This window comes from Dipodomys merriami, unplaced genomic scaffold (assembly GCF_024711535.1).
Source record: "Dipodomys merriami isolate MVZ:Mamm:240054 unplaced genomic scaffold, mDipMer1.0.p SCAF_12, whole genome shotgun sequence".
NCBI lineage: Eukaryota > Metazoa > Chordata > Mammalia > Rodentia > Heteromyidae > Dipodomys > Dipodomys merriami.
In genome coordinates, this window is record NW_027202493.1 from 26,442,245 (window position 1) to 26,514,333 (window position 72,089).

Sequence of the window (72,089 nt, forward strand, 5' to 3'; positions counted from 1 at the left end):
TGCAAAATATGAGAGTTGAATTCTCTTTTGCTTCTCACTCATTAACTTACATCCATAAGTTGTTCACTGAAAACTTTCTCCTCAAATGAATTTTGCTCTGGCTTCCTATCACTTTCATTTCATTTCATTTAATGAATACTTTTCAGGCCTCATACTTGAAGTCTCAAAATCACTCCAATAGACTGACTACCTCATCTATATTGAAGCACTAGCTATCTATATGCTACTCATTTTCCTCTACTTCATCCTCTCTCTCCTTTGCATACTTATAATCTTCTAGTGGATCATTAAAATTTAAAGTATTGGTTTTTACTTGATCAATGAAATTTTTAGAAGAAACCTTATACTGATTCATAGTTAAAATTTCTTATTATAAGACAAATTAAGCATATATATAAGCTTACGATTTGTGCAAGATTTTATTTCATTCATATGTATATCAAACAAACAGTGCAAAAAATATACAAAAATGTATTCAAGTGTCCTATATTCATGTCTACCTTCAGGGTTTCTAATTAAGAACTTGCCCTACCATGGGTAAATTTTTTCATTAGGACACATATATTCTACATCATATAGCTCTTTCACATTGTTTAAAAGTATCTGTTTAAAATACATGATACTCCTTAGCTTATCTAATTTTTTTCAACTTGTAAATATAAGTATTCTAAACTCTTGTTATCTACCCTAACACTGCTCCGAACTTTTAATTTGGTGTCCATATTAGAAAAGTATGACATTTTCAAAATAAGTACATGATTATAAAGTTAGTCAATTGCCTGCCATTGGTCACATAATAAATTAAAAGCTACATTAAACATTTTGGATATTTATTGTTTCTGACTTAACAATTTCTTTATGGATATCTGTTCTCTCCCTTTTGTTCCTCAAGAGTGCATTTATTCCTACAATTTTGACTACCAGAGAATGTTTGGGCCTCAAACAAAAACATCATCTTTTCAAAATCACAAATCAAAACACTGTCTAAAATCTTGGAATAGTCTCTGGTTTTAGTAGCTCATAATATTTTTCAATATGAATGAACCTGATAATATGTAAATCTGACAGGGTATTTTTATGTCTGCCACTTCTGGCTACAATTCTTTCTCTCCTGTGTTCCATTTAGTAACTATCCATTTTGAAAATCTCACCTCAATTAAATATGATTTAAGAAGACACATGAATCTACCTTTTCAATTCATCATTATAAGAAAATACATTTCCTTTGTATGTTCTTCCCCTGTTGTCACTGTACTTGATTTTGGTACGCTGCAGCTTGTATATATGTTTGCCTAATTTGGGGAGGGGAAATGGAAAAACAACACACTGAAACAAAGACACAGGATAACCCACTGCAGCAATGATACCCACAAGACAGTATACTGGAAATGAACTTTACAGCTTGAAGATGGAGGGAGGAGTGAGAAATGTGGGGGAGGAAAGGGATAGTGGGAAAATAATAAAGGAGGGGATAACAATACTTGATGAGAAATGTACTCATTAAGTTAAGATGTAACTGTAATCCCTCTGTACAACATCTGTACAATAAAATAAAATTTTAAAAAGTATTTCTTATAATCCCATTTCTTTCCCATAAAAATATTAAATTGAGGTCAATGTCCTTATAAAGTATATTGTTATTTTGCAATGTGTTTCTTCCTCTCTACAAACTTACATGAGTTATTATGGTAATTTTGATAATAGCTATTGAAATTTGTTATTTTGTCTAAGGATCCAAAGCAAATTACAGATACTAACAAATATCAATTTAGTGAATCAATGAACAAATCAATAATCTGCTTCTTTACTAAATATTAGTGGCCAGGACTGACCATTTCTTTCAATTTGAGCCTAACAGAAAAAGGTTACGTAAAAAATAGAATACAGATCAGTTTGTGGGTTGATAGGAAGCCTGATTGTAAGATTTTGAGATTGCCCAATAGCATAGCTTTTGTCTCTTGTCTCATCTCTCAAATTATGTCCAGAAAACCTGACAAATAGTTCTATCTTATCAAGGAAGATGAAATTTTTTTCTTCTTTTCCTTTAAAAAATACACAGTGAAGAGGAAAACAACAAAATCTGTGAGAAAGCAAAAAAAAAAAAGCACAATGCACAAGAGAAATAAAAAATGACATGGCTGGTTGGCACAAAGCTTCATTTTTTAATGATCTTAATAATTTAAATTTTTCAGTCTCTCATGTTGCATGTGAATAAAGTTCATGAGTTATGGGTAAATTGTGTTCAGTTCTGTCTAACACCTTGTCAGGGTGCAAATGTACCATTAAATTTGTTCATTCTGTCCTTGATAATGATACTAATATTCTGTTTGGTCCTAGCCATACCACGATACCTGCAATGATGGGACATAGATATTTCTGTCCTTGTCTAGCAAGTTCACTAGCTAGAATTTCACCTAATTTGGAGACATCTACATGGATCTGGGACACATTTTGTCACATGACAACTGTCAGTTCAAGAATGTTTTCACACTTCCAGCAACCATTCTGTGACAGAAGGGTTACATTGATTTGGCCACTGGTTCAATAATCTCTAGAATTGAGACTCCATTGTTGAGAGCCGAGTACATAAAATTGTCATCTTACAGATACAGAATTTCATTTATCTAGAAATAACTAACATTGTAGTTTTGCAGGATAGGTGCTCAAAGTATTTCTTACCAAAAAAAAAGAAAACCTTCTAATTCTTTTTTTAACATCCAAGTTGGAGTTAGAACCACTGAAGTTTATAATTATAGTTAATTTGCCCTCTAAAATCCAGCATACTCTTACTTGTGCTCAGTATAGAAACTGTTACAAGAGATAATCTATAGTAGATTTTGTTTTCATATACATCTACTCTAGGATCACATATCAAAAAAATATTCAAACCCTAATTTATAGACAGGTATATGAGACTGAGGGACCTGGGTGATAACTGGCATAACTTGGTAAGTCTAATGATGAATAATATGTGAAATAACTATTTTGCAGGTGAAATTATGAATTAAAGTGGAGAAACTTCATTAAGTAGTTGTGTTAAAATATAAACATCTGCATATACTTATTCAGTCAACATTATACAGCAGCTTTGGTCTCTGTGACCTTTTTAAGTTAAAGAAAATGTTATTGAGAAAATCAATAAAGAAAGGAAATTGACAAGAACACTAATGTTGATTGCATCAAACCCAACAGGGACTTTTAAGAAATCATTAGCTATGGCGTCAGCATGTCTGTGTTTTTTTTTTTAACTAAGATTTACCTATCTGATAATTTAACATTCTAATTACTAGACAGTTAACTGTTATGATTGATAAATTGAATATATGAATCCTTTCTTTCCAAGGACAGAGGAATAGGTGAAAGTAGTAAATTAAAATTTTCCAATGTTACTTTTCTGAGTTAATTATGTGCCAGTCAAGATTCAAACCATTTCAAGACTGTAATCTATAATTATGTGGTTCTCAACGATGCATTTCTGTGCAAATGATAATAGCTGTTTGTTCAGTTGCTCTGTGGCTGTAACCTTCTCATCTGATACTAGATCTGGAAGCTTAGACAATTGGTAAGGATAGGGGGATTAGAGGTGTGCATGAGAAGTGGGGAAGATCAAGCTAGAAACAAACGTACAGACGTCAGTTACATGGGATGCACTCAATTCCACATTAGTGTCTGTTGACTGCACACTGGTGGTATCTATAGTCTCAAGAAGCTCTTGATATTTATCATGGAAGTAAAAATGCATAGATGTTCCGTGAAAAGTTTCCAGAAAGGGTGAAATAGACTGAGGCCTATCCCTGCCAAGAGATAGTTTAGCATAACAGCAACCTGTGAGCAAATCAAGAAACATTTAAATGGCCACTTCCTTATTTCTACCCTCTAGATCTCCATAACTGTCTGTCAGGTGTTGTTCCCAACCAAAAAAATCCAAGCAAGTATATTATGATAAGTATAGGTAAGTCTAGTCAAACTATCATATCATGAAATCATAACAGTCTACCTTTTATCAACCTGGCAATGACCTAGGTCTTCTTAAACTGTATTGAATCTTTAAAGGCAACAACAATCTCACATTTCTGCCTTCCGGAGAACACATATGTGCACAACTGAAAACAGATTCTTCCTTTTTCAGAAAATGATAACAATCCTTTTTTTCCTACCTTTGGATAATGTCCATTCTTCTAGATGAGTCAAACCCTTCTTCAATAAACTGTTGCTTTCAATTATGTCATTCCACTAGTTTCTATTAACACATGTTGTAAAAACAAAGAGGTGACAAAGTGAAAGAAAGATAAGATCAAAATATTAAAATACATTGCAAATATAATGATAGCAAAGTAAGGAATAAATATTTCTAGCTGTTTTTGCCAATGGTCATGTCATAGTATTTGCAACTCTCTACTTCCATTACTCCTTTCCTATTGTCTTTGTCCTCTATAAGTACTTAGCTATATACTTACCTGGTAATCTTACTCAAATAAGAATTTCTGAAGATCTGGCATATTAGCATCATGGTCTGAGCTCTCCTTCATAGTTTTGCATATCATTAATCACAAGGACAAGGGAATGCTAAGAAGAAACCTAATGGATATTTTGAAATCTGGATATACCCATTCTTACTTCGTATTTTGTGATAAAATAGTAATACCACTTATTCAGGGTTAATCAGCCAAGATAGTTCAATAATTCTTTTATTATATTTTCATGTTGACCCACTAACTAGCGTGATGGATCTAAAAGGATCATTGTAAATTGCAGTTCAATGAAATATTAAATTACTCATTGAAAGCATCATTCTGGAGTTCCACAAGATGCACAAATCCAAAAAGAATTAAATTAAAAGCAAAACAAAACTTAAAGTTGTGAGCAAGGAAATCATAATCTTTGTTAATGGATACATAGTAATAGTAATGATTTAGACCATGTATTTTCGTTATAACAAAGATTTGGATCTTGAAATACATAGCACATCCTATAGGACTTTTTTTTTTTTTTTTTGGTTGGTTGGTCATGGGGCTTGAACTATGGGCCGGGGCGCTGACCTTGAACAATTCAGCTCAAGGAGAGCACTCAACCAATTGAACCACAGCACCACTTCTTCTTTTCTGGTGGTTCATGGAGTTTCCTACCCAGGCTGGCTTTGAACCATTATCTTCAGATCTCAACCTCCTGAGTAGCTAGGATTACAGGTGTGAGCCACTGGTGCCCAGCATGAAGGACATTTTAAGCTATATGAGGTTGGTATTTGCACAGTGACATGGTAGTAGGTGATGGATTATGTGATGCAATGATGGTAGGTAGGGAAATGGAGGAGATAGCATATTCAAATACTCTAATTTTGTGAGAAGGGCACAGTTCACACCATGCAAATGTTACTGATCCAATGCGATCCATTTGCCAGTATTTGATGGTTCCTCGATATGATGGTGTCATTTTGGAAACTCAAGGTTTGTCGTTACTGTTTATTGAAGAAACAGTGATCAATGGCTCTTATTTACCATGCCTTAGTGAATGGAGCCCATGCTGCTAAGCCCATTCTAATGCCATATTATTCAAGATTATTTTGTGCCATTGTTCAAGATTATTTTGTGCCAGATGGATTATTTTACCAATCTACTTAGTTATTAAAATATTCTTCTGAGATCAGCTCACAGTAAATGTTTTATATGAGGGACAAATATAATTCAGAGATAAATCCACAGTTCTTCTCCAGTCACATTTCTTCTTGTCTACGCTTGAATGATATCTGTTATCATGTAGTACCATCTGTGAGCCAAGATTAAGGGTGAATCCAGAAAAAGATAATGTAGCAGTAAAATTGTCCATAGGACTTTCTTCAATAGCCTACATGTGAATCAACTTTCACTGAACTGATGCATACTATTTCGGGTTGATAATGAAATACTGGTCTACATGCTTCCCATAAAACATTTTGTTATTTAAAAAAAAAACAAACAACAATATTTTCACTCATAGTCCAGCCTGCAAGATCTTCTAAGATCAGTAAAAACCCAAGCTCTGTTTCTCACCAGCAACACATTGCTCCCTTGCTTTAAATGCCTAAACAGTGACTAACCAAAAGCTTCTGATGGGATCCCTATTTCTCATTATCATTTTTAAAGGCCACTAAATCCAATTAATCATGTGCCTTAAGCAGTAGTGAAACCTATACAGTATACCAGCTATCTTGAGGAATATCTTTAATTATAAGTTTCACTTAAACGACAATTATTTGTGTGAGTAAATAAGAAGGTCACAGTACAACAGTCACAAGGTTTAGTGAGCTATTTCGGATTTAGGAAACAGGTGCCATATTTGTAGATGTGCTAGTACAAAGGGCCTCAGTGGGAAACTTATTCTCATTTTAGAAAGAACAACTCGATACACTTCAGACAAACAATAGACTCATAAAATTTCCAACGTGGTGTGTAGCCCCAGAACATTTGGCAAACAAGTAGTCTTACAGTGGTGTCTAGATTTGTGCATCAGGTACAATCAACTACTGCCACCAATGCAATGGGCTGGTCTGCCTAATTTTAGATGAGAAAGTCAACACATATTTCTACAGACTAAAATATGACTTTGATCTAGATAGCTGACAGGTCCCTGAGGCAGGGAAGTGAATGTGTTTTGCCAGCATCAAATTAGTTCTGATAGTCATTACTAAAATGTATGAGTTTAAAGCATTCATCAGATCACTAGCTGCATGCCAGGTGCCCAAAGATGTATTGATTTCCTCAAGCAATAGAACCCAATATTGCACAGCAGCTGCAATCGGAGTCATTACCCAGTAAACTTCATAAAAATCTCCTGTCCTTCACTAAGATTCATCTGTCTTCTTAGGCCATATAAGCAAGATGAAGTAGGATGTGGAGGAAACACCTTTCCTGTATTCTTTATGTCTGTATTAGTGACATTAATGATTGCAAACATATCAGATATGATATATTCCTTCTGCTCTACGATTTTCAAAGACAGAGGTAGCAGCTACTCTTTGCTCTTTCCTACCATAATAATCCTAATTTTACACATCAGAGAACCAGTGTGGGGATTCTCTTCAGTTCCTGGATATGAGTAAAATATATCAGACTAGGAATTTGAGAATAAAGAATATAGTTATAAGGCAGTGTCATAACCACTGGGACCACTACCCTATGGATGTGAAACACAAGTTTTAAAAGTACAGAAGGACAATTGACTAAACATGTGAGACTATAAAGAATTCTTCTTTGAGGTTTCTCACAGCTACTGTAACATTTAAGGGATTGTGGGGCAATGGTCTAATTTACATCAGAAATGCATTGTATGTATTTTACTCCTTGTTATAGTACTTCATATAAGAGGTCTTTTCATTGAACCTAAAGTCTTTTTCTATTATACATGAAGTAATGCCTTAGTTGTTGCTCACTATTAAATTTATAGGAACATTATGATCAACTAGACAATTCCAGTGATATCTGTTAGATATCTAGTATTCGTTACAATAACCACGCTTCCCTTCTCTTTGGTTACTCTGTGTTAACACTGGATGTATGCCACACACACACCCTTTATTAACAATGCATTAAGGAACCTCAATTTAATAATAGCATTTTCCCAATGTTATATTCTACCTACAGGCAGATCCACCCCAGAATATTTCAGTGACTTTGGTGCTCCACTTAACAAACTTGATTTTTAGGATCATTTTGAAAGGAGTAGCTGCTGGAAACCATGTGGAATAAGCAGGTATTGTGACAAAATTCACTACAGGATTTCATTCTCTCTGTGATAGGAGATTCTTCAAATGTGACCTCAACAACTTTCAACTTCATTCTACTTGAAGGTGGACAGAATCCATGAACAAAAATTCTATCATGATTTTATCAACTTATATGTAAAGAGAAGTGTTTTTTTGATGGATTCTAGTTTCTAAATTAATAAGTAATCAAAAAGTAAAATTCTTAAAAGAAGAGAAGGTTTCCTTAGTAGACTGGAAAGTTTAAAAGAAAACAAAAAATCAGAAACAGCCGCAGAAAAACAAAACACTTAAATAAAATAAAACTGCCCCAAGGGAAAAGCAACCTTAAAAAGTTAAAAGCAATCCTCTAGCTAACTACTAATTAGAAACTTCATGAATACCAGATGAGAAAGAGGCACAGTCCTGAGCAGCACTCCAGAACCTTCCTTCACTCCAAGTCCCAGCCAGACTGGACACCTACACCATGTAACTAACTAAATATGTAGTAAAATTGCAACAGATTAGTGGCTAAGTATATGGGAATTCAATATAGTAGCAACATATGAGCAGTGTAATCCTAAATGTTTGAAAAACTTATCAGGACTATATAGAACCAAATGAATAAATTAAGTCAGAATTGAAGTTTAGGGATTACATTTGGATTTGACTATCAGGTGATATGATAGTAATGAGGTATCTCACAATTTCTCTATGATAATGGGTAGGGATTAATCAATTATTTTCCACAAGGTATTTTAAAAAGTAAGCTTTGCTGACTCTTACATCTTACATAGATGTCTATATCATTCATAATTGAAGTACTTAGTTTAATTCAGTTGGAAATGCTTTAAATTATTGTGTGTGGTGTTTATTCATGTGTAAAATATAATCCTGTCAGCCATCTTTTCAGTCCTGGAAATCATTTGAAACTGTAGTGGCTTAGCTAGTCAATGTGAAATATAATTTATACTAGGAGACAAATACATATGCAATTCAACTCATGAAGGACTCATTCTCAACATCCCTCATAAGTTTAAAACATTCTATAGGAAAAATGCATTTAGTACATCAAAACTATTGAACAACATAATTTGTAATATCATATATTAGATACAAATGTAACATCAATACACCAAGAATATTTTAAATTAGCTAATAGTTGGAGAAAGTCATTTTAACAAAGACTATTTTATATTAATGTTAGACACCTCATGTAATATATTAAAAACCAAATGAAAATTAAAAAAAACAGAATAATTCTCTGGATATACATCTGCATTATTGTAGAAAAGAGGAGAAAGCATAATTTCATATTTAAACACAAAGAATATAATTTATTGGCTGAAAAACTTTTTGTACACAGGAAGTCTTTTGTTTGGTTCTAGAAGTTTTAACTTGGCCTCCATCTAAGCTAAAAGAGTTGTATGTATATTTTCTGTGTCAATTAAAAGAATACTTTTAGTAGCTATTTGTTCCACTGAAAATTAGGTTTGCTTTTTCCAGGATTAAAAAAAATTGAATGTGAAATGATTTTGTTTTACTAATGTCATTGCTCCAGAATTTAATTTTGTTTTACATGTTCAAAATATTGAATGTTGAAATAATGAAGACTTACCTGTCCCTCCTTGATTCCTTAAAAAGAGAAACCTATATGACCTAGTCAGAAAAAAAATTTAAATGTATAATTTTTTAAATCAAATTGAAATTTTTTCAAATCAAGTTTCTCCAAAAGATAATCTTCAAATAGTATTATTTGAAGCTGGGTTCAAAGCCAGCCAGGGCAGGAAAGTCCCTGAGACTCTTATCGCCAATAAACCACTAGGAAACCGGAAGTGGTGCTGTGGCTCAAGCAGCAGAGCTCTCGCCTTGAGCTGAAGAGCTAAAGGACAGTGTCCAGGGCCACAGTTCAAGCCCCACGACCGATTAAAAAAAAGAAATTGAGGGCTGGGAAGGTGGCTCAGTGGTAGAGTGCTTGCCTTGCATGCATGAGGCCCTGGTTCGATTTCTCAGCACCACATAAGCAAAAAGAAAAAAGCCGGAAGTGGCGCTGTGGCTCAAGAGGTAGAGTGCTATCCTTGAGCTGAAGAGCTGAGGGACAGCGCCCAGGCCCAGAGTTCAGGCCCCACGACTGAACCCAAAAAAAAAAAAAATTTTTTTTTTTTAATTGAAAGGACAAGCATAGTGATGTGATTTTTTAAAAAAATCTTTGCTGTTGTTTTTAATGCACTGTTTTTCTTTCTTTCTTTCTTTCTTTCTTTCTTTCTTTCTTTCTTTCTTTCTTTCTTTCTTTCTTTTTCTTTCTTTGTCTCTTTCTCTTTCTCTCTCTCTCTCTTTCTCTTTCCCTCCCTCCCTTCCTTCCTTCCTTCCTTCCTTCCTTCCTTCCTTCCTTCCTTCCTTCCTTCCTTCCTTCCTTCCTTCTTTCTTCCTTCCTTTCTTTCTTTCTATACCATACAGAGGAGTTACACTTACATGGGCAAGGTAACGAGTGCATTTCTTATCAAGCATTGTTGCCTCTTCCTTTGTTTGGCCTTCCCATCCCTTCCCATCTCCTCCCCACAACCCGCGCCAAACATAGGGTCCCATGGTTTCCCTTATTTGCAATAAAATAGTGTAAATCTGAGACAAGCAGAAAAGATCAGATAAGTTGATGTTAAGCAAAATGAACCCCAAGATAAGGACTCAAATGTTTTTTTTTTCTTTCTTGCTGTTGTGTCTAACATATTTATAAGATATTTCTTTTTTGTTTTGTATGTCCCTCCCCCACGGTATAATCCGTTTTCACTGTATTTGATGTTGGTATAATTTGTGGAGGGGAAGGGAAAAACAAATTGTTTAAATAGGGATACAGGTAAACCCATTGCACCAATGACATGTATAATATTTTATTTAATATAGCATTTTGTTTGTAAGTATCTTTTTAGGGAAATACTTGAGTTTTTCCAAAATGTGTTTGTTTCAAGCTATGTATTTTAAGGGTATTGATAAAGAGGAGCTAGTAAAAAATCCATATGTCCAGTAATGATTTATATACTTTAAGTAAGGACTTGAATATTTCACGTATTCTGTTTTGTTTTTGGCTCTGATAATAGTTCTCTTTCTTTCTTTTTTGGTTTCTTCTGCTTTTCTGCCATACTTCTGTTTGAAAAACTTCTTAGGCTTCCGATCAATCTTCCAGTAGTTATGTGATATTAAAAATTTATTAAAAATATTTGATAAAACTATATACATTTATAAAGAGTACTCTAATGTATTCTGATGCCATTTTTAAGAAACATTTCTCATAGGTTTATCCGCTTATGAGGCATGTATGCCTTTTCTATTCTATCACTTTTAGGCCTCAACTTATCTCACCAATCTCACGGTCTCCCATTTCACTCACATCTGACTATGTCTCTCCCTTGGTGAAGTGTTTTCTCACATTCTGTTGTAATATATAGTGTTCCAACTCAGATTTAATTAATCCATTGATCTGATTGTGAGTCATTTCTAAAACTATAAAAATAACCTAGGTTAAAATATATGACACTTGATTACTTGAGGCAATAAGATTCATGTCTGTAAAAAGTATTTATTTTAGAATAAGTGCGAAATTTACTAAAAGGTCATCTTTTATGTGTTTTCTCTCTTCCATTTTAGAAGTCAATACTTGTTGATTGGTTGATTGATTTATATAATAAACTATCTGACCTTATAACTTAGAACATAGTCTCTTTATTTTCTTTTATCTACATCTACTCAAACATAAATGAGCACAGAATTGTTATCTAGACACAGAAGTGACAGAAGCATTATTCAAAGAAATTTACAAACTCATCACTTAATTTAAAATTTTATTTTTGTATCTTTACCTTTAAAATTTTATGACTATTAAAATCATAGTTTTTAAATATAAAGTGCATAGAATTATGTATAAAGTGTATAAAATTCTTTATTCAATTATATAAGTTGCACAATAATGTTTATAGTGGACTTTATTGTCAGGAGAGGTGTGTAGTGTTGAGTAAAATGTCTGAAATTAAACCTAATTTAAAGTTTTGGGGTTTAATTAAATGTAATGCACAAATTTTTATTTAGCACAGTATCTGTAAAAGTTTAACTTATCACTGATATCAGTTTTCATCTATTTAGTAGAATATGCTAGTGTCTCATTTATTTTAGATATGTTTTTCAAATGGTCATGTGGTTCCTTGTATATATACAAATAATTATGCTAATTCTATACCATTGTCTATGGTAGAAAACTATGGAGATGGGGTTAGAGTGATAAAAGGACAAGATAATATAAAGGGAATATTGATAGTGGTACCAAGGATCAATTGCAAATTATTGGTCACTACAGAAGAGTATGCATTCCAACTATCACCATATGGAAATATTTCTTGAGGAAGAAGTTGCATACGGACATATTCAAATAAGAAATTCAAATAAACCCACTGTACTTATAGGGTGATGGGGTACAAGTCTGTTGAAGAGAATCTTCAACATAGGCACCACAGAGTACATACATATTTCTATCATCGCAGAAGATGATGAGCTGAAAAGATAAATAAGAATTGATTATTGAATAAATAAATAAACCTGAAGATTTGTAGAAAATATTATTATTAACATGTCTGAATCCAGAGTAGATGGTAGCACATAAAATGTCTAGAATATTGTCTTCAAATATTTCTTAATTATCATGCCTATTTTCATTTTCTTTGTAAAATTTCCAAAGAGAATAAGATACAGAGGGTAAATATTGAAATTCAATCATTGGAATAATCTTTTGTTATAACTTTTGAAATGGACATTTTATTATTTCAGTTTTTTAGATTTTTCTCTCCCAAAAGTTTTGTTACTTTTAGGTCCAGAATAACTAGAGCTAACTGTAAGAAATTTGAATTTTTCTGTCTTAATGTATTCATTTGTTTAACATTGGTATAAAATGCTTAAATTATGTGTGGACTTGATCTCTCTTGTCTATAGGTGAGAGTGGATAGAAGGTCCCAGAAAGACAGAATGTCTCTTCTCCTTACTACATGTGTAGGAGATGCAAAACCACTGGATTTTAAGGAAAAAAGCTGACTTCTCTGTATTAAAAATACCCTTTGACTCTTATTGGGAAATTCATAGACCATCTGGAATGCACATCTGGAGGGAGAAAGCTTAACAGATATTTTTGAAAGGGAAGTGAATATTAATAAGTTGTCTTCAGTGAATTTCCAAGTTCTTTTCTTAAAATATAAAATATATAGAACAAAACAAAAACATACCACAGAAATTATGTCTGTATTGCTACTGTCTATTGTGATTGCTCTAAATTTGTAGTAAGTTGGAATTAGATAATGTAAGCCTTTGAATTTCTACATTTATAGAAAATATTTACTTTCATAAGTCTTTTGCTTTTTAATAGAAAATTGTTAACAGTCTTCCTTAATGAAAATACTTCCTTAGACTTTGGAAAGATGGACCACTTTCAAAATACTTTCATAATAGTTACATAATCCAAGAACATGGTTTAATTTAAGTAATTTAAGTACTGCTTAGTTTCCCCCAGTGGAATTGGCTACATATTCATGAATAGACTTTATGTACATTATATTAAATCAATTCCAAAGTTATTCACTTACGTTCCTATAAATGGAGGTTTTAAGAATTTCTTTACCAAGTTGAGTGGTTAATGTATAATAATTCCTTGTATCAATGACCTTGATAAATGCATTTGGCTGTACTTACTTAAGAAATTCTTCTACATCTAGGAGAACTCCAGTTGTTTATCCACATCCCATTAAAAAACAAAGCAAACAAAGCAAAACAGAAACATACATCCTTAACTAACAGAATCATATATAACAAATTTAGATAATGAAACTGTCGAGCAGTATTGTTTTCAGATGGTAGAGGTCATTGTGCAATTGTCAACTGCCACCCCAACTGCTTACTACCATTTACAAATATTGTGCTTTTTTTTAATTTTGGGGGGGAGGGTCTGGTCGTGGGGGCCTGAACTCTGGGCCTGGGTGCTGTCCCTCAGCTCTTCAGTTCAAGGTTAGCACTCTACCACTTGAGCCACAGCACCACTTCCAGCTTTTTTCTTTTTTCTTATGTGGTGCTGATGAATCGAACCCAGGGCCTCATGCATGCAAGGCAAGCACTCTACCACTGAGCCACCTTCCCAGCCTTGTGCTTTTTTTTTTTTTAAAGGCTTATTTACCAAGCCTCAAAAAACTACCTGTGACAAAAGGCCTATGCAATAAGGATTATCATTAAACAAGAAAAAATATTCTGTAACTTATCAGTTGTTATTTCATAGTAAATATTTGCCCAACACTGATATCTAGGAAATCTAAATCCTCCCTTCATTTGATAAATTGATTAATTTTAAAAAATGCTGTGTTCACATTACTAAGTTTATATAAAAAGAAGCAACCCTATATCTAAGGTATATCTTTTTACCTCCATAAATCTTAGTTTAAATAATACTTTTTCTCATAGTTTTATGTATTCCTAAGAGTAGATTCCCAAGCAGATAATTCTTAATTCCCTAATGGATATTTTAATTTATTCTGCATTGTGTCTCATTATACTTGTAACAGGGTAGAGGCATGGCTTGGATGGTAGAATGTCTGCATTACAAGCTTGAAGCTCGGACTACAAACCCTAGGACTGAAAATAATAATTAGTCAAAACTAGAAAATAGCAGAGGTGATCCTTACAGAACTTGGAAGCATATATGAGGTCACTATTTTTCCTCTTTAGTAATGTCTCTCTAGTATCCTGTGTCTTCATATTCCTTCATAACTTATATAGATTCTCCTTTTTAGGCAGTACATCTTCATTATTTATGTCAAGACTAATTTTTTTCATCAATAAGACTAAGTCCAATTTATGAAAGTATATTTTTATTTTAAACTTTTTACTTAATATATATTATATTTAACATATGTTAATTTTATACATAATATATATTAATCATTTAAATCCATATAACTGCATATATTTATTGTACTTTTTGTGTTAAACATGGATATTAGCTGGATTTATCTTTAAAATAACATGTGATTCCTGTTTTGTACACATTTTTGCTATTTTTAAACTGTCATTTATTTATTTCTATATTAATAGTATATTGGAAGCGCATATGATGTGCAATCAAGTATAAATTTAACCAAATTTTTGGTTCAAAATTATATCAAGGTTTAAAATTTTCCTTTTTGTATTTGATGTAAGTGATTATGAACAGGTAAATCATGATATAAATTACAAGAGAATAATAATTCTCTATCAAAATAATAATGCTCTATCAAAAGTTATATTTACAATATCTCAAAACCATAGCTAAACAAAACAGTAAATTTATTTCTATTTATTCCACTTGTTCATTTCTAACTTAAAACATAACTGTGAGCTTCCTGTGAAGCAACAAGTAATCACCCTAACTCTTGTCCATAACAGATGGACAAGGAAAATATAAACAAATAAAGAATCACAAGAATGTCCCCTCCCATGGGGATCAGCATGGGTCAAGATATCCTCCCTCCCACGTGAAAAGGGGCACCATACTTAAAGAGAGCAGAGAAGCCAGAGCTTTCCCACATATCCCTTCTGCAGAACCAATATTAGTTGTTCACTAGGACCCTGCATCCTCTGCAACCCTAGATGACCTTGGGGGAACGGGGATGGAATCGGCTAAAAGCCTTAAGATCTTCCAGAACAGCCCTGTGGAAGTCGTATCTGCCAAGGTACAAGCTTGTTCCAATCCAAGATTTGGTAGGGACCATGTGCACGCAGTCTGAAAGTAAAGTGGGGATGGATTCCCCACCATGTCCTACAGGAACTTAAATCCTCCAAGATTCTCTCTGGTGCCAGAAACTTGAATGTAGCCCCTCACCCCATGAGAAGTTTTAGCCAGTTCAGGACTTTATTGGGTGCCAGTCTGGGAATATAGTGGGTACTATGTTCCTGCCCTGCCATGTGGGAATTTCCGAGGCCCATGCCTGTTCCAATTCGGGACTCAGCTGGAGATAACATCCCATTAATCCATAGTGGGAATCCAAAAGAAGTCCAGATCACTGCTCTCCGTCACTCTGGAAATAAACACCAGTCTAGGACTCAGGCTGGGACAACCTCCCCACTAGCAGTGGGAATCTGCCTATCCAGACAGAAAACTGGGCCAGGACATTAGACACCTGTGTGCAACGTAACAGGGAACTTCACATTGGGCCTAAAACTAGGCCAGTTCATCAGATCACCTCCCAAACAACAGAGCCCTAAGAACTGACCTGAACATGTGACACTGTTTTCACCACCTAGAGCTGAAAGTTGTCAAACGCTAATTCTGACATTCATCCAATTAATCACAGTCCACAAGTCCCTTCGACCACAATCTGAATGACTGATATTTTCTGAACCAAATGTATAAAAAACAATAAGGATTACCATATTTGTGAACATCCAAGATGACAAATCAAATCCAAAGCCAACAATCCAAAGAAGGACTCTAGTGAGAGTGAAGAAGAGATAGAAGACAAAACAAGTAATGATGAGAGAATTGGCTGAAGATATAAATGGGGATATCAAAAACAAATAGAAGAATGCAAGGATAAAGTGGCAAGGAATATACAAGTCACCCCCAAAACTATATGGAGTGGAAGATAAAAGCAGTTCTTAGCTCAGTAAGAGATTAAATTAATAACATGAGATCTGACTTCAACAAAGAAATTGGAAGTATGAAAGGTCCAATTTCCTGATTGTAAACTACAGTGGAAAGCATAAATAATAGAAAAAATGAAATAGAAAATATGTTATCAGGAGTTGAGAATAAAACAAAAGAATTAGAACAAAAAGTCAAAAGCAGGGAAAGAGCATTCACACATAGGAAAGAGAACCCCAAGAGCTGGCAGATTCATTTCAAACATAAAATTTACACAAAATTGGGATAACTGAGTGAGAAGAATTCAAAAGGAAAGGCTCGGGAAATCTAATCAACAAAATAATAACAAAAATTCTTCAATCTCAAGAATCAAAAATCTCATCCACCTGACAAAGAGACTCCTACTAGGCTAGATCCAAGAACTACTTCTAGACACATCATAGTGAAAACTCTAGACTTAAAGCAAGGGATTAATTTTAAATACATCAAAATCAAAGAGTGAGCTATATTGCAATGGAAAGAAGAACAGAATCACTGCAGATCACTCCACATAAATTCTCAATGCAAGGAGAGTCAGCAATAATATAATTCAAGTACTGAAGATAAACAACTACCAACCCAAACATTTTTCACAATTTATGGTGAAACAAAAACTTTCCATGAATAACAAAAATTTTAAAAATTCATGAACACTAAACCACAATTACATTGAATACTAAAGGGAAACAAACAATCTGAAGAACACAATCAAAGTTAAGAACACACCTTAGACAAAAATGACAAGAAGACTAGTAAGCACAGGAAGAAGAAAAAAGCAAAATAAAGGAAATCAAGAAAATGGCAGGAAAAATGACACACCCCTTCATAATAACCTTAAATATTAATGGACCAATCAAAAGATGTAGAGCAGAAGATTGGATAAATAAAATAAGATACATCTATCTGTTGTCTCCAAGAGACTCAAATGCATCCTGTAAAAAGGCAGGAGTAGTCTTATTAATATGTGATAAAATAGTTTTCATTAAAATCAGTACAAAGAGCCAAGCAAGGTCATTATGTATTGATAAATAGAATGATCCATGAAGAGGAAAGCACACTGGTCAACATTAATGCACCTAAATACATTATAAACAAAACAAAACAACAAAAAAAAACACTGCTGGACTCAAGGAACATGATAGACCCCAACACAATAATAAGTGGAGATTTTAATACTCGACTCTCACCAAAGGGCAAGTCAATCAAATGAAAGAACAGCAAAGAAGTATAATTAAATGACATTATAACCCAAATGACTTAATAGATATCTACAGGATATTCCACCCAACAGTGACTCAGTTCACTCACAATTCTTCTCAGTAGCCCAAGGAAAATTCTCTAAAATTGATCATATCATAGGCACACAAAGAACCTCAGCAAATTCAATGGGTTGAGAGTATTCCTTGAATCCTAACTGACCACAGTGGGATCAAACTAGTTCTCAACTACAAAACACATTGCAGAAAACAAATATATGGAAATTAAATAATACTTATCTGAATAACATATAGGTCAGAGAAAACATTAAGGAAGCACTTAGAAAGTTCTTACAACTCAATGAAAATGAAAACACATAACATCAGAACCTGTGAGATACAGAAAAAGCAATGTTAAGAGGAACGTTTATAACTCCAAATGCACACATAAATAAAACAGAAACTGCTCATGAAAAATAACATCATGATGCAACTAAAATGTCTAGAAAGGCAAGAAGAAACCAAATTCAAAACTGCTAGATGGAGAGAGATAGCAAAGATTAGGGCAGAATTTAATGAAATACAGATTAAAAAACTATACATCCAATCAAGGAGACAAAAAGTTGGTTCTTTCAAAATATAAAATAAAATTGAAAGACAACTAGCAAGACTGATGAAGAAAAGAAGAGACAAGATTCAAATCAGTAAAATCAAAGATGCCTCACAACAACCATCTAAGAAATCCAAGTGATTATAAAGAACTATTTTCAAAATCTATAGACAAAAAAGGAGGGCAACCTAGCAGAAATGGACAAATTTCTAGAGACATACAAACTGTGTAAGTTGTATCAAATAATATAAATGAATATAACAGGCTAACAACATTTGGTGAGAATGAGAAAGTAATCAGAAATTTTCCAACAAGGAAAAGCCCTGGCCCAGATGGATTCACTGCTGAATTCTGTTAAGATGTTTAAAGATGAACTAACACCAATACTCCTCAAGCTTTTCTGGGAAAAAGAAAGAGAGGGAGCAATTCCAGACTCATTCTATGAAGCCACTCGTCACAAAACCAGGAAGAGATCCAATAAAAAAAAGAGAACTACAGACTAATTTCTCTGAAGAACACAGATGCAAAGTATGCTACATTGCACAGATGCATTTCTGATTTAACATACACAAATCAATAAATGTAATACACCATGTCAACAAAGACGAGAACCACGTAATCATCCTAATAGAGGAAAATCTTTTACAAAATGCAGCATGCATTTATGTTAAAAACTTTGGAAAAGCTAGGATTAGAAGGAACATTCCTTAAAATAATAAGGACTATATATGGCTGACCAACATCTAATATCACTCTCAACAGGGAAAAACTAAAATCATTTCCCCTAAAATCATGATGAAGTCAAGGGTGTATACTCTCTCAGCTCCTTTTCAATATAGTTCTGGAATTCCTAGCCAGAACAATAGGCACGAAAAGGACATAATAGGGATTCACATAGGAAAAAAAATCAAACTATTCCTATTTGCAGACAATAAGATGTTATGCCTAAAGTACCTATAAAACTCCATCTCCAAGCTCCTACAGTGATCAAGCACTTGGCAAAGTAGCAGGATAGGAAATCAATTCACAAAATCAGTGTCCTTTCTGTATTTCAAAAATGTACAAGCAGAAATGAAAATTATGAAAACAACTCCATTGCAATAGTGTCAGAAATACTTAGGAATTAACCTAACCAAAGACACAAAAGGTCTTTTTAGTGGAAACTGTAAAAATCTGAAGAAAGAAATCAGAAAGGATGTCAGGAAAGGTAAGCCAAATTCAGAGACAATGGCACATGGGCTCTCTGATATGCAGAAAATAGACCTAAAATACACTGGGATATGATAACTTATACAGAATTCTAGATACTCACGCAACGTGACCAAAAGAGGATTCTCTTAAGAGAGAAACATGTAAGTGAAATGCCTACATGCCCTTTCACTTATACATAAAATAATACATATTAAAACAATCTCCAAGGTATGGAAACAATAGACCTTTCTCCATTTTTTAGTCTTAATTTATTTCATTTAGTTTTTGATGATTCAGACTTCTTTCTTATGTAGGTGTATTCAAGCATATATCTTCAGAGGGGTAAGAGTAGAATACAGAACTAAAGGGATAAAGTGTGAAAAAGTGCAGCAGTGGAACTCATTGGACACTGATGTGTAGGGCACATGGGCAGCAAAGATAGTGCTGAGAGAGAGTTGAGTGAGCAGAGCCTGATTTGCTTTAGTTCAGTGTGTAACCAGCCTGTGGAAGCTTAGGTTCATAATAGGATGTGACCTGTACAGTGATTGGTTCCTCTTCCTCCCCTCCCATGCCACCAGGTCTTTTTGCTTTAAAAAGTGCTTGCTGTGTGTTAATAAACGAGTTTTCCTGCTTGACTTGACTCCCCGCTGAGTCTGATTGTCTCCAGGGAAACAGGCTAGTGGCTGCATTTACCTTTCCTGGGACCCTGTCTGTCTTTCGTGGGACAGACACGAAGACCCCACACTGATGTAATTGAATTATACAACTCTTGGGTGGAGATGGGAGGAAGGGACTGGGAGGGAGTGAGGGAACAGAAGACACTGTACAAAAAGGAAATGTACTCATTACCTGACTCATATAATGATAATCCTTCTGTACATCACCTCTATAATAACAATAAAGTCAATTAACTAAAAAATATATACACAAAGGCCAGACAATGGAAAGAACTCTTAGACCTATCTGCTTGGCAAATTATCTTTCTTTCTTTCTTTCTTTCTTTCTTTCTTTCTTTCTTTCTTTCTTTCTTTCTTTCTTTCTTTCTTTCTTTCTTTTCTTTTCTTTTTTAGTATCAATACCCTATTTTTGATACATATAAGTTTGTACCTTATTACTGTAAATGGAATCATTTTAGGTTAAACAATTGAATTAAGAACAAAACTTGTTCTACTGGAATTTCTCTTATGAGTTGTTGTTTTGTTCTTTTTTAAATAAGTTTTTTATTGTGGAAAAAAACTGTGCAGAGGGGTTACAATTACATGAGTGACACGAGCAAGGTAATGAGTAGATTTCTTATCAAGCATTATTGCTTCCTCCTTTGTTTTTCTCTTACCATCCCTTCCCTCCCATCTCCACAACTAGATTCCTCTTCCCCCCTCTCTCCCCCCCGCCCCCTCTAAATTGTAAAGTTCGTTTTTCAATATAGTGTCTTGTACATCTCATTGTTGCAATGGGTCAACCTATATCCCTATTTAAACAATTTGTTTTTTCCCTTTCCCTCCCCAAATTATATCAATATCAAATACAGTGAAAACATGGATTACACCATGGGGGAGGGAAATACAAAGCAACAAAAAAAATCATATGATACCTTATAAATACATTAGAAGCAATAGCAAGAAAGAAGAAAACCACTTGTGTCCTTATTTTGGGGTTCATTTCCCTTAATATCATCTTATCCGAACAACAACAGATGCTGGAGGGGATGTGGACAGAAGGGAACCCTACTGAATTGTTGGTGGGAGCATAAACTTGTTCAACCACTTTGGAAAGTAGTATGGAGGTTCCTCAAAAGACTCCACATAGAGCTCCCCTATGACCTTGCAATCTCACTTTTGGGCATTTACCTGAATAAGTGATCACAAACAAGACCATACTAAAGCTACCAGCACAACTATGTTTATTGCAGCATTATTTACCAGAGCTAAGATATTGAACCAACACAGATGCCCCTCTGTAGATGAATGGATCAAGAAAATGTGGTATATATATATATGCCTCCATCAGAAAGAATGGCCCTATTTGTTAGGAAATGGAAAAACTCGGAAAAAATTATATTAAGTGAAGTAAGTCAGGCCCAAAGAAATATAGGCCCCATGTTTTCCTTTATTTGTTTTGTTCTTAGTAAATGTCATTTTTAGACTTATGGTTCACATACATAGCAGTAGGTGATTTTTCTGTGTTGTGGGTCAAGCCCATGTTCAACTCAAATTGATGAGCATCTTTTTAAGCTATGTATTTAATTTAGACTTGAGGGTCTGACCCTAATCTAAAATATCTTACATGGTCAGTCGCCTGGATATGCTTTTGATTTGGTTTCCTTCTGGGTCTCTAATGGCTCTTGCTCACTTACAAATCAACTTTCCACTTGATCAAACAGTAACTGGCATTTTGTGGACAATTTTTTTTGGTGATTGCTTCATTTGAGTTATATTTTACATCCTAAAATGTTATATAGGTATATAATTATATATGAATATAGTAAAAATATTCAGAGATTTATACTAACTTCTTCTGTTTGTATCTGTTTATTTGCCATGCCTGTGATTTTTCTATATTCCTGTGACAAATGTGTAGATACACCCATGATAGCCATAATTGCTAAATGATTCTAAAATTAATGGGAGAGAGTTTATTAAAAGTCCTCATTTACTTAACATTAAGTTTGAATTATAGAAGAGCTGGCTTAAATGTAATTATGATCTCTTAATGACTTCCAATTGATTTTTGTTTTGGCTCCTACAATTAGATAGGACGTAATTAATTTATTTTAGTAAATAAGTAAAACTGAGCATGACCAGTGTCTAAGTACTACAGTATCCTGAGCAAAACTGACTTGAGAGCTATTTAAAGAAGCCAATGTAACCAGTATATTTCACAAATGAAAGATACTTTTGAGCTCTTTGGACAAAAGCCTTTCATTTCATGAATAGGAGATTTAGTGAGAGTGTTGATATGACAGGTTTCTATATATGACAATGAAATAATTAAAAATATAATAATCCAGTACTTATAAATCCTTTCCATTGTAACCCCTTCTTCCTTACCATATGTACTAGGAAATGGGGATTTCTTCTAGATTCTGGAAAAAATGCCAGTGTTATTCAATGACTTATTTTCTTTTTTGATCAAAAATACATGTATCCATGGGGAAATGTGTAAGTGAGGATGCCAGGTATTTTTAAACTCATTACTAATGAATTCAATAGAGACTGGAGTCATGTTAAATGTTTTGGAGCTTAAGACATTCTGATGAGCCTTGATGCAAGTGTTTACAGACAAAATGTTTAAATAAAATATATTTCATACTAAATACTTGATTTTAGATATTATATTTTCCAAGCAACTCAATTATGATCTATACATTCAATCATTCAGAAAAACTAGTATTTACTAAAGTATTCTACTTCAGAGCAAATTGGGTTATTTTTATGTTAGTCTTTCAAAACAAATGACATAATTAGCTTATAAAGTTTTGCCTTAGTCCACCTTGGAGAAGTAGTCTAGGGTCAGTTGCTTATTGCTTTGGACTATTTGAAAGCATGTTACATCATGATATGGATGAATGATGAAGCAAAACCACACATCTCATGAATAACAATGTGAAGAAAAAGAAGGATAGGCTTGAGTTTCTCCAAACACCTTCTGGGTATTAATCATTTAAGGTCAAATTTTTCCCCCAATCCACTTTAATGGCATAAAAATCTCTTACAGACCTAACCCCCAAAGTTTCTACAACACCTTAAAAGTCAGTCCACAAAGTATCAAATTTGTATTGCATTGGCCTTTGAGGGATGATTAGTTAATTCCAAAGTCACTGTCATTATAAATCCCAAAGTCTAATGTCATTTTTAAAATTCGTATCTAAATTATATATTTTGAAGAATAATATTCAAAAGAACCTTATGACTTCAAATATTTGTTGTCTGCTGTTAACCACTTAATTGGTCTAAGAGTTTCTTGAGATAGCTGGTAATACTTAATCTCTCCATTGTCCGAATATTTCTGGAAGGAAATTGACTTAGTTCCCTTAGTAAAACATTCACTATCACTAATATAAAAGGGCATTATCCAGCTGTCCCACACTTAGAATCCTAACTTCACAGGACTAGAATCTGAGGATTGTTTCTAGAAGCTAGCTCAGACAGGAAAGTTTGTGAGACTTTTATCTCCAATTAACCACCAAAACGTCAGAAGTGGAGCTATGGCCCAAGTGGTAGAGCACTCGACTTGAGCAATTAAAAAAACAATTAAATAAGCTCAGGGACAGCACCCAGGCCCAGAGTTCAGGCCTTAGGACTGACAACAAAAATAACAACAAATCATTATCCATTCTAATAGGTGATGAAAATGTAAATATGCATATGAATAGCAGTCAACACCACTCCTGCTGTTTCACATACTTCTGGTTTTGGACATTCAAGTTTCTATTAGAAGTTTACACCAACAGTTTTACTAGTCAAGTTCTAGAATGAAGAACATATTACTTCTTAGTCTCCATAATCATTTGGATCAATTTCTTAAAGTGACTCTCTTTTGATCTATCATTATTCTATTCTCTTGTCTATATTTTATTCTATTTTAGTCCATCCTTGTCTATACTCTCAATTCTACTTTCTTAGAAGATAATGAACAATGATATATCACCATACATATTATTTCCCAGGGTCAGTTTTCTCATGATTTTCAAAGTGTGCTTCTGTAATTAATCAACATCAGTATCTGCTGGGAACTTCACTGAAATACTAATTTTCCAGCTCAAATACATACTGATAACAAGTACACTAGATGACAATAATGCACTGTAAAGTTTGATAACCACTGTCTTAAGAAAATTTAGAAATATAGTGAATTATTTTAGTAGAAAATGTTATAGTTAATGCAAAATTTCACACTGTAGATTAATGGATCAACAAAATGTGGTATACATATGCAATGGAATTCTATGCCTCCATCAGAAAGAATGATATTGCCTCATTTGTAAGGAAATGGAAAGACTTGGAAAAAAATTATATTAAGTGAAGTAAGCCAGGCCCAAAGAAACATAGGTCTCATGCTTTCCCTTATTTGCAATAACTACTTTATGTCTGAGACAAGCAGAAATGGTCAGATAAGTTGATGTTAGGAAACAGAGTAAAGGTGTTCTTGAATATGTGTTTGCCATCTGAGTTTCTATGTGTTCTAAACTGAATGATAGCATCTAACATCAAAAAATTACTAGAAAATGGTAAAGAGTTTTTAATTTGGTGATTTTTTTCTTTTCTTTTTGTCATATTTTTCATATATCTGTCTTTGGCAGGGTGAGTGTGAGGCACAGAAATGGAGGGACAAAGGATGAACAAATATATCAGTAACTCACTGGACACTACGTTGAAAATGAACTATACAACTCATAGGTGGAGACAGGAAGTAAAAACTGGTAGAGAGGGAGAGAAAGGGTGACATTGCCCAAAAACTCTGTACTCTTTACCTTACTTATGTAACTATAATTCCTCTGCACATGGCCTTTAAAATAGCAGGAATAATAGTTAAATTATTGAAAATATGTTTAAGTTATTTGATATTAAGATGAAATGAATGCCCCTAAATTTATAAATATAAAACTATTTAAGGATCTTTGGTCTAGAAAAATTTGACATACTTCTTCAACTAAGTCCATCTAAAACACTAAGTTATCTGTAAAGGTGTTCCAAATAACTCCTTACTGACTAAAAGATATAGTTAGGTTACTGGGTTCTTATTATGTTGTACAGTATTTTTTTAATTGTGAAACTACCATACAGAGTGGTTACAATTACATGGGCAAGATGAGTACATTTATTATCAAGTATTGTTGCCTCCTTCTTTGTTTCCTCTTCACATCCCTTCCCATCTCCCCCTTCCTACCTCCCACTCCATGCCAAAGTTGTAAAGTTCATTTTTCAGTATAACAACTTGTACATCTCATCATACTTTATTTTATAGAAGCAAATTTCCCATATAATTGTATCAGTACAAAAAAGCTCATCTAATGTGTAAATATGGATGAATCAAAAATACTAGGACCTATAAAGAATCAAAATGTATGTTAACATGTTAATGTCTCTAAGATTGTTAAAATGGGTGATTGGATTAATTTTGTTTAGCAAACATTAGTTCATTATAGATTGCTTTCATAAGGGAATATATTTCGACATTTCATGAAACTAGAATAATGGAAATTCTGTGGTAGTTCATGTCTGCAATCTTATCAACTCAGGAGTCTTCGATGTGAGCGTTGAGGTTCAAATCCGGCCTGAAAGAGAGTTCTTGAGACCCTTACTCTGATTAACCACCAAAAAAAACAACTGGAAATGGAGCTGTGATTCAAGTGGTAGTGCTAGCCTTGAGCACAAAGCTAAAGGACTGCAGTCAGCTCCTGAGTTCAAGACAGGGGACTAGTTTTTAAAAAAAGTAAAGTACTTGAAATAAAGCTAATGTAACCATAAGTCTCAGAATATTTCTTTTTTCTTTCTTTTTAAAAATTATTGTACAAGTAGAGGGATTACAATTACACAAGTTAGGTAATGAGTATATTTCTTTCTTGACAGTGTCACCCCTCTCTCTTTTCTCCCAATTTTTCCTTCCTTCCCCAAGTTGTACAGTTCATTTACAATATAGTGTCTAGTGAGCATCACTGCTGAATTAATTCACCTTTTGCCTCACAAAATGTTTCTTTTGTAGCATCAACTGACCTAAGAAAAACACTTCCAACCACAAACAGAAAGAGTTCCCCACTGATAACAGAATTCGTACAGCAGCATTTTATCATGAGAGGTAATATTGCATGATGCAGAAATTACTTGCAGCTCATTCTCTAGCTGTGACTTTATATAAACTTCTTAATTTCTTCGCATGGCCATTCAAATAAAATTTATAGTGATAGTTAAATCATCAGAGTAACATAACGCCTGACAGAATCAACATTTGTATTTAAGCTATTATTATTTTCTTGACTAAATACTTTTGTAAATCTGAAGTCTTCAATACTGTAAGAATATTTCTTTGGTTAAATTCAATAATTTTATACACTAAACTATTAACCTGGAAACTATGGTAAAGTGTTGAAATTAACTGAAATTAATAGGTTAAATAGCCAGCACTTTTTCTTTCTTCTTTCTTTTCTTTTTTCAATTGTGAAAATACTGTATAGAGGGGTTACAATTACATGGGCAAGGTAATGAGTACATTTCTTATCAAGCATTGTTGCTTCCTCCTTTGCTTCCCCTTCCCATCCCCCCCCAGCCACCCTCCTTCTCCTCCCCCGCCCCACCAACATTGTAAAGTTCGTTTTTCAACACAACGACTTGTACATCTCATTGTTGCAATGGGTTCACCTGTATCCCTATTTAAACGGTTTGTTTTTGCCCTTCCCCTCCACAAATTATACCAACATCAAATACACTGAAAGCAGGGGTTATACCATGGGGGAGGGACATATAAAGCAACAAAGAAATACTCTTATAAATATGTTAGAAACAATCACAAGAAAGAAAAAAAAACATTTGAGTACTTATTTTGGGGTTCATTTCACCTAACATCAACTTATCTGACCTTTTCTGTTTGTCTCAGACAGCACTTTTTCTACTTGCTCATGTGGAAAACAAACATAATAGCATGAAAAAAATAGAATTAAAAAATTCTGAGTAATAAGTCATTTAAGAACTTAATAACCTGACTCTAGGCCCATAGAATACATTGAAATTTATACAGTATAATATGAAAAACTGAAAGGAATAATTGCTATATTCTGTCACCACTTAATGAGAAACATTTTCTCCCCTTTGATACTATGGAGGGTATATAATTTCAAAAGTGAAATTCTAAATTTTTGTATTATTTAATAAATATAAATACTGTTTTGGAATCTAGGTACTTTCTATTACCTAAGTTATTTTATACAAGTTTCCACTATGGACAAAAAGATGAAGTTTCTGCTACATAAATAGGCAGTGAACTCTGTTGATTTCACAAATACATTCTGAGATTTTGTTCTTTTTTATTGTAATAAAACAGCTTTTATTTTTATTGAGTCTTCTTTTATATTTTGATTTATTTACTGACATTTTACTTTTTTTTATTTTAATACATTTTTATTGTAAAAATACTGTACAGAGGGGTTAGAGTTACATGAGGAATTGTGGATGTGGTGGGGAAGGGAAGGTAGAGGAAAAACAAAGGAGGAGCCAACAATGATTGTTAGGAGATCTAGTTCTTTTATTCCTTCCAACCAAACATTTTTCTCTGTGTTGTATTTATTGCTTTGCTCTATTAGAAACACATATTTTAGTGTTCAGTAAACTTTTTTCTTTAATACTGTAAAGAATTACTTTATCTTAAAGACATACCTAATTTTCAAACAGATATACTAGTCAGAGTGTGAAACCATATAACTATTTTACTACTTTTAAAACAACCTAAATTGCTGCCATAATGTACATTACCTTTTTAAAAATTATTTATCAGTTTCTTGAGTACAAAGTTACATTTTTCTGAACTTAAGCAAAACAAAATAGAAAGGTTTAAATATAATTTGCATTCAATAAATATATGGAAATTTACTTAGAAATAATTGCTATTATTGGTATTATCACCTCTTAATCACAAATAGTACATTTGTGGTTACCAGAAACTAACAAAGAAGTTTTGTAGAATGTTTATTTTTATCAGAACTTGAAAATTTCCCTATGTTCAGAGAGTTATGGTGTTGACCAAATGTAATAATGGATGGAGTATGTAATAAACAGGAAATGAGGTTATTCAAGGAAGCTGTACTTTCTTTTGGGAAGTTGCCCTGCAGAGCAGACACAATAGTGGAAGATAACTACCATGTATGGCCTTCCCTTAGGAATAATGATGTTAAACTCTCCTAGTAAGCGTTTGTTATCTGAAGGGACAATACAATACAATACAGCAGTTTTACAATTTTAATCAGATAACAAAGAAAGCTAGAAAATCTGAAGTTAGAGAGGATTCTTACCTTTGCAAGACACTTGAATTACTCTAACCTTAGCAACTTTATTCAAATGCCTGACAGTCTTCCTGATGTTTGCCCTTTACAACTTTGAACATGGATGCTTTTCCTTTCGTGGTTTTAAAATGGATATGTATTCTGCCTATAGTTATGGGTTATCTTTAAACTACAGAAATTTTTCCATTTTGGTATCTTTACCAACAATAATATCAAAAAGCATTACTTCTTTTCTCTTTTCTAAGACATTAGGAATTATTGCATGGCTTAGATCATCTTTTTTATTTGTATGTCTGAAATGCATGGTCATGAATGAAAATTGTTTTTCTGTGAATGATATGTAACCTTCCCGCATTTTTGTTTGGAATAATCTAATATGAAAGTAGAAAGTTCTATTCACTGAAAAGATAGTTTTTAAATAGGACTTCACTTTAAAAAAAGGAAAGAGAAAAAGTAAAAAAAAAATAGATAAGACTATAGACAAAAAAATGTATTTTATTGTAGTTTTCCTTTTGTGCATTCTCTCAAATTAACATATACCGAGTAGAATACTTTTTCAAACATGTTATCTAAATGAGTAACACAAATATTTAATTATAGGCATTATAACTGATTTCTAATTACACTAATCTTTGATAATAATTAATCAGAGATTTATCAACAGTAAAATATTTGTTTATGTATTGAGTAATAACATTTCTGTAATATAGGGTAAAACATTATTTTACGACATGATTTGTTTTCACTTTTATCAACAAAATAGAATTCTGATTTTTTTGTTACCTAGAAAAAAACTACTCTTTTACATAATTTGCAAAGGTCCAAAAGTGGAAAACCCACTCTAATTTATCAGTAGTACTTGCTAGACATTAAATTGGAAATGAACTATACAGTTTGTGGGGAAAGGGGTTAGGAAAGAAAAATCTGGGAGAAAATGAGGGATGGGGTGACACTGTTATTGCACCCAATACCTAATTTATGTAATTGCAATCCCTCTGTACATCACCTTTACAATAAAAATTTATATAGGCATATTAATAAAAAACTCATAAATATGTACCTTAGTTTAAACAGATGAATTTGGATATGTGTTTGAATTACATGATGATTCTGAAAAATTAAAGTTGCAAATTGAAGAGTTAAATTTGTTTTGCCATCCCTGACATCTTTTAAATTACTTGCAAGCAAATAAAAGAAAACTCAAAGAAAAAGGTTCAATAAAGAATACCTAAGCTATTCATTCAAATCCTATTATTTCTATTGATTTAGTAACTAGTAAACCTCATTTTCCACTCTGTGAAGTGATAATGCTCTTGGCTATGAGCTTTTTTAAAAAATTCAGAACTCTAATTTGAAATATTTCAATCACCTTTGAAAGTTGCAAAATAATCCTCATGCTTATCTCCCAGAAGGAATATTGGAATGCAGATGCACTATCCTTTGCAAATACAAACAGAATGTTAAAAGATCAGGTTACTTTTTATTCTTGGAAAACTACACTCTACCTAAGACTTGAAATACAGCTTCTATTTTGCTTTAGGCTCTCTGAGGTGCAGCTGCTGGATGGTAACACCATTAAGTAGGTTCATGTTGGGATTATAAGGTTAACAATAGTCTCTGTAATAGAAATGTAGACAAAAGATAATCCAACTTTCTAGCTTTCAAGGGATTCATCGGCTATCGCTGACTGTGAGTTCTCAGTATTAAATCTAATAAAGTCCTCAGGCAGAACAATCGAGGGGTTGCTACCTTTGAGAACTGGCAAGGAAGTTTCTGCATATGTAGACAGAAAATAAGCACCCTGGAACATTTTCTATCTTAAGGAAACCTGAAATGAAATCAAGATCCATGATAATATCATGGCTCTGTTTTTCATAAGTAAGTGAACATTTCTGGTATGAAAAACTGGAATGAAAATACTAGGCTGGCACTGTCTCCTCCCACTTATTTTCCAAGTCATGAAGTGATACAGACAACAAAATAGAAATTTGCAACTGTATTTCATCAAACCAGACTTCTTTTTCCTAATTTAATTTTCTCTCAAGCTAACAGTGTCATCACAGGAAGAGTCTCTAATTTAGCTATTACTAATCACTTTTGATTTAATTTGAAGATGAAGCAGAAAGTTAGATTGAGAAGATTATTGCAATGTGCAAAGTTCCAAAAGTGCCAAAGATTTGAAAAATTCTAAATTTGGTTCACTTCATCAAGTTGTCCCTGATATTTTTTTTCTAACCATTTGTATTTACCCTGAAGTAACAAAGTGTTCACTGAAAAATTTCTTCATTGTTTTATCTTGGAAAAGGTAAATAAAAATGATGTATGTCTTGACAAATCTTAACATTCTTGCTACACATTCCCTGAAATGGAAATTTATTTTTCAAGAAGAATTTGCTTCACATGAACTTTTCTTCTTATCTCATTATTTTTTAGAGTGAACAGCTGAGACCACTGAAAAATATAATAGTGTATCAGTTTAAGCAAAGTTTGAAAGCATACAATGGACATGTATACCAATGTGTGTGTATATATATATATATATGCATGTACAAACATACAAATATGATTATGTGTACAGGTGTGCAAATATACATGCATATGTAGATTTGGATATATCTATGTGTGTAGATATACATATATGTATGCATATCTATATGTATATCACATGTAACAAAACCACAACTTACATAGTATACTATTAAGTCTACATAACATACATAATGTATACAATATACTATTAAATCACTAAAAAATTATATATATATATATATATATATATATATATACTTACTGCACCTTCAACAATGGCTACATTTATATTTTATATATTTTTTAAAATATACATTTTGTCTTTCATTCGAGTTTGGAATGATATTGGAGCCATTCATCTTTGTGGTTTTCTCTTTTTTTTTGGCTTTTTATTTTGTTTGTATTTTTGTTTTTTTCTTTTTCTTTTTTTTCTTTCTTTTTTTTGGGGGGTCAGTCATTGGGTTTGAACTCAGGTCTTGCATGTTGTCATTAGGTTCTTTTGTTCCATCCTAGTGCTCTGCCACTTTGAGCCACAGCACCACTTCTGGTTTTCAAGTGGCTGTATGGAGGTGAGTGTCTCAGCCCAAAGCTAGCTTTGAACCATGATCCTCAGATCTTAGTCTCCTGAGTAGCTAGGATGACAGGTGTAAGCCACCAGTGCCCAGCTTCTGCTTACTTCATATCTTTTACACAATATCCATACATACATGTACTCTGAAATGCATACTTTGCATTTGAACAGACAGGTGCACACACACAGACTACTCAGCCTGCCCATTTTCTCCTTTTCAAAAAATCTATTCAATTAAATACGAGTACTCCCTAATAACTTCAAACATCTTTAGGTATGAATTGGTTTCTTTGGAGTAGGCAAGCGATATGGATGTCTTAATGAGTGAAATTCATTCCAGTATAAATTATTACATGCAGTGAACAATTCTAAAGAGCAGCTGTGCCTTAACAGTTGCATGTTATGTATAATTCCTCAGAAAATCTACAGATCACATAAAAGATGGAATAGCCAAGGACAGGTAGTATAAGATGATGTAAAATAATACAGTGCTTTATCTTTTCATCATCTACTGAGTGAATTAAGTCTTCATTGGTCTTTCATCCAGGTAGTGATATCAAACCATAAATACTATAATACTGAGACAGTATTGCTGGTTCATGGCTCTGGTTTCACATCTGGCCAGTAATTTGCACAAACATTTCCTAGAGATAGCATATGTTCTTGATATTAATTGAATTCCTATGACATCCAGATAAGCAGAAATGTCATAATAGTACTAAGTGGCTTTATTATAGTGACTACATATGAATTTAGTACAAAAAGATAAACACCAAGTGCATTTCTAATACTCAGTCCGTGACACAGTACACATGAGCCCTGAAACTGTGCCTTGCTTCCACTGATCTTTCTAATGCATTATAATATGACAAAGTTTTCTTTTGGGGGCCATGTTTAAATCAAGGTTAAGTTATCTTCTAATGGAACCTCAGAAAAGTATGATCCTGTGCAATTACGCAATTTAGGTTTAACAGCACATTTTCTATCAGTATAAGTTTACAGTTTATATTATCAATCATTTAATAAATTAGAAAATATTCCTCAAACAGTGGAAGAGCACTCAATCATTGAAGTTTGAAGTTCAAAGGTTTATTAGAATAAAATTTTAAGTTGAAAATGATAGTTGGTCCCTTTGGATTTTTAAAAAAATTCTCTGTTCATGCAAGTTTAAACAATAGTACATAAACCAATGCTTCTAAACTTATTTTAGCCTGTGAAGTACAGAATCAATATCATCATCTATAGATACAAATACTTAAGAAATTTTAGATGGTTTGGTAAATTACAATATTTATTCTTAAAATTGCAGAACCCCATTGGTTCTGGTGACTCATGACTGTAATCATAGTGACTCTATAGGCAGTTGGAAAACAGACTCTGAAAAGGCTCCTGAACCACTCCTGTGGTTTAAACCCAACCCAGGAAATAAATGAGACATATCTTAACTAATATAAAAAAGAAAGATAAAGAATGAGTGGAAGAAATATATGTGACAATATGTGACAAATATATTTTTGATTTACATTTACAAATGTCAAAATAAAGAAATAATACATGAACAAAAACATGAACATAAAATGAGGAATTTTAGCAAATAATTTTGGTATTATATATTAGTATATAGAATTTCTGAAAATAATTCATAAAATCATAAATCATTAACCATAACTAGCTATTTTATCTAAAACCTTCACTTTCAAATAATTAAAATAAAGCATTACAATATCAATTGAAAAAAAAAAAAAAGAACTAAGGATGTGGATCAAATACGGGAGCACTTTTCTATTGAGCCCAGGCCCTGAGTACAAACTCATGTACTGACCCTCTCTGTCTCTGTCTCTGTCTCTGTCTCTGTCTCTGTCTCTGTCTCTCTGTCTCTGTCTCTGTCTCTGTCTCTGTCTCTGTCTCTCTCTCTCTCTCTCTCTCTCTCTCTATATATATATATATATATATATATATATAGTTTAAATACATGGTTGTCTTGGTTTGTTGATAATTCACAAAATATTCTAGAAAAGTATCATTGTTTGCTTTGTGCTGTGGCTTCAACACTGGATACTAAAGAAAAATATATTGTGAACTGTATCAAACATTTTTTTCTTAAAAATGAAAATTGGAAAACTAAACAGTTCAGTACATTGTTTCTAGTAGCAAAACACACATTTTCAGTAGTTTTATTCAATTTCAGAATAGGTATATTTTTTTCCAATTTTACAATTTAAGATGTTGTATGGACTTGTAACAAATTTAGAAAACAATTTGATACACTTCTCTTAAAATTTAAGCATTTTTGACTCAATATATCTCAACATCCTACTTAAGTTCTGAAAACCTAAATCATTTCATTGTTAGATAATTATGTATTAAAACAATAATCCTACATAAAGCCATTTGAATAAATATCCAAAGCATTAAAATGCAGGGGACTGTCCTCTCTACTTCCAATCATAAACATTTCCCCAAGACAAATCTAAAGCTATGCATCCCTTAGTCATGTCTGTCCCCAGATATTTCACCTTCTTGTCTTCTGTACATTGATCTGCCATCAATATCTGTCAATAGTCATATTAGGATAGCTTTAATTCTTTCCAAATTATCTGAATCTTCCCCCCCCTTTTTTTTCATTTTCTTTCCCAACTCTGTCTTGTTTTCACCTGCTGCATTGTCTGTTAACTTTTGTGTGAAAAAGAATCTCCATTTTTATAAACATCAAAGCTAAGATCGACTTTTTATTTTCTTACACAATAGTTTACTATGTGTTTTGCACATATATTTCACAATTTGTATCACATTATCTTCACTCATTCCCTAAATGATTTTCACTCTTCATCCTCCAGGTCTCTAGGTCTCTGTTTCTGGGTCATTCAAGGGACTTTTCTGCAAATGCAGCTATTTGGGCTTTCTGTATGACTGTATGCATATGTGTGTTTTAAAGTTTATCATGTTTTTTGAGATAACCTAGAAATCTGTTCATGTAAGCCAAGGCTTTACTGTATTTATTACAACTAGCAAACCTCTGCTTTCTTATTTATGCGAAAAGTGGTAGCATTTGAAAATATAGTTTGATTCGTAAATTCATGGGTAAAGGATTTATTATTTGGTCATTCCATATCGTAAACATTCATTTTCATAATCTTGTGTGCTTCCTTCATAGGAATAGTAATACAGTATGCTAAGTCTATAATATATTTGACATAGATTTAATCTTACATTATTACATCTCACTATTCATCATCAAAATTTGCCTCCAGAAACATTTAAGACATCAATACTCATATAAATAATTCAAGATTAACAGCCATTTTCAAGAAAGGAAGCCTACTAAATATAACATATGCAAACAACTTTTGGTTCTTTGTCTATGAAAATAATTGAACTTTTCCAATCAGATTATTTTTTTGCTTTCATGTATGATGGGCAGGAGGTATTTTGGAACACAGTTAATCCTTTTGACTTATGAATTGATTGGAAAAAGCTTGAATCTTTTGAAGATTTTATTGTATTTTTAACTGAGAAATAATGGGTTGAACTTTTAAAATTCTTATTGTATTTTTAATTAAAAAGTAATAATTGTGGATTTATGCAGTACAATGTGATGTTTCAGTACCTGAATGCATTTTAGAGTCATCAAATCAGGCTAATTAACATATGCAAGCCCGAAATAGTAATTTCTTTTCAGAAAAATATTTAAAACTCCTTCGTTCAGCACTTCAAAATATAAAGTGTTATTATTATGTATGCTAGTTTTTTGCAAAATAGATCATCAGAAACTTTTATTAAAATAGTTTTTAGTTTTAGCTCTAATAACATTTAAAAATTAAGTATGCAAACTGTGATTCTCAGAAGCAAGGGATTAATTGCAAACTGCACTCTTTAGGGGAAAAACTGCACAGCTGAAATTGTTTTCAAATCAATGTATATAGCACTTGGATTACAAATAAGCTCTGAGCAGAGATATTTCCCTCAATGATCACTGGAAACTTGACAAGAAGCTGAGAGAGAGAGAGCTAGGTGATTGCTCTGTGAATAAGGATACCTCTTTTTCTAACAGAAGCATTCGAACTCACCCTAAGTAGCAGAGTGTTGTACACACTCTATGTACTCTGCTAAAACCATTTCTTTGTGGATTTGGCTACAAAGATATTACTTTTTATGCTTTTTATTATTATTGTTTAAAACAAGATAAGAGTAGAGCAAATTCTTTATCACTGCGTTTTAAAGTTTTGTTTCTTTATATGAGAGAATGAAATAGTAGGTGAAAGATTTTCAGAAATGGAATTTTTAAGTAGGAAAATAGTTTAAGAGAAGTTTTAAATATCCTAAAGTGCAAAAAGAATATGCTTTCATGATAAAATACATTATATAAAATAAAGCATGCATTTTGTGGGGATGGTGATATTTTTCTTTGTTATAATTTTATGTGAAGAATACAGCCTACCAGGTAAAATGATAAAACATATACAATATTTAATATGCTTTGTTTTTCTCGATGATTCTGGGTTATTTTCCTGATTAAAGATAGAAGTCTACCATTTGTGTCATCCCTCTAGTCCAAATTTTGCTAGACTGGCTGCAAACTAAAATTCTCCTGAGTAGAGTAGCTATGATTACAGGTATTAATGGCCAGTGACATGACTAAAATGCATTTTTTTAATCTCTACATTTTAAAAACTACATCTGTTTGTTAAGTTTCTAGAATGGAATCTACATTTCTACAAAGTAATATTTAGGGGCATTCACTAGGTTTACCATATGGTTAAAAATAGTGCCTCCAACTTGTAGTTTAATATGGGGTTGTGTAGCCTTTCTGATAGAAATGTTCTGATTTTTTACACTATATCTTGCTTTCTCTCAGTAGCTAATCTATTAGAGACATACAGGGATGGCCTGCCCACTATGAGCAAACACCATCTTCACTAAGAAAGCATTACTGGCTTATTCTGACATTGGTGGACTTGGTGGGTTTGTCATGTTTGATCCCGACTTTCAGCTGGAGCCAAACAGGTGCTTTTTAATGTACTCCAAGCACACCAGGCTGAGAACAAGAAGCTTGTTAAGTGGATGCTTTTTAGAGATTTAATCTGAGCTTCATTAAAGTTAGGAATAGACTTCTAACTGGGGCTTGCAATCTCGTTTCCCGGAGGCATGTGTGAATGTAATAAACTGCTTCGAACATTTCCAGGAGTACCTGTAATGTGCCAAACTGTTAAGCTTAGCATTTTCATGTACATATATTCCCATTCAATTGTCAGAACAACATGGTGCAGCAGGATTGTTAGGCAACTCTTAAAACTCAGAAATTTAACAACCTACGTGAAGTCACGTACAGAATAGGAAGTAGTTTAGGAAGAGGCTGAAGTTAAGCAGGGGATTAAACAAATCCGAGAATATTTACCCAAAATTCTATTGCAATGGAGGTTTGGAGGTTTACTAGTAGTCTGTGTGTAAGTAGGACTCTACCCTTTCCTGTATTTTTCATTAAATAGTAGATTAATCTTATTTCAACTACACTGTCCTCAGTTTAAGACTTCTTATTCATGTGCATAAATTATTTAATTTGTTAATTTTCTTTCCTTTAAGCTAAAAATTGTATTTCAAGCCATCATCCATCAATATGGAGAATATTTAGTAATTGTTTTCATAAGTCATTTTAAGTTACTCTAGAAAGTTTTTAACTGGGAATTAGATCCATGTAGTCTATTTTTATTATCTACAAATTTCCCATTTTAGCATCACTTGCCCCACTAACTCCCAATTCCAAGAACTTAACAAAGAACAGAGACATTACAAGTTTTATCATATCCAAAGATAACAGTAATAATCACATGAATGAATTTAAATGAATCTTTTTTCCCAAAGCCTGATTTCCTTTAAAGTACATAGGAAGCATGAAACCAACTGAGATTTTTAAATAATGTCTTTGAAAATTAGTTTTAAGCCTATGTGGATTCATATTTCTTTGTCTTTTATTTCTTTTTTTTCGGTTATGGGGCTTGAACTCTTGGCCTGGGCACTCTCCCTCAGCTCTTCAGCTCAGGGTTAGCACTCTACCACTTGAGCCACAATGTCACTTCTGGTTTTCTAGTGGTTTATTAGAGACAAGAGTCTCAGCTACTTTCGTGCCCTGGATGGCTTTCAATGATGATCCTCAGATCTCAGCCTCCTGAGTAGGTAGGATTACAGGAGTCAGCTACCAGTTCCTGACTTAGATTCATAATCCTATATAAGCTTGTAAATATTGTATGATTGTCATCAATACTTTGTAACTTTTTTCTAATATCAGATTTTGACACAGAACCTCACACTTGCTCAATTTTTTCACTTGGGTCTATATTCTGTCACCTGAGCCACACCTTCACCCTTTTCTTTTTTCTTCCCTATTTAGACCTAAAATCCCATATACATTTTTTCCAGGCTGAATTTATTCTTAATCCTCTGGATCAAGTAGTTACCTTTGTTGGTGAGATCCACTTCCATATTATCTTGCCATCTTTTACTAGTATAGTTTTTGTAAGTTAACTTTTAAGGTGGAATAATATGTAAATTTTAAAATGATAAAAGCTTTATATTGGGGCTGGGAAAATGGTTCAATGGTAGAGTGCTTGCCTTGTGTGCCTGAGGCCCTGGATTCGATTCCTCAGCACCACATAAGCAAAAAGAAAAAAGCTGTAAGTGGTGCTGTGGCTCAAGTGGTAGAGTGCTAGCCTTGAGCTGAATAGCTGACAGTGCCCAGGCCCAGAATTCAGGCCCCAATACCGGACCCCCCCCCCAAAAAAAAAGCTTTATATCTCAGGAAGAAAATAGAGTTTGAATAATTAAAAGTCATTGACATACTACTATAGCAAATCAGACATTATTTGTATGCATATCTTTCAGACTTTGATCTATTTCCTAGTTCCATGTGAATCAAGTAAATAAATATTTCTTAAAATAAATTGCTTATATGCTAAAATAATTATATGAGTGCTTGAAGGAATCAAGGAAGAAAGAGCAAGACACCTGTATCTTTACAAATTCATTAATTGATAAAGTTTCACTGTTGAATTTATTTCTGTAAATAAAATACTCAGGTGTTTACTTTGATATCACTCAGAGTGAAGCTGTCTTTTCTCATCTTTCTCATCTTTTCTCTATTGCCTTCCAAATTAAAGAGTTTCATCTAAAATTCTAGTACTGATTTTATAATTTTAATAATTAAAATTTTAAAAGTTTATTTCTCATAATTTATATTTTCTTATTTTTCCCCAAAATACAACAAACCATGTCAAAAGTTGTTTTCCTTCATTTGGAAAAGTAGATACATTTATAAAAAGAGGTAAATTTGAGAATGGTGATCCATGAGGAAAATGAGACAGTGATGATGCCAGCAGAGATTGAATGTACATATTTACAAGTCAAGGATCATCAAGATTGCTGACAATTACCTGGACCTGGGAGAGAGCCTTGGCCAGATTATCCCCCCAGCCTTCCAGTGGGATCATCCCTGCCACCATTAAAGAATTATGATCAAGAATATTTCTATTTTAAACACACCAGTATAGTACTGTATTAAGTATTAAGGCAACTTGGGATAGTAAATGCACACACACACACACACACACACACACACACACACACACACACACACACTTGTTGCCATTATTAAAAATTTCAAGATAAGAGTTTCTAACCTATTAGTGTCTTCCATGTCAATCACAGTATTTTATATTGACAGTGTTATTTTGAAGTTAAAATCAATATAACATACTGAATATGAATGGACTGCAAAAAATCAGAGTGCACACATACAAACACTTCTCACACACACATGCACACACACATATACTTTTGTTTTCATTTTTAAAATTAAACAGGCAAATACAATTGAACTATTTATAAATTATTTTAAATTTTAAAAGTTCAGTATAAATCAAAATCATGCTTTATATATTAGCTGGATATATATATATATATATGTATATATATATATATATATTAATTCAGAAAAAGCTAAAACAAGCTAATAAATTTTTCTCTGTCCTAATAAGTTAAGGGAAAATATTTATTGAACCACCTATCTAACTTACTTTCTATTTTTTCTATTATGTTCTATTTTGGGATTGGTATCACCCAACTGCATTCAATGAGCTCCCATTCAATAAGAATACTGTTTAATAGACTCACATGAAATGTTTAACTTTGGAGCATTTTGTTTGATTTCCTAGAATTTGGGCAAATATGATTATAGAAGCAAACTTTAGAAGGAAAATGGCTCCATGAATTAGACTGAAGGCTATACTTTGAATATAGTTACCTAAATATGGAAATAAATCTCCAAATAGAAATCCAAGTTATTTAAAAAATGAAACTAAGAAAAATATTGTTTTGATCTTCTAAAAAGTTATTAAGTAAACTTCTACTTTGTTCAGTTTAAACAAGTAAATAATAATTAACTGGATGGCTTGGTACTGTTTCCTGAAGACTTTTATTTCTAGGTACAGATTCCAGTTTGATAATAATTATATTTATAAAACCAATTGTCCATTTTTATCTGTAAATACAAATGTTAATGTCTCATTCCCCTTTAGTATTTTATTTAGTTATTTTATACTTATATATGGTCTTAAATATGATTGAAATTTTCCACAATTTTCAATTTTTTTTAGAATATCCTGCATCAGACTCCCTTAAAATAAGTCATTTAAGGATAAACATATTTGGAAGGCTTAAAAACAATAAAGAAAAGCTAAGCCTAAAGAAAATATCATAATCTGGGAAATAGTAGCCCACTCTTATAATCCTAGCTTCTGAGGAAGAAGAGAACTGAAGATCCCAGTTCAAAGCTGGAAAATTTGAGCAAGAAAGTCCATGAGATTCTTATTTCTAGTTAATCACCCAAAAGCTCAAGTGGTAAGGCAATAGCCTTGAAGAAAAAAATTCAGAGACAGTAACCAGACACTGAGTTCAAGCCCCAGGACCCACACGCCCACACAATAGATATTAAGTTTTATTTTTATCAATAGAACTGGATCATACTTGAGAATATAATAAGAAATAGAAAAAAGGCAAATGATGTTTTACTATGCTTCGCTGATCAAAAGTGACAGGCTGTGAATGGATTGAAGCTATGAGACTTTGAAATAATTTGATTTTGAAATGATTTGAAATATCATTTCAAATGATATTTGAACTATGATTCCTTTGGAGACATTTATTTGTTATCTCTGGTTAAAGAGATAGGAGAGCAGGGTGAAAGGGGTGACATTAATCAAGATGCATTAAACACAGAACCTCATACTTACCCTGCTCATAAAATTACATGTCGAATTGAAACCCCATTTTACAACTACTGAGAGATTTTTAAAAATCAGTAATTAAACAAATCTAGACTGTAAGACATCCACATTCTATTTGAATAAAGTTTATTAGAAAAGAAAGATACCTTGGCAGCAGCAGACTGGAAGAAACTATAGAATCAGACCAACCAAATACAAACCATGATGATGTTGAAACATATTTACTTTATTAAATTTTTAATTAATTTGTAGGTGGATTGATTGTCTTTACTTGTATAAAATTTATCTCTAATTTTAAAAAGTGAAGACTATATTGTCAAAATGTTGCTTTATGTGCTTTCTTTGTTGGATAATTTCTGGCATTATATTATTTTTGGTATATTCACAAGTTATTTAATTCTACTAGTAGAAATGGATTTAATTTTTCGTTCACTGACCATTAAAACAAGATAATAATGCAAACTTTTAGAATTTTAAAACAACTATATAGTGTCATTATTTTTCTTTAACTTAACCTTCAATGATATAAAATAGACTTAAGCTGTTTAAGAAAATTTCTGTCACATCAATAAGGTATAAAACTGCTTTATTAATCTTTCAACTTTTTCTTTGTTGATACTTTGTTGTAAAGGAATTGCCAAAAAAGAAGAAATTATTTTAACAAAATTTTGAAGAATAAACCACCAGAAAGCAAAGTTTACATGTAAATTTGTTATGTAGCAAAAGCACTAAGTTCATAATTGACATATATTTTTGGTGAATGAAAATGTCACATTTTGTCAGGAAAATGAACCCTTAGATATGTATTTTAATGTTTTGTTCTTTCATGCATGTGTTTCTAACGCATTTATAAGATTATCTCTTTGTTGCTTTGTATGTCCCTCCCCCACAGTATAACCCCTGCTTTCACTATATTTGATGTCAGTATAACTTGTGGAGGAGATGGGGAAAAACCAGTTGTTTAAGGATACAGGCGGGCCTGTTGCAACAATGAGAAGTACAAGTTGTCATGTCCAAAACGAGCTTTACAAAGTTGGTGCGGGGGGTGAAGGGGGGGAAGGAGAAGGATTGGAATTGGGGGGGAGGGGGGAGGCTGGGAAGGGATGTGAAGGGTAAACCAAAGGAGGAGGCTGCAATGCTTGGTAAGAAATGTACGCATTATCCTGCCCATGTAATTGTAACCCCTCTGTACAGTATGTTCACAAATAAAATTAAATTAAATTAAAAAAAAAGAAAATGTCACATTTTGGAGAATAATTTATAAAAGCAACCTTTCCTAATGCAAACAAAAACTCAAGGTATATTGTAGGCAAGAATAGGGAAGAATGAGTTACTTAGATCAATTATGAGTCTTTTAGATTATGATAGGAAAATATTATCAAAGAACATTTCAAGATATTTTAGAGCTAAAAAGAAAAATGAGACACTGAATAAATTAGGTGTTAGCTGAAGGTCATTTTAACTGTACTAATTTAGAAATGTAGTAAAAAAAAGAATTTCCATTTCTTAATGAGACAGAATATATGCACAAGAGATATGACTATATGTGATCTGAGATCCTGTTTGGACACCTTCTTAATTATCTTCAATAAAAATGGAATTTTAGAAATGAGATTAATTCAACAAATCAATTGATAATGGCTAATTAATTGATGTCAGTTATCATTTGTAAAGCAGTTTGAATATGGTACATGGCAAAAATGTTAAATAGTATTATTAAGATTATAATGATGAAGAAGTGAATGAAGCATCTACCATGGATAACATTTTGAAGAATTTAAATTATAGACATTGAAAGAAGGCATGATGGAGTCTGGAAGCAGATGGTGGAGGAAAAGCTGGGGGCTAGACAAGTTTTGGGTAGAAACAAGTTTTAGTGTTCCAGTGAAAAGTCCCAAGACTAGAGAGTTACACCAAGTGTGCCATCATAGTATGGAGAGTTTGGCCAGAGAGGAAAAATTCAGACAGCTTGGTTGAGACAGATTGGAGCATTTGTTGGTGTTCACAGCGGCTGCAGCCATGGCTGCTATTGCAGCTGCCATATCACCAGAGAGCACCTGGGACAAAGGTGCCAGAGGTCTTGTGAGAGCAGAGTCTACTCACAGCAAGCAAGAACTGACAAGGAGCAGAAATCTTCATCCTGCTGACCACAGAGAGTTGTGGATCATGGATGGACCAGAAAACAAAGGAAAGGCATGAGTACCACACAAGACATCCTCACGCCTTTTTATGGCAGCAATGGGAAGTTAGCCTCTCCCCCACCATCAGAGAAGAACTCTATTTTTGATAATGAAAGACCAAGCCAGAGCAGCTAGCCTGTAATTCAGGCCTTGCAAGAAGATAATAGCAAGTTGGGCACCCGTGGCTCATGCCACGGGTGGCTCACGCCTGTAATCCTATCTACTCAAGAGGCTAACAGCTGAGAATTGCAGTTCAAAGCCAGCTGGGGCAGGAAAGTCCATGAGACTCTTTTCTCCAATAAACCACTAGAAAACTGGAAGTGGCACTATGGCTCAATTGGTAGAGTGCTCACCTTGAGCTGAAGAGCACAGAGACAGCACCCAAACCCAGAGTTCAAGCCCCACGACCTACCAAAAAAAGAAGAAGTAAAGAAGAAGGAGGAGGAGGAGGAGGAGGAGGAGGAGGAGGAGGAGGAGGAGGAGGAGGAGGAGGAGGAGGAGGAGGAGGAGGAGGAGGAGGAGGAGGAGGAGGAGGAGGAGGAGGAGGAGGAGGAGTGAGCGTGATGGGGGAATGGGTAAGCATGATGAGGCTAACCAAAGATCAGTACAGGAATATAGGGAACGTGAAGAGGCTAACCAAAGGTTAATAGAGGAATGGCATGAGTGGGATGAGAATAAACAAAGATTAATAGAGGCATTCATGGAATCTACAATCAAAAAGCTGGAGGAATCCATGGAGGCCACAAAGGGAATGCTGAATGAAGCCCAACAGAAGAAAAGGGAGTCCAATAAAACTACAGCCAATCAACTAAAGAATTTGAGAATTAACACTGAAAACCAAATTAAGGAAGTAAAGAAGTTCATACAAGATCTAAAACAAAGTTCCAAAAAATTTTTGAAGCCAACAAATCTGACCAATTGGAAGGAAAAGAAATAAAAATAAAGTAGAAAGTCTTGACCATACAGAAGATCAAATCTCTGGGATTGAAGACAGCCTAGACATTATAGAGAAAGAACAGACAAGTATTCAAGACAAATCCAAGAAATATATAGATCTATTCAACATTTAGAAGAAACCATCAGGAGGCCTAATTTAATGCTAATGGGGGTAGTTGAGATTAAAATAAATTTAACAGGATCCTAATAGGATCTTAACAGAGAACTTCCCAAACCTGCCAAAACATGGGCCCATTTAGATACAAGAATCTTTTAGAACCCCAAATAGACCAGAACAGGACATCCCACTGTCACATTATAATCCACACAGGATTAATTCAGACCAAGGAAAGGATCCTTAAAGCTGTCAAGAAGAAAAGATCAATAAAGGGAAACCAATCAGAATAATACCAGATTTCTCAACAGATACAATTAAAACAAGAAGAAACTGGAATGATGTACGTCACACCATAAAGACAAACAACCATCAACCAAGAACAACGTACTCAACAACACACTGTTGAACTGCCAGTGGGTCATGGAAGAGATTAGAAAGGAAATTCAAATGTTCATGATATTCAATAAAAATGAACACAAAAATTACCAGCTCCTCAGGGTCACAGCAAAGGCAGTACTCAGAGGCAAGTTTATAGCTCTGAGTTCCTATATCAACAAATTAAAGAGATCTGAAACAAACAATTTAATGAGGCACCTGAAGCTCCTTCAAAAAGAACAACAAGCTAAATGCCAATCCAGTAGATAGAAACAAATCATTAAAATTAAATCAGAATTAAGCAAATTATAATCCAAAAGAATAGAAAAAATTAACAAAATAAAAAGTTGGTTCTTCAAGTAAATTAACAAAATTGACAGATACTTAGCAAATCTTATCAGAAAAAGAAGAGAACACACCCAAATAAACAAACTCAGAGATGAGAATGGAAACATAACCACAGAAACAATCAAGATTCAGAACATTATAAGGGAATACTTCTCAAAACTTTATGCTAATAAGTTGGAGAATCTGGAATAAATGGAGGATCTTCTAGCTGAAACTAAACCAATATGATTTAAACCAACTTAACAGACCCTTATCAAGTATTGAAATAAAAACAGCAATAAGAGACCTACCACCCATTAAAAGCCCAGGATTGGATGGATTTACAGCAGAATTCTACAAGGACTTCAAAACAGAACTCAAGCCAATACTCTTCCAACTATTCAATGAAATTGAAAGTTCACCTCATCCCAAAACCAGGTAGGGACTCATTAAAGAAAGAGAACTATAGACCCATTTCTTTGATGCACATTGACGCAAAATTTGTCAACAAAATTTTGGCCAATTGACGTCAACAACTCATTAAAAAAATCATACATCATGACCAAACTGGATTCATTTCAGGGATGCAAAGCTGGTTCAATATATACAAATCAATCAATATAATTCATGAAATCAACAAGAGCAAGGATAAGAACCACATGGTTATCTCAATAGATGCAGAAAAAGCATTTGACAAGATCTGACACCCATGCATTAAAAAGGTGCTCCAGCACCTAGGAATCTATAGAACATTCCTCAATATAATAAAGACTGTGTATGAGAAACTTACAGCCAGCATTATACATAATGGTGAAAAGCTAAAGCCATTTCTTCTAAACTCTGGAACAAGACAAGGATGTCCATTTACTCCACTTCTCTTCAATTTAGTATTAGAATGCCTAGGTATAGCAATAAAAAAAGATGCAAACACAAAGGGGATCCAAACAGAGAAAGATGAAGCAAAACTCTCCCTCTTTGCAGATGACATAATCTTGTATTTCAAGATTCCCATGTAATCCACTCACAAATTACTTGAGCTGATTTGAAACTTTGGCAAAGTAGCAGGGTATAAAATTAACCCTCAAAAATCAATGGCTTTTCTGTATGCCAACAATGAGAAGAGCACAGCTGAAATCAAAGAAGCAATTCCTTTCACAATAGCCCCACAAAAATAAAATACCTAGGAATTAACAAAAGAAGTGAAGGACCTCTATGTTGAAAACTTTAAAAACCTAAAAAAAGGAAATTAAAGCAGAACTTAGGAAATGGAAAAAACCTTCCATGCTCCTGGGTTGGGAGGTTTAACATCATGAAAATGGCAATAATTCCAAAGGCTATCTACAAATTCAATGTGATTCCTATCAATATTCTAACCTCACTCTTCAGTGAAATAGAAGAAAAAATTCCAAAATTCATATGGAACAATAAAAGATCCCAAATAGCAAAAGCAATCCTTAGCAGAAAGAACAGTGCTGGAAGACTATCAATACCAAACTTCAAACTCTACTACAAAGCCATAGTAATCAAAACTGCTGACCTGAGGACCAATGAAATAGAACTGAAAACCCAGAAATGAACTCACAGACCTATATCCACCTAATCTTTGATAAGGGAGCTAAAAAAATAGAATGGAAGAAAGACAGCCTCTTCAGTAAATGGTGCTGGCAAAATTGGTTAAACACCTGTAGAAAGCTAAAGCTATATCCTTACATATCACCCTGTACCAGAATCAACTCTAAATGGACCAAAGAAATTGAAGGCAAAGTAGACACCTTTAAATCATTATAGGAAGGAATAGGAGAAACTCTATGGCTTCCTAATAAAGACCCAGAAACATAACAAATCAAAGAAATGTTGGACAAATGGGATTGCATGAAACTGCAGAGTTTCTGCATGGCAAAGGACATAGCTAGCAAGATCAATAGAAAGCCTATGGATTGGGAGAGCATCTTCATTAGCCATACAATGGACAAGGGTCTCATATCTAAAATATACCTAGAACTCAAAAAAAAAAAAAAACTAAATCCCCCAACAAGAAATCCTCAAAGAAATAACTGTCTGATAACTAAGTGGACTAACGACTTAGAGAAACTTCCTTGAAGTGGAAATAAGAATGGCCAATAGACACATGAAGAAATGCTCTACTTCTCTAGCCATAAATGAAATGCAAATCAAAACTACACTGAGATTCCAACTCACCCCAGTTAGAATGGCTTTAATCAAAAAATCTAATGACAACAGATGCTGTAGGGGATGTGGTCAAAAGGGAACCATACTGCATTGTTGGTGGGAGTGTAAACTTTTTCAGCCACTTTTGAAAGCTATATGCAGGTTCCTCAAAAGACTTCTCATAGAGCTCCCCTATGACTCAGCAATCCCACTTTTGGGCATTTACCCAAGCCCATACTAAAGCTCCCAGCACAACTATGTTTATTCTAGCATTATTTACCATAGCTAAGATATGGAACAAACCCAGATGCCCCTCAGTAGATGAATGGATCAAGAATATGTGATATATTGTACACATACATACAATGGAATTTTATGTTTTCATCAGAAAGAATGACATTGCCCCATTTGTTAGGAAATGTGAAGTCTTGGAAAAAATTATAAAGTGAAATGAGCTAGGCCCAAAAGAACATAGGTCCAATGGCTTCCCTTATTTTCAATAACTAGTATATGTCTAGAACAACAAAGAAAGTCAAAAGCTATATATATATATATCACAATATAAGATGATGCTAAGCAAAACGAACCCCAAGATAGGGACGCAAGAGATTTTATTATTGTTGCTGTTGTTTTTAATGTTCTTATAATGTACTGTTTGATTTCTTTTATTTATTTTGTATGTTTTTCCCCTATGATAAAATCCCTGTTGTCATTGTATTTTATTCTGGCACAATTTTCTAATTTGGGGAGGGCAAAGGAAATAAGAAAATGCTGAAATAAGGATACAGCTTGACCCACTGTAACAATGAGATGTACAAGACACTATGTTAAAAACAAACTCTACAACTTGGGGGGGGGTGAAGTTGGAGAATTAGGGAGGGAAGGGATGGTAGGGGAAAAACAAAGGAGTGTGTAACAATCTCTATAGGAAATGTACTCATTACCTTATTTATGTAACTATAACCCCTTTGTGCAGTATCTTTACAATAAAATGTATATATTTAGGACATAAAAATAAAGACCTCATGGTGCTGGTGGCTGGTGGCTCACACCTGTAATCCTAGGTACTCAGGAGGCTGAGATCTGAAGATCATGGTTCAAACCCAGCCTGGGCAGGAAAGTCTGTAAGACTCTTATCTCCAATGAAACACCAGAAATTCGGAAGTGGTACTGTGGCTGAAGTGGTGTTGTGGCTGAAGTGGTAGAGTGCTATCCTTGAGCTGAAGAGCTCAGGGACAATGCTCAGCCCCCGAGTTCAATGACTGACCAAATAGATTAGATAGATAGATTAGATAGATAGATAGATAGATAGATAGATAGATAGATAGATAGATAGATGATAGATAGATAGATGATAGATAGATAGATAGATAGATAGATAGATAGATAGATAGATAGATGATAGATAGATAGATAGATAGATAGATAGATAGATAGATAGATGATAGATAGATAGATGATAGATAGATAGATAGATAGATAGATAGATAGATAGATAGATAGATAGATACAGCATGGTATTTAAGACAAATTATGCAGCTTTATTTTCTTTTTTCTTTTATGTTCCTTTCTTGGTGCTTGAACTCAGTGCCTGGGCATGATGCCTGTCATTTTTGCTTTTTTGCTTAAGTCTCATGTTCTACCTCTTGAGTCACAGCTCTATTTCTTGCCTATATGTGTGTGGGGAGGGGGAGTGGCATGTTTAATTGGAGATCAGAGTCTCACAGACTTTCTGGCCCAGGGTGGATTTGAATCTAGATCTGAACCACCAAAGCCTAGATATGAAATATTCAGCTCTGTCTTACATTTCTTTTTCCTCTTCACTTATAGATTGCATGGTGTGTTTTAATCTCTCCCTTTTGCTTCGTTTCTAATTTTAGTCAAGCAAGAAGTTTTTTAAAAACTTCTAGACTATAGCAGAAATTTAACTTTAAAAATATAGGCAAAATCCTTGCTTTCAAGGAACATATTCATTTGGAAGTACCAAACAAAAACAATGACAGCAAGAAGAATTTCAGCAACCAATCAATGGCATGGCAATCATCAACTAGAGTAAACCATCATTTGCTATATAGGAAGGGTCCTTTTTAAGTAGTAAATCTTTTCAATCTTCACATGAGAAACAAATGCCTGAAAAGATCCTTATAAAGGAGCCAAGAGATTTTGGAGAAGGGACTGGTGAATGACAGCCTAAGTCAGAACAAGCTGGGAAAGTTTAATAAATAGTGAATCAAAAGCAATGGAACATACTGAGAACATAATGAACTATGAATCCAGTATGTAGGCTAGGGCCTGTGAAAGCATTCCAGTGTAATGGACAGTCTTTAGATGACTGAGAGAGAGTAAATTTTCTGATTTGCTTAGGGTAGTAACTGAAAAATAATTTTGCAGGTACAAGTTTAGAAAACTAGGAAGCAATAAAGTCCTTTTCCTTTGATCTCTTTTCAGAACTTTGTTGAAGAATATGTTACCTATCAGAAATCAATCCATTATAAGGGTAAAAGTCATTTTTTTTAGAAAATTTAACAAAATGTTTAGCAATCAGTAGGAGTTTATTCTTAAGATACACTCACTTCTTCCCCGAAGATTCATTTACAATTAATCCTACAGCAAGGTGCTATGGACCTTTGTCTTTTTTTTTTTGCCTCTAGATATTTGCTTTTTGTAAGCATTTCTTTCAAGTGGATCCATATTAAATATCATCAAAGCGCTGACAGCAATTTATAACTGGATCACAATCACAGAAACTGAAAAATGGTTTGGTTTGAGAGTTATTTTAAAGGTGAAGCTGATAAAACTGCAAACATGGTGTGAAACCTGAGGGAAATAAAAGAGTAATATAAAATAGGGTGAACAAAGGTAGCAGTGTCACTCACTATACACTATGTTGAACATGAACTATACAACTTGTACTTGGGAGCAGGAGGGAAATGCTCACAGAGAGCAAAGGAAAGGGTAATATTGTCCAAAAAGAAATATGCTCATTACCTGACTTGTGTAACTTTAACTCCTCTCTACCTCACCTTTATTGTAACAATAAAAAGCAATAAAATAAATTGTCAAGTTCAAAAGAAATTGGGTGTGTGATTAGGTAAAGTGTGGTTCCACCATGATGCTGAAAATTTTCAAGGGGACATTCTACATGGTTCTGTTAGAACATTTTCACAATTTTATTTAAAATGACAATGCCTTTCATCATCTACTTAGGAGGCTAACATTGGGAAAATTGTGATTTCAGAATATGTTCTATGCAGAAATCTGTGCACCATGGCTAAACAAAATAATCTTACCCAATGAAGCAGCAGAAATGGAGAGATCTCTGTTTTAAGCCTCCACAGAGATATGTAATTTAGGTGTCTCCCACTCAACCAGTGCTTGGAACGGTGGCATGGCCCATCATTTGAACAATGATAAAATGATCATAGTCCAGGTGAGACAAGGAAAAAAAAGAGACCACTATCTTGAAAACTGTCAGTTCCCAAAAAGGTTAAAGATCATTCTCATATGTTAGAATGCTCCCTGACAAGTATAGTGCCCTGTGCTTACTGCCAGCACCCCCCCCCCATAAACAAAAATTTAAAAAACTGTAGTAATAGGTAAAATCACTGAACAAGAAACAGAAAGCAAGAGTCAGACATAGAGATGGGAGAAGGGATGGTAGGTGGGATATGAGAAATGAGGAATGAGAGAGGGAAGGGGGAGGGAGTGAGGAAAGAGGGGAAGGGAAGGAAAGGAGCAGAGGGAGAGACAGTGAGAGAGAGAAAGAGGAAACTAACTCATAAAGTTTCTAGAAATATTAATATTCCAGCATGCATAATTTGCAAAGATCACTGCCTAACAGAATTTGAACCTTTTTTTCCCAGAAATGATAGAAATGTTGAATAATTTCCAGAGGCTTGTTTAGAAAGGATAGAACTAGCTTAGTGTTCTTCACTCTTTCCTTATTACAACCAAATGCATAGAAACTGAACACTTGAAGTGCTAGCAAAAAAAATTATATTATCAAATGTTCACTTGAAAAAGAATCACAAAACTCAGAGTGGGGAGGCTGTAAAACTAAATCATGCAATGTCATATATTTTAAACTAAATTAAAACAAGAATGCAATTTGTCATAGCTGAAACATTACTAATGACCCCAGCAAATGCTTATTAAAATTTTCCTGTGTTGTATCGATTATTCAAGTTTGTTCCCTATCTATACTATGACTTAATTTCCATATGGTTTGATACTATGTAGGCAAAAATCTTATACAGAAATGATTATTACCTGTATCAATATAAAATGTCTATAAGATGTAAGCATTATAAATAATTATTTTATACTTCTATGTTATATATTTCTTGATATTAATACTCATTGGTGTATTTTATTACTTTTCCCCTACCCCATATTAAGCAAGAAATCTATGAGGGGAAATACTTCTGGTAATAATCCCAAAGTTTACAGAATTAAAAGTAATGAATTGATATTTTGTATTCAGGTCATTCATACTCTCCAATAACACTAGATATGTATTTTCTTTTTTCTTTCTTTTCTTTTTTCTTTCTTTTCTTTTTGTAGGTTGTGGGGCTTGAACTCTGGGCCTGTGTGCTGCTCCTGAGCTCTTGAGCTCAAGGCTAATGCTCTACCACTTAAACTACCTCACCACTTCTGGTTTTCTGGTAGTTAATTGGAGATAAGAGTCTCACATACTTTCCTGCTCTGGCTGGCTTTGAACCACGATCCTCAGATCTCAGCCTCCTGAGTAGCTAGGATTGCATGCATGAGCCACCAGCACCAGGCTAGGTATGCATTTTCATAGTATCTATCTATATCTATCTATCTATCTATCTATCTATCTATCTATCTATCTATCTATCTATCTATCTATCTATCTATCTATCTAGCTGTCTGTCTGTCTGTCTGTCTGTCTGTCTGTCTGTCTGTCTATGTCAATATATACATACATGCTTGCTGTCCTTTCCTTGTACTTCAATATTTACCATATTGTTATCTAAATATTTATTTCTGGTTAAGTTCGCATATAATTGAATTAACCATGTGTTTTGTTTTGCTACAGCATCATTAGTTTGCGTCTACAATTGATTTGAACTCAGGAAAAACATGTATAATCTCTATTCATTAAAAAGTATTAATATTAAAAAAGTATTAATATTGATGATATATGTCTTAGTTAAGATATTGTTTTAATAAAGCATTTGTGCTTTATATATTCAAGAACAGAGTTTCATATAATTAGCTTTTTGCCAAATAATATGTGTGTGAAATTTAGTATTAATTATGGGTGTATTCATTCTACTATATATCAAGTCATTACAAAAATTGAAAGTATGCAGTAAATATTAATAAAATTCCACATTTTCCTCTCTGGAGTAATTAACAATTAACAAAGAAATACATAAGATTAACAAACTGCATTTTCTCTCCAAACATACAACTGTAAGTCAAGTTAACAACCTCTTTATTATTTCTTGCTTTAAAAATTGTGAAAATATTTTGCTGTAACTATTTTATTTGTTTATTCCATTCCAAAAGAGTTGTACACAGGAGTTGCCATTTATCAAAACAGTTCTTGAGGACAATGCATCTTAATCTACTTCACCCCTTTCAACATTCTCATCCATCCCTCACAACCCCCCTTTCCTAACCTTTCTTAATTTTGTTGGATATATATTGAATTCTTCTCTCCTCTTGACTCTATTCTACCATTTCAAGTACCTGTTTCTTGGTGCTTATTGTGCTGAATTGCATGATTTGAGTTCTCTCTTGAATTGACCATATCCTACTTTGTAATCCTTTGGATAAATGCTCAGTAGTGGAATTGTTGGATCACAGCGTATAGTTCTATGGTTAATATCTTGAGGAACCTCCTATTGCTTTCCAGAGTGGTCGAACAACCTTACATCCCCATCAATAGTGTATTAGAGTTTCCTTTTGCCCACATCCATGCCAGCATCTGCTATTGTTTGTATATTTGATGATGGTCATTCTAACCAGGCAAAAATCTTTTAAATTGGCTGAGTATTAAGACCAAACAAGAGGCTATAAAGAAATGAAGTAGAAACAAATGACTATTTAAGGCTAAGAAAATGATGTGATGTGTTTTTGAACCACAAGAACTATGTGAATATTTCAATATTTATCATAGGGAAATAGTGAAAGAAATGTCAGAGAAAAGTAATCAGAAAATCGTCAGCAATTGATTCGTTTCTGTGAATTTTGATAAAATGATGGAAGTGAAGGTGGATAGATCAGGACACAGGAAGTAAGATACAAAAATAAGAAATGCAGAACTAAACACTGCATTAAGCTTTATCAGAAATGTAAAACACTATTTCCTTCAGGTTTATACACTTTAAGATGATTGTTTTATTCAAAGGATCTGGTATATATGTCTTCAGGAAAACTGAACTTAACATCATTTAAGTATACAATACGCAAATTGAACAAAACTCTGTTCTATTTAGCTACTAACATTACTACTACAAAATAGTGAGGGTAATAACATAGTGGCAAAGATGTTTGTTTCAATTTTATTTGTAATGAATGATTTGTGAGTATACATTTTGTATTTGTTCACTTCTCTTCATTTTATTTTAGAACACAATGTATGATGTATTTAATTGTAAGGTACTATTTTATATTAATAGATGTGAATAGTACTCCTTAGGAGAATAACTTTTATTATATTGAAGAGGCAACAAAAATTATATATATATATATATGTATGTGATGCAGACACCTCCTATGCATAGTCTGATCTCCTTTTGTAAATTACTTTTTAAGTTATTTTTATAATTAAGTAGTTATAAAAGGGGGTTACCATTCAATGAGTCAGTTTATGAAATAACTTTTAATAAGGGAGCGGAGAGGAATGAAATATTTCCTGAGAATATTAGATGACTAAAAATCTTAACATGTTGAGTTGATAATTCATTAAGTTTACCATCTTCTTGGCCTGGAAGAGTTTATATCATCCATTTTTTTCTACAAATTGTAGAATAAAGAATTCAGCAAATATTTTCTTTTTTATGTGTATATATATATTTTATTTTCTGCACTATTTGGAAAGGATACACACAGCCACTCCTTATGCATAGTTAACAATATCATTTTGTAATTCAGTCATAATAAGACATGAATATTACATAATCTTAGGGTTAAAGTTAACAATGATAATTCAAATTCACATTATATGCAATGAAAAACATAATACCAGGGACATTTTTATATCCATTTCTGAATCATTTACAGGAAAATGAGTATATATATATATATATATATATATATATATGAGTATATATATATATATATATATATAGTGTGTGTGTGTGTGTGTGTCTGTGTCTGTGTGTGTGTGTGAAAGAGGTGAGTATACATAAATGGCATATCTTTTATTACAAGTAAACAAAACTTTTTTTTTCTTTTTTACTAGAGAAGCTTTCCAGCCAGGAATTAGTTACTTTAAAATTTTTTTTCAATTCTCCCTGACCAATAGACTCTCTTGTAGGTCAGAAAAGATTTTCTACGCTGCAATGCTTGATAAGAAATGTACACATTAACCTGCCCATGTAATTGTAACCCCTCTGTACAGTGTGTTCACAAAAAAATTAAATTTAAATTTTAAAAAAAAACACAAAAATTCTCCTGCATAGCCTTTTTTTTTTTTTGAAAAATATGGGAGAGAAGACATGAGAGAGGAAAAGATGACAAGAGGAAAGATAGCATGAGCTACTTAATCTCCTGGGATTTTTCCTGTGAGAGGCTATTATTTGTATTGATTTTAGTTTCCAAGTTTTCTTTTCTCCTTCTCTTTCTCTGCTGGCCCACTATGTAATCCATAAATAATAGATGGAGTGTCAATGAGTCATTCTTAGACTGCAAGCATAGCAACCATCACAACACATGAATTCAACAATGGAGTGCCACAATATCTCCTTCATAGAACAAACTTCATTGTGGTATCAAGTCACTAGCACTTAAACTCTCTGTGATCACTGAAGTCCTCACTAAACAGAATAAGAAATGCACGATGTAAAGATTCTTACCTGCACCTATTTGTACTTAATTTATCTGCTTTGTTTCTTGTCCTTCAAATCTTGACTTGAGCAAACGCTGATGTTATCACAGTTAAACAACTACTACACAAGACTTTGTGGGTGCCATTTTTTAGAAGTGGAAATCAGGAAAATCTTCTCCAAGTAATATAATTGTTATTTATCATGTAAATCTAGGAAAGCTTCAGAAAGCTTCAGACTGTGACTAGTTAAAATGCAGAATAAAAAAGAGGACAAAAGAAATGATTAATATCAATTCCAATGAGTGTTCAAAGTGGTGTCACTAAGGAGAATTTGGAATTGATTTTAAAAAAAAAGTAAGTCAGATATGGTGTAGCCACACATACTTATTGTTCTAGTACTTGGGAGACTAAGGCAGGAAATGAAAATACCTGGGTGTGAGATAATTCTTGGATGAAATCTAGACCTTATCAAAGAGAATGGGACTGTGATTTGCACAAGATAGAATAAGGTTGTGGTGCATGCTGGTGCAATTTCCACAGTTTAGGAAGCTAACTCAAGGTAAGTAACTCTAACACAAAACCATCCATGATGGTTGCTGAGGTCACCTGCATACTCTAGGTATGTAGAAACAATCATGCCTTTTTCAAGTGCCTAATAGGAATAAGTCGTCTGTCCACAGGAAGTTGGCTCTTGTAAAGCCATATACAGTAGTGGATTCTACCAAAAAAAAAAATACAAATTGAGAATAAAACCTTCCTTTTACAATATCTTCCAAGTATTCTCTATTTTAGGAACAACTTAAAAATGAAGTGAGAAGTAAAAATGATGTTACTGGTCCATATCCATTCTTCTAGCAGAAGCAAAAAAGATAACTTTGAAACTAAGAGGTAATCATACGTATGAGGTTTATGTGTATTTTAAAAATAGATAAGCATAAAGGATTCTTTGATCTCAAGTTAACATAGTTATCAGGTAGCCATTTGTGTGACTTAATTTGGAACATAATTAGATTCACAACAGCAGTATAGGCCCATTTTGTACTAATCTGGATCTGTACGGTTTAAATCTCTTACATGCCAAGAGTTAAGTATGATATTCTAAAATGCATTATGACCTAAAAAAGAAAAAAGAAAAAACTGAGCTTCCATAGTTTCTCTCATAAAAATATGAAGTTTAATGGAATCACTCATTGTTGATACCTGCATTCCTTTCTGCTTACCATTAGACAAGAAGTTAATATACTATTTAAAGAAAGCAGTCTGATTGAAAAGTATCACCCCCTTGTTCTTAATACATTTAGATACAGTTTTCAACTCACAAATGAAATTGAAAATGCTGTCTGCTTTTATGCTATTTCATTATTTCTCTCTCTTTGAAAATTTATTAAATCTTTTCTCCACTGTTCCTAAATGTAGGCATTGCATAACATGACCCTCTTTAATTCAATATATTCTAAAGTCAAACTCTTATTGTAAAAATGCTGTTTTAACTCTCACCTCTTTGTTAAATATGCAGGTCTGTATCTCCACCAGTCTAAAAGTTCCAGATTCACAAATTCATAGATAGATAGATAGATAGATAGATAGATAGATAGATAGATAGATAATAGTGTATTACTGTACTGCCAGCAACACAGTTTCAACACAAGCATAATCTACTAAAGGTATTTACGACCAGAATTCAAAATCCTTGTCAATGATGTGATCAAATATCGTTATCCAACTGAACATTTTCTAATGCATTCTTTCTGTATATTCTCTCATGCTATTCTGATTTCTACTATGTATCTATCTGATGTAGCATATGATGTTTAGAAAAGATCAATTATCTTTGAGGGATTAGAATAAATTTTATATCAGTAGAAGATAGTATAGCGCACTATTAGCAAACCCAAAATAGGTAAAAATGTCGTAGCAGGTATAGTGTGTAAATATACCATGAGGTCAGGATGCATATTCAGATTGTAAGGGGAATCTTCATAAGTTCAAAAACTACAGGTGAAGCCTAAGAAAGAGTAATAAGAGAGAATAACGACCTCAAGAAGTTCACTTGAACCTGGCACCAGTGACTCATACCTGTAATCTTAGCTACATAGGAGACAGGTACCTAATGGTGCTTTGAAGCTAGCTAAGGTAGAAAAGCCCATGGAAATAGAGGTCTGAAATAGCCAGTAAAAGCTTTCAGGATAGATGGGTCAAGTGCCAGCATGAACAAGCAAGCTGTACAAGAATGAGGCATTTTCTTCAAATCTAGTATAAATAAATGAATGAATAAATGAATAAATAAATAAATAGTTAAATAAATCTCTTGAATGAGACAAATAGAGATCAGAGAGAAAAAAGAATGAATTTCTAGGGGGTACCTGTAATCCTAGCTACTTGGGAGGCTGAGATCTGAGGATCATGGTTCCAAGTCAGCCTGGGTAGCAAAGTCTGTAAGGCTCTTATCTCCAATAAATGACCAGAAAACTGGAAGTGACGCTGTGGTTCAAATAGTAGAGCACTTGCCTTGAGCTGCAGAACTCAGGGACAGCGCCCAGTCTGAGAGTTCAAGCCCCACAACTGGAAAAAAGAAGAAACTTGTAAGTCTATTTCAAAGTCATGTCTAGAAAATTGAGTATGTTTAATTTTGAAGAAGAAACTTGCAAAATAAAGATACAGGATGAGTAGAAAGGAAGCAACAAATGCAAGGATAATAAAGTGTTACTATAATGGTAAGGCCAAAACTAAAGAATAAATACTGGATTGTAGAATATATGTATGAATAAGTCAGTATAATTCAGAGATGCATACTCAATCAAATATATTATTTTGTGACTCTGTAAATGGATTGGGGACTAGATTTTCCTTTTGTCTCATTCCTAAGAGCAATTTATTTTTGGTACCACTGAAGTCTGCACATAAAAAAAAACATATGTAGCTACAAGAAACTTGATTCCCAGGAGGAAAAATGCACTCTTGAGGTCAAGAATAACTCAAGAATTGTATGAATGTGCGGAATCTTTTATTTACTTCACTCCTGAACTGATGTAAGAATTATTTATCTTTCTTTTTCAAAAGTGGGAACTGAAAAGAGGTTAAGTAACTTTACTAACCTGTAAGAGCTGGTCAATAATAAAATTCCCAGAGTTATAAAAAGAATCCTCAGTAAATTGTTTAAATTGCTTTAAATTAGATGTGGCAGTTTAGAACATTTCAGCTGAACGGTCTTGCTGATCTGCTCATACCTTATTAAAATATAAGTATGTGGCTTTCAGTACAATATTAGGTGTATTTTATTTTTATTAATAAATGAGAGCACATTTATATTAAAAAATTGTACTCCCTCATAGACAAATTGGTAATTTTTGATTTTTGGTTGGTCATGGGGCTTGAACTCTGGACCGAGATGCTGTCCCTACCCTCTTCAGCTCAAGGCTAGCATTCCACCACTTCAGTCACAGCGCCAGTTCCCCTCATACATACCAATCAGACAATTTAAAATCATCTATACTTCATGAATTATTATTCTGTCGGTATGTATTGAATTTCTATATTTTTACAATATGATTGGAGACGATAAAGAAGACATTGTGGATAAGCATTTGAGTTTGGAAATTTAAATTCCTGTATTGGAATTGTATCCTTAAACTTATTATATATATATATATATATATATATATATATATATATGTATGTATGTATATTCCAGGGAAAATAATTTCCTTTGTCATCTGTGAAATGGGGGTGATGATAGTAATTACATTAGGTGATGATGAGTATTAAACAAATGTACTTATTGCGAAGGAGCCAGGATAGAATGTTGAATGTGATTAGTAAACATTGGTTACTATCAATCTGATATATTATGACAAATAATGATGGCAGGAGAAACTTGATGTGTTCTAACCTGTTGTACGAAGTGCATGGTCACTGGTGAACTAGGATTTTAGAGATCATCTTAGAATCATGCTTTGAGACCTCCTCTCTGCTGTAGAAGCAAAGCTGTTGAAAAGCAGTTGTTGGGGAAAATAAAATTTAAAAGAAGCGAGTGCACTTATGTCAGCAAGTTTCAGAAATGACAGGGAACAGACTTGTGTGCCTGCACAGTCCCTGCCCCCCAGCTAAATCCAGACCACTAGATTTATAACCTGTTTTCTAGCATACCATTTCTAGTAAGAAATACAACTTCTCTATTTCCTTCCTTCCCCCTCTTTCTCTTTTTTCCTTTCTTTATGTTTGCATTCTTGGTTTTTCTTTCCTTTGGTCCTCTCTCCCTTTCTATCCTTCTGTCCTCTTTCCTTTTCTATCCCTACCTTCTTCCTTGCTTGTTAACTCTTTCATTCTTTCTTTGTTCCTTTCTTTTATTTTCTTTGTTTCTTTTTCTTTCTTTCTTTCTTTCTTTCTTTCTTTCTTTTTTTTTTTTTTTTGTCTTGTCGATCATGGGGCTTGAACTCTGAGCCTGGGCGCTGTCCTTGTACTCTTCAGCTCATGGTGAGTGCTCTACCGCTTGTGGCTTGATCCACAGCGCCACTTCCGGTTTTCTAGTGGTTTATTGGAGATAAGGGTCTCATGGACATTCCTGCTTGGGCTGGCTTTGAACCATGATCATCAGATCTCAGCTTCCTGAGTAGCTTGGATTACAGGCGTGAGCCCCAGCACCCGACTTTGTTTCTTTCTTCTTTTCTTTTCTTTTCTTTTTCTTTCTTTCTTTCTTTCTTTCTTTCTTTCTTTCTTTCTTTCTTTCTTTCTTTCTTTCTTTCTTTCTTTCTTCCTTTCTTTCTTCCTTTCTTTCTTTCTTTCTTTCCTTTCTTTTTTCTTTCTCCCTTCCTTCCTTCCTTCCTTCCTTCCTTCCTTCCTTCCTTCCTTCCTTCCTTCCTTCCTTCCTTCCTTCCTTTTGTTCTTTCTTTCCTTCTTCCTTTCTTTTTCCTACTTTCTTTTTTGTTACAGAATCTTGTAATACAGCCCAAAGAGGCCTCATCATGTGCTACACAGCACTGGATGGTCTCAAGCTCACAGCTCACACTCCACCAGCTTTAGCCTACTGAATTCTAGAATTACAGACATTTCTTATTTGGTAAAGTAGAAACATTTTTGTGTTACAAGAAATGTCTGAACATAGTATTATTACATGGAAAGACATACTAAATTATGTGACAATTAATGAATGGGGACATGGATGGTAACTACATTTAAAATATTACAATTCTGTTACTAGATCTATTATTTAAAATGATATACAATAGCATCTGTAATTTAAAAGTAGTAACGAAATTGAGTAGTTGAGTCATCTTCCTTTGAGCGAATGTTTTCTCAAGTTTTTCCTAGCATTACCTGTGAGGCAGTAATTCCCATTGCTAAAAAAGTTAAGTTTTATTGTACTGTTCTCAGTTATGTGTTTGTTCTTTCTTTGGCTTATTCCTGTCTTGTCACTTTTTTTTTTAATTTCTGTACCCTTTGTCTTGTTTGTAAGTTTATCTGATTTGGGAAAGGGAAGGAGAATCACAGAAACAGTTGGACAAAAAGTCCACTAATACAATAGTGATACTCACTAGACACTATCCTGGAAATGAAATTTGTAACTTGGAAGGAGGTTAGTGGTGGGGGGGCTAGTGGGAGAAATTGAGGGAAGGAGTAATACTGTTCCAAAAGAAATGTACTCATTGCCTTACTTATGTAACTGTTACCCCTCTGTATATTACCTTTACAGTGAAATTTAAGTTAAAAACAAAACCAGTTAAATTTAATCTTAGCTGCATTTGTGACATTATAGGCCAAGAGACTGATAGTGAATTACAGATTAATATACACAGTGGTTTGAATTTTAGTGTCAACCTTCTCATACCTAAGACTGCTATTTCTAACTTGGAACCTGGATAACAATTAGTAAGAAAAAACAGAGGATTGTAGAAAACATTAAAATTAGCTTGTATGCTTGAATGCCTCTTGTGTATCTTTATCACTATCCCACCTTGTCATATCCATGAACAAAGAATATTTTAGAGATATTTTTACTTTGTTTTAGAATTGGATTAAGACATCTATGCCATTCAATTCATGGAGGACTACAATTGTTTTCATTAAATAATATTGTAACCAGAATAATATGAAAGTATATCCAAGTTTCACTAGTTGCAGAAATTGAAATTGATCTTGTGCTCTGATTAGGTTTTTTCTTAGTCTAAAAAAAAATATATATATACACACACACACAGACACAGACGCACACAGACACAGACACAGACACAGACACAGACACACACACACACACACACACACACACACACACACACACACACACACACACACATGCACTATTCCCATTCTGACCACTTGAAGTCAGCCATGCACAAAATGATAAAGCTTGCCTCATGACAATTAGCTTACAATGTGAGACCTAAGGGAAGGTCTCTCTGTCAAAACTGGGAAAGTTTCAAAGGGATGAAAGGCTATCACAATTGTTCATTTTTCATTGCTTCTTCTAAATACTTAATAACAGTCTCTGTTATTCTACTCTGGTTTTTCTATATTTATGACCCAAGTAAACAAACTTCATTGTTAGCTTTCTCTCCTCTGTTTCTTCAACAAAAAAGCTACTCCTCAACCAGTCTTTAAAATTAATCCATACATATATTTGTTTTCTCATACATGGATCCCTTGGATCAGATTGACATAGCAAAAGCTTCAACTTTTTTGGGATTTTCCATATACTTCCTGATATTCATGATAAAAGATAAAAGGTCGACATGCCAATGTATATCTTGCATCCAGTCAAAACTGGCAGACCAGTTATAATACAATTAATTCTCATACCAACACAAATCCATTTCAATAATAACAAATCATTCAATTTTGCATACCTTAAAGTTTATGAGAAAAGCGAAAGTAATTATTTCCTTAAGTAAACTTGAAGTTGTAAAAAAAATCAGACCACAGAATCAATTGCATTTAAAACAAATCTTAATTTACCAATGGGCATTGATGGAAGACTTATATTTAACTAAAAGTAAATAACAAAGTCAGTTTTAACAGGTTATGTAATTTATTTCAACCTTATATATTTCCTTTCTAAAGGAAGAGGATATCTTGAATTTTATAGTAACCTTGAGGTGGACTGAGGTTTTAGACTTTTTCATTATAGGCTCTGAAGGAGTAACTCCTCTGAGAATGGTTCTCCTATTATGAATAACTGGAAATATTGACAAAATATAAGGAACAATTATATTTAATCATTGGACAACAGATGATAAAACCTTATGATCTATGAGGGAAGGGACAAAGAAGAGAGGAGCCCCACCGCAGCCCAGTTATCTTCCTGGGGGACAATTTGCAGACAGTAGTGCTGTGAGGGAAAACCCACACAGATGTCTGCCAGTTTCCCTGAGGTAAAGAAACAAAATTGATGTTCAAGGAGATTTAGTTCAGATATAATGTTTGGGTTAGAGCCTTGGAGAGAAAGAAAAAGCACAGAAGAAAAAAAATATCCAGAAGTTAAAGGTCATTGAGTCTTTGACTAAATAACAATCAGCATATGCCCTGGATTACACTCCATCAGGCCAAACAAGAACATGGAGAAAGAAGAATTCTCAGTGTAACATAGAAATTTAGAGTGTGGGATACTAAAGGGAGAGCCTCTACTATATAGTTGAGACTCGTATTAAATTACATGAGCTAGAGATAAATAGAATAGAGCTAAAATGAGTGTCAACTTGGAATAATACCCTTGCAAATGTTTTTTGACTTTCAGAAAAATTAGGTGAATGAGGATGGGAAGGGGAAACAAAGGAGGAGGCAACAATGCTTGATAAGAAATGTACTCATTATCTTGCCCATGTAATTGTAACCCCTCTGTATGGTATTTTCACAATAAAAGAAAAAGAAAAAAAATTAGGTGAATGAATATAAATTTAGAAAATACATAAAATTGACTGTAATTCTCTTACACCAAAAAAAAAAAAAAACCCACGATAATATGTAAGAGTGCACCATCATGGTAAGAGGAAGTTTCCAAAATACAGCATAGGGAATAGAAGAAAAGGAAGAGTCTCAATGATTTGTGGTAAAATAACACCTATGTAAAGGAAGATTTAGAAGGTCAGATGATAGAAAATGCATTTGAAAAAATAACTGAAAGTATTTCAAATTTAAACAAAATTATAAACCTTCAAATCTATGAAGCTGTACAAACACCAAGCAGTACAGAAAATGAAGAAGAATGTGCCCATCTCATGATAATCAACTTGTTGAGGGGAAGTTTTAAATTAGCCAAACACAGACACACAGACACATACCCACACACACATGTGCACAAACATATGACACATATAGATGTGCACATTCATTCAATGTATAATGAAAAATAAAGATAAAATTTCCCATAATTTTCTCTTCAAAATTATAAAGCTTTAAAATACTGAGAAAAGAACTATCAACTTAGAATTAGAAAGACTATTCATTAAGAAATGAAAGCAAAATACAAGAGATGACAAACAAAAGTAATTTTTTTGTCAGAAGTTTTGGGATACCCTAAATCTTATAACAAATATTGATGGCTAAAATGATAGTACTGTATAGAAATTTGTATCTATTCTAGAATGAAAACATTGAAAATTAAAATTAAAATGCATGAATGAGTTTATAATATTTTCTCCTATCTTATTTTTAAAGCATAATTATTACAAGATTTACAGAAGTAAAATATATAATATTTATGGAATAAATGAGAGGAGAAGCAATTCACCTTATTGTTGAGGCCTCTCTATGGGAATTGTTATATTTCATGTAAGTTATAATTAAACAATATATACATACACGTACTATGTCCTAGAAAAAAATTGAAGGACGCTTTAAGGTCAAAGTTTAAGAGTATCCCCCAAATGGTTATGAATTCCAGGTATTTTCACAATAAAAAAATAAAAATAAAAATAAATTCAAAAGAAATAAAACCAGGGAAGCATATCACCATGCTATAGACAATCTGAACTATGGGAAATTATTTAAACTATAAATTGGTTTAAATAATTCAGTATCACATCATGCCACACTGTATAAACTTATGAGTTTCTATTTTGCTTTCTAATGTTAATTTTCAATACATTAAGACCCCCTTACTTATAGACTTATTAGAAAGCTTTGGACCAAGCACCATCTAAAATAATAATAAAAGGTTTACAAACAAATCCAAAATTTCAAGACAAAAAATTTAAATTCCTGTATATATGTTGCATAGTTTAACTGATATGAAAAAAGTTGTATTATATTAGCTGACATCTGTAATTAATCATCATATTAGCTGACATTTGTAATCCTAGCTAGTCAGTTATGGAGAACCACAGTTCAGCATCAGCTGAAGCAGAAAAGTCTTTGAAGAGAGAGAAAGGCAGGGATGAAATGATTTAAGGAAACTTAGACTCAAGTAGACAACATTTCAAGATTGTAAATTAAAATTGGAGACATTAAATACAATAAAGTTATTAGTGTTTAATATCAAACTACATATCAGAACTTTCCTTTATTCACTATTAGGACACTTTTTAGGAAAATAATTTTTATGAATGAGTATATTACACATAAAAATTAGTCAACTTTTAAAAAAATCATTCATGATTAAGTTAATAAATCTTGACAACTACATTCTCAAACTCTGAATATTATTTTTAACAGCTTTCAGATGCCTCTTTTAATGTCTGGGGATGATTTCAGCTGCTGAAGTCATTTAAAAATGACAGGTAGAAGATACTTTTTTTAAAGTCCTGAAATTAATTGCAAGTAATAATCACATGACTGCCAATGACACTTTTGTCACGTTTTTATGTCTCTGTTGATATGGTTTTTAGTCCAGATTTGACCAATGTTAACCAAGGTTGTCTTGTAACAATTCATCATTTCCCTTTGGCGATAATGAGGAGGAAGAAACTGTCTTTATCACATTGTTAATCAAAGATTTCCTTGATAGATGTCTATGCAATCTCAGGCAAGAGTCACTGCAAATCTGCACTTCAGTTTATTTAGGCAATACTTTGCATTAGAGGAAAGGAAACATCGCTTGGAAAAATAAGCTGGTGTGCTCTGTTTTTTTTAAATTCTCTGTTATTGTTCCTAAATTGTAAAAACAAATGTGATTTTTTTTATAATATCTGTTATTCTAACTAAAATATTTCTCTCCCATTTTTCAAATGGCACATATTTTCTATTTCTGGCTTAATTTAATAAATTAGCACACAATATTTAAAATTAAATGTAGTATTTTTGTTGTTATTGAGAAAAGCAAATAAATTTTATGTACATTTATAAATGTATAACCTCTAAACATAATAAAAAGTAATAAAACATTCCTGATAGATACAAGAACTAAAATGGTTATTGTTAAAATGTTAGATATGAAAAAAAGAAATTGTCTCACAAAAATTATCAGCTCAAAGATATTTTTACTTTATATTTTTTAATAGAGTGTTCTGTATTTAGGTAAGCAAAAGCTAACTAATTGTGCACAACTTTTTTTTAGTTTAGCAATATGTAATTTTGTGATCATTAGAATATGAACAATGATTTTGTTTTATGCATCTGCATTTTTCATAATTTTGATGTACCAACTTGAATTTCAAAATCACTAATTGCTTAATTATTTTACAGATACTGCTAAAAGTAAGATATAAGTGAGCTGTCAGGCACCTGTGCCTCATGCCTGTTATCCTAGCTACTCATGAGACTGAGATCTGAGCATCATTGTTCAAAGCCAGTCTGGGCAGGAAAGTTTTCGAGACTCTTATCTGCAATTAATTACTCAAAAACGGGAAGTGGAGCTGTAGCTCAGAGTGGTAGAGTGTTAGATACAAATACTATTCTACATTTTAAAATAGACTGTTGGAAAGGATATACTGTTTTACATGCCATATTTCTTACTTAGCTCATAAATAAAGTTGGTTTCATGAATAAGAGATCTTAAGTGAAGTAAGCCAGGCCCCAAGAAACATAGATTCCCATGGTTTCCCTTATTTGCAATAACTAGTATATGTCTAGAACAAGCAGAAAAGGTATATGTCTGAGTCAAGCAGAAACGTCAGATAAGCTGATGTTAGGTGAAATGAACCCCAAGATAAGGACTCAAATGTTTTTTTTTCTTTCTTGCGATTGTTTCTATCATATTTATAAGATGATTTCTATGCTGCTTTGCATTTCCCTCCCCCACAGTATAACCCCTGCTTTCACTGTATTTGATGTTGGTATAATTTGTGGAGGGGTAGGGAAAAAAACAAATCGTTTAACTAGAGATACAGGTGGACCCATTGCAACAATGAAATGTACAAGTAGCTATGCCGAAAAACCTACTTTACAACTTTGGTGGGGGGTAGGAGGAGGATGGGGTGGGGCGAGGGAGGGAGTATGCGAAGGGACGGGAAGGGGAAACAAAGGAGGAGGCTACAATGCTTGATAAGAAATGTACTCGCTATCTTGCCCATGTAATTGTAACCCCTCTGTACGGTATTCTCACAATAAAAAAAAAAAAGAAGGGAAATGCTCCTTCTCAGAATAATTGTATAGAGATAAGTTGTCGTGACAATAACTACATTATTGTACTATAACAATAGAGCAAGATTCTGAATATTTTGTAGTGTCCTTAGTCTCAGACAGTGTTTTTCATTCTTTTTAGAATACGCTAACCAGTTTTTAAAATCAGTTTTTAATTGTAGCAATAATAAGCTAATTTAATTTTGTTCATTCTTGATATTTTGGTTAGTGTAATAGATTGGACATAGACAGTCATCTATCATTTCAGTCTATTATCTGCGGGTGCTGTCTATTCTTCTCTCTCTTGTGCTGTGAAAATGTCTCTGCCAAAATCCACAAGCCAGAAATTTTCTTCCACAACAAAGGTCAGTCTCAGAGCATCATGGATAGAAGGATGCTGGGCTTATTTCTAATATTACAAGGAAAGTCATACTATAAGTTTCCAAGCTCATACTATCTAGACAAATGTCAGACTGGTATCCAGGGACTGAGTCAACAGTTTCAGACTTATTTTTCATCTTCAGTTAAAGCTGTTCTCAAGGTGGACTATAAACCCAATACTGATTTTATTTTTAAATTGCGGTAAGAATGAGTTAGCTAAGAACTAATAGTTACTTGCTTGTAATAGAGTTGGAGTCACTTTGAATATTCATCTTCCTTTGATGGTTATATTAGGAGTCCAGGAAGAATAGTTTCACTGAGTTTTTCATTTTCATTGCTACTTTTGCTCTGTAGATTAGACAATGAGCATCTACTCTCCACTTTAAAACTAAAAGAACTGGTTTCATATATAGATTGCTTGAATGTTATTTGAATTTGAAGGGATGCTATATTTAAGTTTAATTTTGTTTACTGTGATGTGAGAAACATTTTTTAGAATAAGCAGATTTTTTTTATTGTGAAAATACCGTACAGAGGGGTTACAATTATATGGGCAAGATAATGAGTACATTTCTTATCAAGCATTGTTGCCTCCTCCTTTGTTTCCCTTTCCCAGCCCTTCCATCCCCCCACCAATTTTATTGTCATATATATATTTCAGATAAATATTACACATATATTTGCTTATCTTTTTGTAAATGTCTCTCATTATTTCCTCCTTTTTTTCTTCCTGGAGGCAATCACAAACCTGAGATTAGTGCATCTACTGTTGATTTATCTTCATATCCTTTTACTGACTAGGTATCATTTCATGATTAATGTTATTTATTATTGTTGTTATTCATTTATTATTGTTGTTATTTATTTATTATTGTTAATGCTAATTATTAATATTGTGTATATCTGCAAATACAATATTGCTTTGTGTTTCAAAATTATAACTAAATGGTATTTTCACACACCTACATTTTATTTTCTCTTAGAATCTTTGACAAACATATCTTTTAAGAGCAGAATGTTTTTGTTTTTGTTTTTGTTTCTGTCTGGAGTCAGAAAGCCTTAATAAGGTAATAGTTTGATAATAGTTCCAAAGCCATCATTGTTTCAGCCTTAAAGATAATAGGACAAGACACTTTCTACCAGGTATGATATTTTGCAGATTTTAGAGGGAGCAGTTCTTGATATTGCAGATAGAATGTGTTAGAAATACAATTTCTCAGATTTGCTTGTCAAGCAGAAATTATAATAGCAAGTACTACCAGTAGAAAACAAAATCATTTGTGGATTTAGTAAACATAAAATTCTATGTTTCTTTTAAAATATCTGGTGGGGATTGTACTTTTGGTATTATTCAACATTGTTTGACTTTGGATTTTCAGACCACAGTACAAGATATGTTAACTCACAAATTCTGCTGATACATGTAAGTAAATTAAGTCAAATCTAATGACACCAAAAAAATTGTAGTAATTGAAAATCTTTGAAGGTTATTAGAAATCATTGTGAATTGTCTAATGTGAAGGAAAACAATCTGAAATATGAAAACAGGGCAAAGTGATCAATTTCATTTACTAACACAGATGCATAAAATCTTGATTTTAATAAATATATATTTATGTTTTACTTGTGATTTTCAGCTTAGGAACATATATTGCAATTCCATAAATAGAGAGGTTAACATTAAACATGGGTAATAACAATACATACTCTTGTCTGAAAACAATAAATCAATTTTTCCCTACATATGCACAAATAGTTTCTTGGAAGAAGATCAGTTATAATTCTGCTTAGAAGATTGATTATACCTCTATGTCTTTAAAATAAATCTGTTTTATAATTTCATGTCAATAATTGTCTATAAAAATAAATAAGATATTTAAAATAAATTCATCAGTGCCATCAGATCTCACATGACTATTCCTGTTCTTATTTTAGTGATTATATATAAATATATATCATATATATAAATTATATACATATAATCACTAAATATATTATATTTATATATTTCCTTTTTCTCCTATCATCGTTGAAACAAATTCAACTATTTGATCTCAACTTTGACATGTGGCCCTTCAAAAGTACATAATTTTGCTCACCTTTATTTGTTATTTATTTATTCATTTATTTGTTGATTTGCAGTTTTACTGTATGTCAATACCTTAAATCATAAAATAAATACCTGATCGAGTTTTAAAATGCAACTGATGTTTAATTAAGCATTTTAAAATAAGACCAACTATTTTTTCCAAACATGTCTAAATAAAATGGTAACATTTGTTATACTTACGAGTAAAACCTTATTTTATTAAGTCCAATTTGCATTAATTGTTAATTTATTGCACCTCTTCAATCCTTTGGCATAGAGGTTATCATAAAATATTACTAGACTGAATGAGGGTCTAAACAAGTCTCTAGATATCACATAGTGAAACAGGTCAAATAAACTTCAGCTTACACTGAGAAATAGATGCACTCCAGTTTTGTTGGTTTAACAACCATGTTTATGATGTGAACTGTATAATATCACTACGTCCCTATTACATGGTCTCCTTTACCAAATAACCAGTGCTGTCCCTGTGGTGGTAGGAATTATTTTATCTGCCAACAAATTTCTCCCTCAATTATTCAACACCCTCAATATATCCTCTAACAGAAACCACGAGAAATTGTACACCCGAAGCAGTTCACAAAAATGAGCAGCTTAGAGGCTGGCACAAAGGGAAAGTTATAAAGATCCTGCATTTGGGTTCTCTCACAAGACATGCCTGTTAGCAGGGTGGGAACAGCTGTTAACCCCCGGGGCACAGCAAACCAATGATCAGAAATACATACCATACATGTCCTCAATAAACAAAGCTATATGAAAATCATGTGTCCCTGTACATTCATGTGAAAAAAATGCCCATAATTTCAAAGAAATAAGGGAACTCCTGAGAAATCCCAACTTCTGAAAAACCCTAATAGAAAAACAAACAAACAAACAAGGCCAAAACCTTGTTCCCCTCTTTTTCCTTGATTTAGACATGACAGGCCCACCATTCTGGCTCCAGACACTTTGTTCTCCAATCTTAGACATCAGAGCTTTCTCCCTGCCTCTCATTGTGCTTCATTAATATTTTTATCACCTATTTAATTTCTAGAATATGATACACATTTTTTTCTATTTTTGGCCATCAGAAACTTGTTGGAGTCCTCAATCATAGGTTTCTTTGTGTTTCCCCTCTTCTTGTTAATTAATAATAGTGAATTTTAACTAAACTTTTAACTTAAATTAAAATTTTAACTTTAACTAAAATTTTAACTTAAACTTTGAGACTTGTAGTATGATTTTTCCCTAGTAGTAGAAGATTTCCCATAGATGTTTATTTTCAGATTTTGGATTCCTTTGTGTTTTATTTCAAATTTCCTTTCTTCCCCTTCTGCTTTAGAGATAGCTGTAATTTAGCACAGGTTCAAATACCAGTTGGACAATTTGGATGTTGGACATTAATATGTCTAGTCATAATAACCCAACCCACAGATGCTGTTAGTATCTTTTTCATTCTAATGGGAAAAAAATGTGTTGAGATCAGAGACCATATAGTCTATTATTTTTATATCTTCCAGGCTGTCTAACTTAAAGATTGACACACACTAGGCAAATACAAGGCATACAATCAATGAATAATTGATTGATTCTGATGCTTTAATACACATCCATATTTGTTTCCGGGAAGTAGTTTAGTTGTTCAAGGATCAAGTTCCAGAATGAATAATTAATCATTTATCAAATGCCTCCAAAAGGCAAGGTCAAGTGTGAGAGAAAGCCATTAGGAGATGGTTGATATGTACACTAATCTATTTCAGAAGTGTCAGTTTGCATTTGTTGGTGGTTAGTCTGTGGAGCACTGCAGACTGCAGCTTTATCAGAAGATGCACTTTTCCACACCTCCTAACTAGAGACTAGGTAGAAATAAAGGCACATAAACTATACCCTGTGAAAGGTTACCTCTCTTATTTCCTGGAGGACCTTTACAAGTAGCTTACTTCCTTCAACATTTGCAAATTTCTCATCTGAATCACAATGTACTAATGACCTTCACACACATGCACCCCACACACATATTCCTACCCTTTTACAAGATAATAGAAATTTTAGCGAAGTACAGAACCTGTCTGAAAATGGAAACATTATCTCTTGTCTCAACCTTTGTAGTAATGTGTTCTCACAACTAGGTTATGAAATGGTATGTAAACTCAAATGAAATATATACTTTCTGTCATGCATTTTAAACTGTAAGGAGTTGCCTTCTGTTTCTCTTTTTCTTTTTCTTTTTTTCTTTTGGATGAAATATGGACTTTGCCATCCTGGACAAAGCTAGAAGAGGAACATGATAGGCATAATGGAGATGTAATCTACTATAAAATACAAGATTGCTCTCTTAATAATCTTTTCTAGCTGCCATGATACCAGCCTTGAGTCAACAAACTCTATTGTTACATAAAACAAGTGAAGCAAACAATCTAAACCCTATTTTATGTAAGTCACTATGGAAATGAGTGCTCCTTATAAGTACTCAGAATTATACTCTTAACAAATTACTGAATAAGTGGATGGTATTAGGATTCAAAGATCATGTATGACAGATAAGAAGCAGATTTTAAAATTGAGACTTTAGATCTAGACCCAAATTCCAGAAGATCACATATCAAGACCAGACACTCATGACTCTGCCCCAAATAATGTGAGAAATAATGTCTATTACATGGCATGAGTATGCCATGGGAAGCAGCAAATTCAATCTGTCCTTTGGCATTGTTGGAATTCAGACATGAACTTTAGGTTTTACAGCCCCTTTGGGGAAGCAGGAGAGAAGTATGTCTAATTATTAAACAATCTGAGCAAAGTATGGCCTGAGCATTATTATCATCCTTATTTTCTGACATATTCTAGAAGTCATCATTGTCATCTATAATAATAATATCTAAGTTGTTCTTGCCTGATGGGGAATCTATTCTGTGAAAATTTGGCTGTTTCCCCCCCCCCCTTAGGGGTAGTTTCACTCCCCAGATATTCATCAGTTGATAAGAAAAGTTTTTCTTGGATTTAAAGATAATTGCATAGTGACTGCAGACAGAATGGCTGAAAGCAGAGACCAATACAAAAATGGAAGGAAGAATGTTGAGTGTTATCCAATTTTCAGTTAATTCATGTGCCAACAAACACAGTTTTTAAGTACTGCTCACAAATCAAGTGTTTATACTTACCGTCTTCCAATTTCTGATGGTGAGTTTTGATGTGTTTTTACCCCCATTTTTGGTTTTAGTGGTGATCCTGGGGCTTTAACTCAAGGTCTGT